At 39.6% G+C, this 72,089-nt stretch overlaps 2 pseudogenes; both read left to right on the top strand.

Moving 5' to 3' along the window:
• Positions 1-34,819: 34,819 nt before the first annotated feature.
• Positions 34,820-34,903, top strand: LOC116884138 (annotated as a pseudogene).
• A 17,380-nt stretch (positions 34,904-52,283) lies between these two features.
• On the top strand, positions 52,284-52,920 carry LOC116883261 (annotated as a pseudogene).
• Positions 52,921-72,089: the final 19,169 nt, after the last annotated feature.

Here is a 72,089-nt window from a genome sequence, read left to right as displayed (position 1 = left end):
AACTGATGAGAGTAATCACAGTAATGGTTTGTGAAGAGAAATGAAGCAGTGCTGGTTAAGATCAAGGTTTAGACCCCTCCGCGCATCCCCCATTTTTTGGGTCCACAACTCTGCCAGTATTCTTAGAGGCCTGCCTAAGCCAGGAACAACCAAGCAAGACCACTCTTTTCCAAAATCCCTGGCTATCAGGTCCTCCTGGGGGCAAGTTCAGCAGCTGTGGGATGCACCATGTCCCCTGCACTCCATTTTCTGGCCCACAATTCTGCCTGCATTACGAGGCATGCCAACACCAGGGACAACCAGATGACTAGGGGGCAGCATAAGAACACAGACAACAAGAGCCAAGACAACGTGGCACCACCAGAGCCCAGCTATACTACTACAGCAAGCCCTGCATTGTCAAACACAGCGGAAGCACACGAAAACGACCGATTTCTTTCTCTTGTCTCACTTTCCTTGATCACATTGGCCCAGAGCTGTTTGCTTGAAACCTGAGGTTAATATTATAAAATGAAATATTTTTATTGTTTTCTCTGTCTACTTAAAGCTTCATTATCTCTTATGACCTAGAAACCCCACTTATTCCACGAGGTTCCCTGCCTTAGCTCCTTTCCTTCTTGTTATAAAATACTTGGCCAAAGCAACTTGAGGAAGGCAGGGTTTATTTATTTTGGCTTACAGTTTGATGGAGCAGTTCATCATTGTGGGGAAATCGTGACAGCAGGAAAAACTGGTTATGTTTTATGGACAGCAAGGAATCAGAACTACACGAAAGCCTGTGCTTAGCTTTCCTTCTTCCTTTAATTCAGTTCAGTACTGCAGCTCATAGAATAATAATACAGTGAACGTTGTGCCCTCCCTTTATTTCTGGAGCTGACATAAAATATCCTAACAGAACTTATGGAGGAAAGTGTTTATTTTAGCTAACAGTTATATACATTCCATCAATGTTGGGAGGTCACAGTGATAGGAGCTGGAAGCAGCTAGCTACATTGCATCCATAGTCACGAAATGGAGAAAACAAATCAGTTTGTGCATGCTACTTCACCTCTTTCTCTACTCTTATATGGTTCAGGGTCCACTGTCCAGGGAATGGTTTCATTCATAGTGGGCAGGCATCATAATTAACATAATTAAGACAATCACCACAGATGTATCACAGGCCAATCGAATCTAGACAATCTCCCATTTAGACTCCCTTCCCGATCATTTTAGATTGTCAAGTTGAGAATTAAAACACAGATTGGTCCTCCTAACTCTATTAACTTAATCTAGAAAGTCCCTCACAGGCATGGTTCTCCTCCAGAAGCATATCTCCACGGTGATTCTACATCTTGTCAATCAGACATTATTAACGATCTTTTTCTCTTCCCGGACCTGTGAAGGTGTCTCATTCTCTTTTGTACTTCTTAAACCAGTACCATCTACAGTACTGCTTCTGAGCCAGCTCTTTGCATTAGCACTAACCTTTTGTTATTGTATAGTCCTCACGGCATAATTTATATATTTTTATATTTCTACTATTATTCTTATAGTAGCGGGCACTAAGCAACTTAGTACTTCATGGGCAATATGCAGGATTTGTGCAGGTGAATAGAATTTATAATGCATATAGGTGGCCAAGGATGTGGTTTGCAGTGATATTTGAAAATATCACACCAAAAATAAAGAAGGGGGCGGTGAAGTGACAGGGTCCACATGGTGTGACAGCTTGAGTGAAGTGCAAAATTTTACTATATTCTAACTGTTTATGTCATCCCATTTACAGTTTAGTAAGTCATTTTGCTCTTTGAATCCCCAAAGATTTTCCTCTGATTTCAACCTTGTTTATAGAACTTTCAAATTCCTCTGAGAGGAAGTGTTGAACGACAATGGACACTCCTTTATAAAAAGCAAGTCAGAAACAAGTGACCAAATAACAACTTCTGTTGTGTTTTTGTTATGTTTTATTTCATTTTGTCTTTGAGACAGTCTTACCACATAGTGCAGGCTGGTCTTAGCTTCCCAAGTGCCGAGATTGCCGGTATCTGCCTCCGTGCCCAGCCTGAAACTATTCTTATAAAAAAACAAAAACAAAAACAAAAACGAGCTGCCACCTATTTAAAATCAAACATATGTTTTGACAGCTGTTAACTTGGATTCTGTGGAACCAATTTTTGAAGAACTAAATTAGCGTCTGAAAACCAAAATCCTTGTTTTAATTGGCCAAATTAATTTGAGGATTTCAGATGAATGACATAAGCAGTGGCTAGATCGAGAAGATTTATAGAAAAACATTAATAGAACTTATGCATAAGGTGAAAAAAGTAGACTTTGGTCTTGTCTCATTTTTTTTTTCTAAAAATTTTAAGTTGGGAAAGAGTTTTCCAACTAACCTCATTTGGGTTCTGGTGCAAAGGTTGCTTTAAACATCTGCTTTGTTTTTTTTTTTTTTTTTTTTTTTTTTTTTTTTGCTGAAATGATAGGACCCCCATTTTAATATGCCATCAAAGCAAGTTATTCTTCATTTCACCATAAGAAGGTCTATTGGATGAAATTTTGAAAGGAGTGAGGGAGTAATTTGTGAAAAGAGAAATCAGAAATATTTGTTCCTGTCATGCCAGTGCCACAGAAAACAGTGGGGGATATTGTCTTGCTATATGGCAGAACTGAGCCATGTAGGTCAGGGCAAGGAGTTAGAGCAGGAACCAAACAAACACAGATGATCATCGATGCAGAATAAGTGCTGATATTCAGCATACACCGTGGTGCAGTTGACAATCCATGTGTACCCAGTTAGGAAGCGTAGTGCCATATAAGTCTCATCTCTGCCTACATCAGATCTCCCTCCCTCCCTGCAACCAAGAGAGTGTCTCCAAAATACCTGCACTGGCTAAACTTCGTTTTATTCAAAAATGACTGGAATGGGTTGGATGACAGACACCAAAGATATCAAGTTCTGATCTCATGGATTTGGAGCGAGTTCTTTGCAGATGTGACCACGGGACATTGTGAGAATGTGTGTGTGTGCATGTACACATGGGTGTGCAGGGTGCACACCCCTATGATGCATGTGGAGGTGAGGGGAGGAAGCTGGTTGTCCTATCATTCTCTCCCTATTCCCTTGAGACAGGGTCTCACCCCCCCCAGGTCTGTTTCAGATGTGCACACAGACATGCCCAGCTTTTTACATGGGTGCTGAGACCCAAACTCAAATCCTCATGCTTGTGTAGCCAATGCCCCTACCCACTGAACCATCTTCTCAGTTCCTAATTAAGGGTTTTGACAGGAGGAGGTTTCTTTGGTTTAGCCAGACTAATCTTAATTACTATCACAAGTGTTCAGAGACAGAGGAGGAAGAATCAATGTGACCATAGAGGCTAAGACCGGGCGATACAACCACAAGTCACAGAAGCAGCAAGAGGTAGGGCACCAAGTCTCTCTGGAGCCTCGCAGGAAGTGCGGTCTTGCTGACATCTTGGTTTTGGCATTTTGGCCTGCAGAAATGTGAGAACACCACTTTCTGTTGTTTTAAATCACTGAGTAGTGATCATTTCTTATAGCAGCAGAGACCAAAGGCACCTGTGAGTGAGGCATGGAAAGGTTTAAGTTGAAAATGCATACAGTTCCCTTTCTTGTCACAATGACTGAATACATGTCAGGAAGCAACTTACAGGGGGGTAAGAGGATATGGTCCATGATGGCAGAGAAGTCATGACTACTTATTTCCATAGCCAATAAACATAGAATAGATAGGAAGTAGGGCTCGTGGGGCTACAAAACCTCAAGGCTCCTTCCCAGTGACTCCTACAACCTTCCAAAATACATCAGCCATCAGCTCAGGACCAAATAATTCTTCAAGCTATGAAAGCAAAAGGACTAGCGGTGCTGACCCTAGTCCAGAGGGTAAGAATCTAAGCAGGAGTGAACTGAAGGTGGCATCCCCAGTGAAGGAAGCGATGCTATTTACGCAGGGACGCCAGAAAACCCAGCCAAGACCAACACACCTCCATTCTCCATTGGCCTCTGACATCTTATTATTACCTTTGCAAAGTCAGTTCTGCAGTCTTCTCCCTTCTCTCTCCCCCTCTTTCCCCTTTCCCTTCCCTCCCTCCTCCCTCTCTTTTCTCTTTCCCTCATTCCCTCCCTGTCCCCCTTTGTGTATGTGTTCAATGCCTGTGCCTGTGTAGGAAGCCCAGGTCAATATCATATGGAATGTCTTCCTCCATTACCCTTCGCTTTGTTGTTTGAGACAGGATGATCACTGATTGGCTGGATCAGAAGCTTCAAGGATCTTCTTGTCTCTGCCTCCTCAGCGCTGGGGTTTGACTTTTATAATCCAGAACTCCTGTCTAGGAAATGGTACCACCCACAGTGCACAGGTCTTCCCACTAATCAGGACAATCCCTCACAAATGTGTTCACAACCAGGCTAATCTAGACAATCCCTCATTTAGACTCCTTTCCCAGGTGATTTTAGATTCTGCCAAGTTGACGATGAAAACACACACACACACACGCACGCACGCGCGCACGCGCGCACGCACGCACGCGCGCTCAAATGAACAAACAAATACATAATACTTTTATTATTCTTAGCCTTGGTCTACTATCACAGTCTGGTGGGTAAGATTATTTATTAGAATGATACGGCCTTGAAGCTAAACCCAAAGATATTTTGCACAGTTCTACGATTTCCTTAGAGGAATGCATCATTAATGTTCTGAATACAATGTGTGTGTGTGTATGTGTGTGGGAGCACTTGCCTGCCTCTGTGTGTGTGAGTGTATGTGTGTGGGGCTTTGCAAGTGTTTGGTTATTTAGAATGTAATTAGCTTTTGAACTTACGAAAATGGCAATGGCTGTACAAATGGCTGTAAAAGGTGGCTCCAGTACCCTTTGCAAAATTCTAACAGTGATGAAAATACTGTTTTCATAGATTTAACAAGAATCTATTGCTAATGAATTGTCTAAAGTGGGAATATGCATCTTTTAAAATATACATTTGCAAAGACTTTCTGTGGTATAATTTAGGAATACCGATGAAGCATTTAACAACAAGTCTGAGGGTGGAAAGATGGTTCAGCTGAGAGTGTATACTGCTCGTGGAAGGCACCTGAGTTCAGTTTCACATCAGGCAGCTCACAGTCATCAGGCGCCAAAGGGTCTGACCCTGTTGCATGGAAAAAAAAAAAAAAAAAAAAAAAAAAAAAAAAAAAAGGCAATGCTATCATGCGCAAGGCACTGGCAGACAAGGCTGGCCCGTTCTCATTCTCAGCCTGGAGGACTCTCTGACTCAGAGCTCCGAAAGCGCTAATTTCTAAGTTAAAATCCTCCGGTAGAGGATCTGCCACCTGAACCTGGGGACCTCCAGTACCCACATTTTGCCTCCATCTCCCGTTCAAAAGGAAGCTCCTTTTCCTGCTTCCCCTCTTCCTCTCTCCAACCTGAAAGTCCTACGTCCTTCTCGACCAGTGATTGGTCCCTTGAAATCTTTATTCATTGTGGGGAGGGGTGTTCTGCATATGACCCCCTTCATCTGACCTCTGCAGTACTGCACTCGCATGCACAGATTTACACACATATACAGATTAAAAATAAAATATTAAAAAAATCAAATCCTATGCGAATTTTGAAAGACCAAACTTTTTTTAAAAAGAATTTCTCTAATAAAACAGATCTTACCTTCCTAGAACAAACAATATTTGCTTTGTTTATTTACTACCTTGATGAGGTATGAAGCCCCAACCAAGTTTTCCATAATATGAGTTTCGACAATATGAGGACACTTGTCTTTGACCAGGGGGTGGGGTTGGGAGCATAAATGCCTATCACATTTGCAGCAGTGTTTAAGGTTCACATGTTCTGTTCCGCCTTTGTTCTTTGATGAAGCGGATACAAACATTTACAGGGAGGTGGCTGGGATCTTTTGCTACCAGACTAGAATTTGCAACCTTGTAACTGGGATCTGATCTATAATTTTATTGTATATTGAAATTAAGTTTGTTTGCAGGACTGAAAATTTTGCTGCATTTAAAGAGCTGACGCATTTACAGGGCTGTCAGCACTAATTCATATTCTAATTAAAAACGATAAGAACATCAGCCCAGGTGTACAGACTTCGTAGTGCCAATCAAACCTCATCAGAAACTACTTGTCTTTCATGAGGAAAGGGCTCTTAATTTTTTTTCTCGGAGGGAGGATTTTTTTATTTGTGCTTTTCTTATTTTTTCATGTTGCTATATTTTCTATAAATGAAGGCCACAGAAGAAACATTAATAACAACTTGCAACTGATTATGTTTTTGTAAGTATATAAAACATTACATTTCAAAAGATTTTTGCTTGAGTCCCCAAAGCAACTTCTAAAACATTAATGAGCCTGTTCAGAATCAGGAAGGAGCTTTGTAATTGGGCTATTATCACTGTGGATTCTAGAAGAGTTCTGTCTTATTTCTCATGCTTAAAAATTATAATATTATTTTTAAAATTTAAATTAATAGCGTCAATTTATAAATACCCAAATTATAAAACCAAAATTGTATATATTAATGAGATACAATTTGATGTTTTAATGCATATATATATATGTATATATATATATATATATATATAGAGAGAGAGAGAGAGAGAGAGAGAGAGAGGTAAAGAGCATTGAACAATTGGGTTAAATATAATCTGTCCTTTATCTTATTTTTATTGTAATTTTACTTTTGACCTCCCCAAAGAATAAATTAAATTTTGTGCTTATTAAGCAGCCACAAGAAAGGACGAATGGTCACTTAATCAAAGATTCAACTGAGAAGACTTTTCTTCTAGGTTTAATAGTTTGAGGTAATCATTGGAACAGAAACATTAGCTTTTCTTTGTATTTGCTTAGTGAAATGTGGGACTTAAAAATTATATCTACGTACCACTTTAAAATAGGTTCTTAGGACTTGTCAAAGTATAAAAAATAAGTACCAGTGGAGTGCTCAGCCACAAATGAGACAACTGTATTTCTCTTCCCCCATGGATCAAAGTGGAGAGAGGGGCAGAAAGATTATGAGTCAGAGGTTGGGGAGGACCTGAGTGAAAGCAGGGACTACACAGGACCGTTGGACTGATGAACTCATGACAATTGTGGTTGCCTGCACAAAACCTGCAACATTCCAGAATGGGCAGGTTCTTAGTAAGGAAAGCTAATTGTAGAGTTTCCTAATGAGCAATCCCTTTGTGGTCTCAGCACCCATGTGACTGTGATGAACCTGGAGTCTTAATAAGAAGATTTGTTTCAACATAAGCTCTTAAAAATCTTTTATATTGAAACTGATTTGTTTTTCCCATAGGGAGGAGCATGAAGATAGGTAAGGAGAAACCTGGGTGGGTAATCCTTACATGGCACGAATGAAGGTCAATTCTAAAAACCCCTTGCTAGTTTTTAAAACCACGCACGTGTCATATATTTATAATCAGTGAAGGCAGAGACACGTGGATCCTCGGGGCTCACTATCTAGTGAACCTCACCTACTTATTGAATTCTAGGCCACTGAAAGACTAACTTAAAAGGCATATGGATGGTTCTTGAGGTAATACTCAGGGTTGTCCTCTAGCCTCTGTAAATGCACACACACATACACACACACACACACACACACACACACACACACACACACACACACACACACACACCAAAAAGTGCATGCCAGGATCTCAAGGATAAATTTTATTAATTATTTAAATTGACAATATCATTTGAGATTTTATTTTCAAAACAAAATCACTAGCCAGTTGATTCAGGGTACATTACAGGTCGTTATAACACCAGATTAATTTGTCATTGAGACAGGTCAGTAGTTTTGTGTTACTACTATGACTTACTGTAGTAAAGCTGATTGTGACATCAAAATGTCAGATTTTTTTTTCACTTTGATTGCCACATATTTAATACCTCTCTGGTCTGTAGTTGCCGTCATCTCTCTAGCCTTTCAGATATGGCCAAGTCAGTTAAACACCTGACATGTTTTCCAGCCTTCATATGTTAAAATAATTTTCTTGATAGAAAATAAAGATATAAGACTTACCAAATCAACATGACATTTAGCTAGCAAAAGCCTAAAATTTCATGAGTCAATTAGTTGCTTTTAAAGACATATATAGTAAATATTAGATATGTAAACACTTAAGAACATGTAAAGTTTGCTTTGGATTGCATATTTTTTATGTATGCATATGGTATATTTTGAACTGTTTTTTGTATGGCTTAGACCCTCTTACAGTAGTTTTTACCAGATTAAATTTGGTCATCTTATTTGGCCTGCCAGAATCAGCACACATCACTGAATACTCACACTCACTTAATGAAAGAGGTAAAATTATTTACTGGGGGGAAAAAACCCCACAAAATTCATGGAACTCAGTGGCCCAGGATTTCACACTGAGTCACTAAGCTGGGATGACTGGCTTGCTGGTTGTTGGGTTCTAAACTGAATGCTGTTTTTTGTGTAGTTACTCGAAACAACATCATTAGCATAAAACCTTTGCTCTCCATGCCTTTTCATTTTCTGATCGCCCTAAGAGGACATCCCATCCTATCCCCAGCTATAAACTTATTACACTTGGAATGGAAACAAAATCAGCAATTGTCTTCAGAATGCAGCCTCTGTGTTTTCCTTCTTATAATGTGTTAAGTAACAGGATTAAGTGGGCTGTGCTTTGGGGTCAAAGGAAACATTAATGGATTTGTTAAGAAATAGACAATAAAGAGTGATATCAACAAGGTGTTGAACTAGGAAGCCCAGGCTTCATTCTCTGACCAGAGAAACCAACTTAACAATAGTAAGCTTTTATGAGAATTTCAAAACCAAGAAGTCCCTGTACCCTAGGCAAACCTAGAACCATAAAAAGCCATGCCATTTCAATCATAATAGATTCTTCTTCAACCTGGCATAGAACAGAAAACCTGTGTGGAAAAACCTAACACACAGCTTTGATTCTAGGAGGGGAAGGGCAGAATGGATATCTTTTCATATTCTTTTTTCCAAGATACTAAAAGGACGATGTTTGCAGCATGACACATGAACACTGGATGACATCGTGCAGCAGGGAAGAAAACAGAGCTCAGTGCTTGATGTACCTCCAAAGGACCTCACAGACAGAAGCTGCACAGCTTCGAGTGACAGCCTGTGGGAGAAAAGTGGAACATGTAGCTGGCATTCTGCCTTTTAAAGGAGGTTGTCAAGGCATAGGCATCTGCCTGGCCTGTGTTGGAGCACTGATGGAACCAGCATACTTTGAGTTCCTTTAAAAGTTACAGGCAGACTGGGGATGGCTCAGTGGATAAAATACTTGCCCATAAGTGTGAACATTGGAGTTGGAGCAAGCATTGTAACCCACCTGTACTCTGTACTAAGGGGTAGGAGATGGGGAAATCCTCCTGGTAGGCTGGGTAGCTAGACTATCTGAACTGGAACTCCATGTTCAGTGAGAGAAGCTACCTCAATAAAGTGGAGAGTAATTTAGAAAGATATTCCATGACATTAACCTCTGGCACAATATGCACACATACACACTTTTGAACACACATATACATATATGTTACACACACATACAAAACATATATACCATTATGACTAAATCATCCACTTGTATGTGTGCACCCAAAATAGGATCTAGAAAGATATTTCCGTATTCATTTCACTGTAGTCTTACTCAAGGTATCCAAGAGGTGGAAACAACTTAAATGTCCATGGATGAATAGATGGATGGAGAGAAAATGTGGTATGTACATAGAATGCAATATTATTTAGTCTTTAAATGACATGAAATCATGTTCCATGCTATAATATGGCCAAACTCTGAAGACATTGTTAAGTGAATAAGCTCACCAAAAAGGCAATTATTACATAATTCCACCATAAGAGGGAACTGAGTCAAATGCTTAGAAAATCAGAATAAGATAAGGGAAATGGGATTTGTTCTTTCATAATTTCAGAGTTTCAGTTTTACAAGATTAAAATTTCTAGAGTAGTGTTTATTTTGATGTGTATCAACAGAAAATAATTCGGATGGTGCATTATATGTGTTTTATGATTAAAAAAGCCAAAGAGAGGAAACTGAAGAGATAGTTTAGTAGTTAAGATGGCTTGTTACTCTTCCAAAGGAACTGAAGTCTCCACCACATGTTGGGAACCAGGCTGATCCAAGGCTTTCCCCAGGGGCCCTGATATATGGAGAAGAAAAGTAGTTCTTTGTTAAAACCAAGAACATGATTGGCTAAGAGAGTAATGGCTTAAGGCCAGAACCTTGGGGGAACTGTGACTTTGGATCTTGGGAACTGAACTCTTCCTGTCTAAAGGGCTATGGTTAGCAGTCCCAAGGCTGCCATGTGCTTGGTCTTGAATATGCGTTTCCTTTGTGCAACATTGATTGATTAGCTTCATGCTGACTGTTCCCCATTGATAGCTTCTTCTTCTTCTTCCCCTTGTAAGTAGCACTCTTTGCACGATGTACTTTTAATAAACCTGCTTGGCACAAAACCTCTCGACTTCTCTCTCTCTCTCTCTCTCTCTCTCTCTCTCTCTCTCTCTCTCTCTCTCTCTCTCCCCCTCTCACACACACACACACAAGTGATAAATCTTAAAACAAAACCAGAAAGTTTCAGAATCATGTCTAAATAGGATGCTCTTTATCATGATATATACATACATATATATATATATATATACATACATACGTGTGTGTGTGTGTGTGTGTGTGTGTGTGTGTGTGTTTATTGGGTTCCATTCCTCCCTCATAGATGCAGAATGCCTAACTCTCATTACCTGCACATACAATCTTGTTTAAAAATAGAAACTGTAAGTTCAGCTAAGGTGAGGTCACTAGTGTGGATGTCATCAAACATGGCCAGGCTCCTATAAAGAGGATTCTTGGGTCCAGACATAGAAATATGTAGAGGGAAGACAGTCTAAACAGACAAAAAGGGGGCTGGAGAGATTTCTTAGCAGTTAAATGAGTATTTGCTGCTCTTGCAGAGGACTTGGGTTCAGTTCCCAGCACTCAAATCAGATGATGCACAACTGTCTCTGATTCTAGCCCTAGAGGTTCTTACATCTGAGCTCTGAGGGCACCTACACACACATAAATGAGAAATATGTACATAGACACAGAAATAGTGTTCTAGTGAGGATTACTATTGCTGTGATGAAACACAATGACCAAAGCAACTGGGGAAGGAAAGAGTTTATTTGGCTTATGTGTCTATATCACTGTTCATCATTAAAAGAAGTCAGACAGGAACTCAAGCAGGGCAGGAACCTATAGGCAGGAGCTGCTGCAGAGGCCATGGAGAGGTGCTGCTTATTGACTTGTTTCTGGTGGCTTGCTCAGCATGATTTCTTTTTTCTTTTCTCCTCCTCTTCTTTCCCCCTCCCCCCTCCCCTTTCCCCTCCCCTTTCCCCTCCTCTTCCCCTTCCCCTTCCTCTTTTCCCTCCCCTTTCCCCTTCCTCCTCTTCCTCTTCCTCTTCTTCTTCCTCCTCCTCCTCTTCTTCCCCCCTCTTCCCTTCTTCTTCTGGGGGCCAGTTTGGAAACAGGGTTTCTTTGTGTATCCCTGGCTGTCCTGGAACTAGCTCTGTAGACCAGACTAGCCTCTAACTCACAGAGATCCACCTGATTCTGCCTCTTGAGTGCTGTGATTAAGGACCACCAGACCAGGGGTGGTGCCAGCCATAATGGGCTGGGCCTTTCCCAATCAGTCACTAATTAAGAAAATGCCCCATGGGCCTGCCTGCAGTGTAAACTTCTGGAGACATTTTTTTTTTAAATAAGGTTTCCTCCTCTCAAATAACTGTAGTCTGTGTCAAGGTGACATAAAACTACCCAGCACAAATAGCTTAAAAGAGAGAAAGAAATAAGAAGAATCAACTATATACTCAGGAATGCTCAGGCTACCAGAAGCTAGGAAGGGACATAGAATGAACTCTTGCCTGAATTGTCAAAAGGAAACTACTCTGCTAAATACTACGATTTGGAACTTCTGACCTCTGGAATTGTGGGATCATTAAGGTACTATGGGATGAGGTTATTCGATGTTAATAAATTATATATTCTTCCTCAACACCCAAGTCTATAACTGTATAAGTACAAATATTCCACAAAGAACATTTTAAGTGAGGATTAAATAGTTACACAGCCTCTTTAATTTTCTTATAATCTCCCCAAATTATAATATTTTAATCTCATGAATTAAATCTAATGACTTTTCAAATACTATTTGATGATGTGTTGTCATTTGTAGGAAAATGGATATAGTCAGAGATAATCATATTAATTGAATGAAGCCAATTTTGTAAAGACACATATCATATATTTTCTCTTATTTGTGGTTCTTAAATTTTATATAGTTACATAAAGCCATGCATGCATATATAAAATGAAAGAAAAATTGTCACAGGGGGCAAACGGGACAAACACGGGGAAGGAAGGTGTGCTAGTTTGAAAAAAAAAATGACTCTTGAAGGCACATATATTTGAACACTTAGTCACCAGGGAATGGCACTATTTGAAAAGATTAGAAGAATTAAGAGGTTTGGCCTTATTGGAGGAAGTGTGTCACTCAGTGTGGGCTTGATGTGGAGGGCTTTGGAGGCTGCTTGGCAAGAATTTGACATTGGCCCAGGACAAGGGAGTAGGCTTCAGGCAGGAATCTGATAATGGGGCAGGACAGGGAAGTGAGCTCAGGTAGGAATCTGATTTGGGGCTAGAACAAAGAAGTAGGCATCAGGCAAGAATGACTTTGGGTGAGAATAGGGAAGTAGGCTCAGATATCTTTGTCTGATCTAAGCCCTTAGAAACAGTGATCACCGGACTTTAGTTATTGCCTTGCTTGTCCCTTGACTATTTGTGTTATTGTCTTGCTTGTTCCTTAACTTAGAATTGACCTTATTACTTGAATTTAATTAAAATGGTATAAAAGCAGACAAAAAAAAAAAAAGTAAACCCTTCTCAGCCTTAGAACTGGCTGGGGTCAGGCTACAATGTTGTCTAATTGTCTTTTTCTTTTCAATCCTTCCTCCTTCCCTGGAGAACCTGTTGAGTGACTGAGCTGACTTGGTCATTTTGAGGTTTCAAAAGCCCATGCTAAGCCCAGAGTCTCTCTCAGCTACTGCTCCAGTGTTTGCTTTCATGCTACCATGCTTCCTGCCATGATGATAATAGACTAAACCTTTGAAACTCTAAATTAAATGCTTTCTCTTATAATATACTTTGGTCGTGATGACTCTTCCCAGCAATAGAATAGTGACTAACACAAAAGAGGTCTGGGGGTCATGCTGGGTACATAAATTACAAGCTAAACACTGTTATCATGTTGAGGAAGGGTTCAAAGGCATCACAGAAAACTTGTGTGATGATGGACATACTGCTCTTCTTGGTGAGAATTTAATTTTGCCAAATTCTATGAATTATCTCCTAATGAATGCAATTAGAAAGTAATTTTTTCAGTGACTGTACTTGGGAAAACTGTGGTGTACAAACTCCCTTTTTTTTTCTCTCTGGGTTCCACATTGTTATCAAAGATCCTTTACAGAGAGAGAAAGAGCCCCCTGAAAAGGAGATACTACCACAGGGGGGCCTTTGGTCATAATGGAAACACTCACTTGGTGATTCATAACCTTCATTATATCATACAACTGCATTGCAATTAAAATTTTAAATGCAATTCTCCCTACTATCAATGGTAACTTAGACAACACAGCCATGGTTTGACAGAGTCATTAGTCTGTCTTCTTTCTTAGAAACATGGGAGCTAAAACCTGTTATTACTGTCATTCTGTCTGTCTGTCTCACCACAGCAGACTTATGTGCCAGTCTAATCATGTTCTCACCAAGAACATCTTGTCAGCTCCCCCACTTCAGCCTGATCAGGTTCCTACTGAGCGAACTGTGTCATCTCCCCCACCTTGGTGACAAGAGCATCCTATCAAGAAGGGGGCTCTTACTAAAGCCTTTTGTGTGCTGGAGGCAGGTACATCTGGATTGTGTATCTCACTGGGGGGCTCACAGGCTATTTTACAGGATTCTATTTTATTAATTCCTCAAGAATTTTAGGATATAAACTCGAGAAAGCAGGTATGTTCTCTCATGAGAGCGTTAAGAAAAAACAGAAAAGACCCAATTTCTTTGTGGAGAGAAAGAAAAAAAAAAACCTTCAGAACTCATCAAAATGCATGCATATTCAGACCTCTAAGGTGCTCTCTGAAATGCTATCAAGACTATTATTGAATTTGCTTTAAGCAAAGCATTGAAAATAGAAAAAAAAAAGAGTGTGATGTTTTTCTACTGGGAGATAAAGATGCATTCAAAGAAGAAACCATATTATTAGATTATATCCTTAATGAGGAAATAAAAAAGCCTGTACCTAGCTGGTGGCTAAACAAATAAGGATTAAGAGAGCAGTAATCTGCCTAGAAATTTGGAGATAAATGCTTAGATATTTGGAGAATTAGGATGTTACAATGAGGCAAAGGGCTGCCAAAAAATTCTTTGGCAATCCCCTCTGGCGTAAGGAATAAATGTTTCTTGGAGCTGTGTTAAGTTTGATATGAGGCACATATGTGCATGGGAGTACGCGTGTACACAGACAGACAGACACACATGCACACACACGGGGAGGGAGAGAGAGAGAGAGAGAGAGAGAGAGAGAGAGAGAGAGAGAGAGAGAGAGAGAGAGAGAAGAGAGCGATTTGTGGGTCATACATGAAACCTGAGTGGGAAGATCCCGGTTCCAGTTGGTTCTCACATACCAATGAGATTCACCACCTCGGTCACCAAAACCTTTACTGTTTGACCCCAGGCTGTCCTTATAATTCATGATAGTCCTGCCTGGTTTTCCTCAACTTTGGTGAACTTCACAATAATATAAAACTTACACATTGCAGAGACCTACCCCCGCCTCCAGAGAGTCTAACTCAGACTTCTGGGGTAAGGCTATGGAATGAAGGTTTTGATTTAGTTAGTGGCTTTACAGTTAATTTTCTTCACTTAGGGCTTGAGGTTTTGTTGATGCCTAGCAACCAGTGGTGTGAACTCTGCCCCTCTGGCCTTGTTCTTTCTTCCCTCCATGGTCCTGAACCCAGTACAGAGCTGCTCTGACTATTCCTTCTCTTCTAAAATGGACAAAAATTGACCTTCACTGGCTACCATATAAAGGAGATGGCATGTGGAAAACTACTCTTGTTAAACACAGATGCTTTTGTATTTTACAATATTCATGTCACAGAGTCTTCCCTGGTTCATCAGTATTCAAAACAGGACACCATGGCTACATCCAGAGAGTCTATTATGCTCCAGAGAGTCCTGAGGTGTAAAGCTGTGGAATGAGGGCTTTGATTTAAATAAATAGTGGATAGATATGTAGTTAGATCTCTTGTACACAGGGCTTGAGAGTCATCCTGCCTGCTGTCACATGCCATTCTTTTGTTCATGGCATTATAGGTTATATGTGCTGTTGCTGCCACATATCTCACTGGCTAAGAGCAATGGCTGCAAGTTTCACCTTCCCTAGATTTTCTTGGGACTTTCTGATTTTTAGGCCAGGCATATGTGAAAAGACCCCAGATTTTGCCTGCAGCAGACCAACCTTAAGATTATAGCAGTAAAAACCAATACAGACTGTATCCTCAGAGATTTCAGATTATGCCTATAAGACATAGCTTGTCTTTTTTTTCTTTTACTTTATGTCATATCTCCTTCTTCACTGACTGTCCTGTGGACTCCCTGTACCAAGAATAATAAAATTATACGGGGTGGTCCACGCTGGTTATCAGAACACTTGGAAGGTGCTCCAGAGGTAGGGAGATCAGGAACTCAAGACCAACTTTGTCTCTATATTGACCGACTTTGAGACCAGCGTGGGCCTCATAAAACCAAAGGAATAATTAAAAAATATGTGACATACTCACAAACATCAAATTTCTTTCTTTCTTTTTTTTTTCTTTTTGGATTGAGTCATAACTCATACAAGAGTAGACACAATATTTTAAAAAGTTATTACAAACTAATAGGACAGAAAAAAAACTGTGATAAAAGAACTAAATTTTAAAGTAGTAGAAAAATAACAAGCAAGAGGTAAACAGAAATCAAGATAGTAAATTAAAAACCAGTATTTTCAGCAGCTTCATTATGTTAAGACCTAATTCCACCAAAGAAAAAGCAGAGAGCATACAATTGGATGAAAAGGTGTAGGCATAATGTTTTTGTGCACTGTGTAAAGGTTATCTTTGTGTTATTCAAATGCTGATGTCTCTGACCTCACATCTTGTTTTAATCTGGACATGGCATTGTAATGCTTCTAGAATACTTGTTTCTAGAGTATTCTGACTCAAGTTGTGTAACCGATTCTTACCATTTATTCTTTGCCTTGTCAATAAATGTTGATCATCCAAAGGCTGGGCTGAAGAGAAAATAGAGCAGAGGAGAGAGAGGGAGGCTGTGTGGGTATTGGGGACTAGCAAAGGTAAAGGAATACAGCTGCCATATTAATTTATGCTATCATTTATCTTAAAATAATTAATTTTACGGAAAGGCAAGAATCAAATAAAATTTCTTTAACAAATCCATCTTAAAACAAAGACATGTAGCTAAAAACCCCAAAGTATAAAATAATAACAAAACTTTAAAGATACTCCTTAGAGAAGCAAGCAGGAAAGCTGAGAGTCAGAGCTCAGCTGGAAGCCCTCTCTCATCCCCACCAACCTCCTGGGTCCCAGGGAATAACCAGAAAGGACATTCTCACAATTTCTCATATGCCAAACCTAAGAGCACCGAAGCTGCAGAAACCAAGGCTCCCACTCTCTGTTCTTCCCTCACGTCATCAAGAGGAACCTGCTTCAGCCAGAAGGATCCGAGAACTTCACCTTTTCACTTGGCACAGCTGTGCCAGCAACCCACTCCACAATTCTGTGCTGCTCCCAATCTTGCTTAGAGAAGCTTTTCTCTGCAGTGGGTAGCACTGAATGCAGAACCTCAAAACCGTTCAAATTGCTGACAATGAGTGACTGTAAGTGCTCATTCCTAAATGGGACATCGGTATCCACTCCCTAGGCCCAAGAACCATCATGGAGGAGAGGATTGAAAGAATGTGAGAGCCGGAGGAGGGGGAGAAGTGCCATAAAATGTGGTCTTGTAGACATGGCAGGGCTAATAGTACTCATGAACTCTTAATCTCTGAGATTACCTGCATGTAATCTGCCCAAGATCAAGTCAGTCAGAATTCTAGCATGGATGGGAGAGGGGCTTGCAAGTCCTAACTAATTTATGTGTCTATTGTCATCACGAATTGGATACAGCAGCTCACTAAAAAACCACAAGATGATATAAAAATGGCAGGGGGATGTGGTAGGGAGGACTTAGAGAGAGTTAGAGACACTAAGGCAGTGGTGGACATGATCAAGATACATTGCATGCATGTATAAAATTCTTAAAGAACAAAAAAGAATTAAAAAGGTACACTGTACTACTATCGGATTTTTAAAAATGTGCTCTTGGATTTAGTTTGCAAGTATTTTATTGAGTATTTTTACATCTATGTTCATGGGGAAAATTAATCTGTAACCTTTGTTAAATTTTGTGAGGTTTGGATATCAGGTGACTGTGGCCTCATATAATAAAAAAAAAGTTCCTTCTGTTTCTATTTTGTGAAATAATTCAAGGTGTATTGGCATTAGCTCTTCTTTGAAAGTCTGGTAGAATTCTGTACTAAATATGTCTGGCTCTGGTCTTTTCTTGGGGGGAGTTGGGAGACTTAATAACGGCTTCTATTTTCTTAGGGTTCGTAGGTCTATTTAAATTGTTTATCTGATCGTGATTTAATTTCAGTAAGTGGTATCTACCAAGAAAATTATCCATTCCTTTGAGATTTTGTAGAGAAGAGAATCTTGTCTATATGAATGTGGCACCTGTCAATAATAAATCTGATGGCCTATGGATTAGGCAGGAAATAGTAGGTGGAACATGTTGGAGGCAGAAAGGATTCTGGGACAGTGCCAGGTATAGGAGATTCACCTGGGAAGATTGATGAGACAAACAAGGTACTTGAGCACAAGTAACCAGCCACGTGGCAGAATGTAGATTAGAATAAGTGGGTTACGTTGAAGGAATCAGAGAAAGAACTGGAAGAGCTTGAAGGAGCTCGAGACCCCATATGTACAGCAATGCCAACCAAACAGAGCTTCCAGGGACTAAGCCACTACCCAAAGACTATACATGGACTGACCCTGGACTCTGACCTCATAGGTAGCAATGAATATCCTAGTAAGAGCACCAGTGGAAGGGGAAGCCCTGGGTCCTGCTAAGACTGAACCCCCAGTGAACTAGACTGTTGGGGAGAGGGAGCAAGGGGAGGGTTGGGAGGGAACACCCATAAGGAAGGGGGGGGGAGGGGGATGTTTGCCCGGAAACCGGGAAAGGGAATAACACTGAAATGTATATAAGAAATACTCAAGTTAATAATAATAAAAAAATATAAAAAAAATAGCCAGAAATTTGAAACAATGGTGATGTCACTCAATAGAAGAATGGATAAAGAAAATGTGGGCCATTTACACAGTTGTTTAAAAATGGCATTGTGAAATCTGCAGGGAAGTGAAAAAAAAAAAGAATAAGTGGGTTATTTTAAGTAATGGTCTAGTCAGAGAAGAGCCTAGCTATATGGCCAAGGTCTTTGTAAATATATTTTGATTCTGAGTCTCATTTCTGGGAGCATGGGGCTGGGAGGAAGAACGACCAAACTTTTACAAGATTTTCCAATTTTGTGGAGTACAGGTTTTCAAAGTATGACCTAATAATTCTTTGAATTTTCTTGGTGTCTGTTATATCCCCATTTTTGACTCTGATTTTGTTAATTTGGTTATTCTCTCTCTGTCTTTTAGTTTGGATGAGGTTTGTCTATCTTACCGATTTTCTCAAACAACTCTTTGTTTCATTGAATCTTTGTATTGTTCTTATTCTCTTATTTATTGATTTCAGCTCTGAGTTTGATTTTATATTTTTGTCATCCACTTCTCTTGGGTACTTGTATCTTTTTTGCTAGAGCTTTAGGAGTGCTGTATGTAGGTACTTAATGCTATGAACTTTCTTCTTAGCACTGTTTTCATTGTGTCCCATAAGTTTTGGTATACTGTGTATTAATTTTCATTGAATTCTAGAAAGTCTTTAATTTTTACTTTTCTTCTGCCTTGACCCATCAGTTATTCAGGAGAGAATTGTTTCTGTTCCCATGAGTTTGAAGGTTGTTTTGTTGATGAAATACATGCATTAATCCATGGTGTCTGATAAGATGCAGGGGGTTACTTCAATTTTCTTGTATTTGTTGAAAAATATTTTGATTTAATCACTTGGGTCAAAAAGACCTCCATACTTTCTTATTTAAAACAGCAAATGTGAGCTGAAGCGCTCAGAAGTTTTCAGATTAGGTGACCTAGTTCTGGGTTTTAAACATACTTTAGGTAATACAAGTTTAATAGATAAAAATATCATAGGTTTAAAATAGAAAAGTAGTGGTTTTCCATTCTGCATTATGTTTTAAGGTTTATGTCTTCAGTTACTTAAAGCCTTTGAAGTGGTTTTCTTAGGTAAAGAACATTTGGCTAATGCATCTTTAATGGGTATTAGCTTCATGAGTGTTTTTTAACAGTTGGAATTATTTATCAAAATATGAATGTTCTCTTGCTCATTTTGTGATTCACAGGAGTGAAGACTGTAACAGATTTTTGACAGGGTGAAAATGTAGACAAATCAGGCAGAAATGGATGGTGGTGTGTCAAGGCAAGTTTGCAGTCAGTATTCAGCCACCTTTGCTGTGATCGTGGAAACTCTGCTACAGGGACTGTTTAGGTAAGAACATAGCAGAAAACCACCATTCAGGAGTCTAAGGCAGAAGAATCATGAATTTGAGACTTTCTTGGGTTACATAGCAAGACACTGCATCAAAAAAGAAAGAAGAGGAAAAGGAAAGACCCTCTTCCAAGCAAAACAAAACAAAACGAAAACAAGCAAAGCAAAAACCTGAGATGTATCTCAGTGGTAGAGCATTTATTTACCTAGCCTAGCATGCACAAGGATTTAGGCTTCAATTCCCCTTGACTCCCAGAGAAAACCAAAATAGAACAGAACAAATAAATAAAAACTGTAGAATTGTCACTACTTCAGAATTAAGGACACAGGCAACACAGGAGGCACTGAGAGCCTGAGGGAGGAGGAAGAATGGTCAGGTTTGCTTCTAAACCAAGCAATTCTGTCTTGTTGACACTCAATGCTTTTGGGGTACAGGGAGGAAGAGTAGACAAGGAAATCTGGGTCGTGTCACTTCTTGCATTGTAGGCAAAAACATACTGAGCAGAAGGGGGATAAATTCTCATTTTCAAAACTAAACCCAAGTAAAAATCACTAAGGGGCAGAGATAATGGCGAAATGGCTACAAAGCCTGTATGAAGTCTTTGTGTTGGAACCAACCTTTTCCAGTTAGCTGAGCTGTCTTGGTCCAAAAGTGATAATCATATATTTTTTGCTTTTTTACATTAACATTTGTTTTTATGAATGTCATTTCTTTTCCAGAGTAAGGGGAGATCTGCCTTTATTGCTGGCGTGACATTCACAGCCAGCTATTTTAGTATATTCTTATATATTTCAATTCGGAGACTGCTTTGGAGGCTTTTCAGCGAGGAAAATTCATCCAGTCTTGAGAGCTTCTTCAAAGTCACACTGGAGATAATTTTTTTTATAGCGTCATCAGTCTTTTGCAGCATTGCTTCAGCTTGTGCCCTAACATCTGAGATAAAGCCAGACCTTAGTAGTGTTTGGTTGTTTTCACTCTGTATTTTCTTGTTGCTGTGACAAAATCTGACAGGAAGCAACTAAAGAAAGAGACTTATTCTGGCTTATGATTTAAGAAGGTATATAGTCCAGCGTGGCAGGCAAGGTGTGGTAGCAGGAACAGGAGGAAATCAGAAAGCAGACCACAGATAAATGGGGCCAAGCTGTAAAGTCTCAAGCCATGCCCCAGTTGACCCACTTTGTCTAGCAAAGCTTCATTTCCTGAAGGTTCCATGAACTGGAAAAATTGTAGAAATTGCCAGCTGGGGCATCGGAGGGGAGAGGGGACAGATGTTCCAATGCACAAGCCCATAGGGACATTTTACATTCAAACTACAACATTGTCTATACCCTGTGGAATTATTTGCTATTGTTTTTATATTTTAACTAAAAACCAAAGAAAAATCCAACAACCATCAGCTTTGAATATTTGCTACTTTAATGGGAAATAATTTATTGCCTAAGTCAAAAAGATTCCTATCAGCAGAAACAGGAGACGTCTGTCACTGCCTTTCAACTTCCTGTGGTCCTATGTAGGTTGCCTGTGAGTGAGTGTCTTTGTGTGTCAGTTCCCCACTTTCTGGGAATGGCAACAGATGAAGAGTTCCTGTCCATAATTCCTTCAGAGTTTTCTATAGAGTTGCCCAACTTCTGTAGTGCCGTTTACTTCTAAGTACTGTCAAGTAAAGATAGAACGTGATTGATAAATGAATCTTGGGGTGTCTTTGACAGTGAAGTCTTTCTTGGGAGCAAAGGGTCTCAGAAACTCTCCATTTACCAAAACAGCCCCGAGCCAGTCACTTTCTGGCCCTTATCTCTTAGTTCACAGAATGAAGCACCTATTTTTAATCTTCTGGAAAAATACTTCACCAACTTAGTGTTGACCTTAAAACTAGGGCTATTTTCTGGTTAGGAAGGGTCAAGAGGCCAGCATGGATGTTGTGGATGGCACACATAGAAGGTATTGGTGTCAAGTTTGGAAATAGGCAGCTAGTTACATTAGGGCACGGTGGCTTTCTTACAATTTGGCTTTTTGTATTATTTTTTTCCATCTAAGGATGATTGCCTTTCAAACTCCCAGGGTCACAAATAGATCTCTCTGAAAGCAGCTGGCTTCACCTCATCTGAGAAAAGTAACCTGTGAGCGTGCTGCCTGGTTCTTTAGAAGATTTACGAGGGGCTTAGAACAGTATATTGTGGGCAGAAACTGTCTTATAAAGATGGTTTTGGAAAATAAACTATAATTGTTATGCCTTGGCTCTTGGCCAGAGAAATGGAATCTAAGTCTGATTGACAGCACAGGCTAACTTTCTGTTCCTAAACAGTCAGTGTTTCTGCTGTTTTCTTATTTTTTTGCTTGAATGAAAAACTGAGAAGGACAAATAGGATTATAACCTGGATAGAAACTCGTGTCCCGAAGATCGGAGATGACAAAGCCACAAGGCATTAATGAAACCAAGAACTCATTGGCGTGTCCCATTAAGTGATTCTCTGTACTGCAGACTCACTGTTGTCTCACGAGCCCCTTTTGAGGCTGACTTCACAGATGTGGGGCTCTTTGGGAGACCTCAAAGTTAAATAGCAGAAGAATTCCAGGGGAGTTAATTCCATCCAGTGTCCCAATACAGGAACTAGAAAGTTTTCAGAGTCCACAGAGTCATGAATAATATCTCCATATGCCCATATGAAGTGTAAAAGTAACTGTGCATTACAGACAAATATTCAATTTCCTGATTGTCCTCTGCTCATGGAACCTCTAAGTTCAGCCAGTCACACAGCCTCCCAGTCTGGATTCCTATAGCTGGGTAACTAAAATCTGAAAGCCTCACTTTTAAAGAGAACAGGTGAAACCTTTACTTCATTCCGCACAGCCTGCAATACAGACCTAGGAACATGGAAGTTATATAGATGCTAGGAGTACATTAGAGGAGCAGAAGGCAGAAGGAACCTGGGTCCCTATTGTTGTGGTTTCCCTGTCAGCTCTGCATCCCTTAACTTTCTCAGCTACCTGGTAGAGAAAATAATTTATATTTTACTTAAGCTATGTTTTTTTTTTAAATAACAGCTGAGCCTGTGTTGAGTAACATAGAGAATATCATCAATTATTTTATAAAAGGAGAAACTGAGGGCTGGAGAGATGGCTCAGCCGTTAAAGGCTAGGCTCACAACCAAAAGGAGAAACTGAGGTAAGATTTTATTCAAGATGAACAGTTATCTTTTGTATTGCTGCGTATGCCTGCAATCCTAACACTGGAGAGGTGGATGCGGGAGGATCGGGAATACAAGACTAGTCTGAATTGCATAGTGAGTTTGAGGGCAGCCTGGGCTACATGAGCCCACAGAACTAACAAGGCCCTTCAATGGTATGCTTGGAGATCTGAGAATGGAGGCTTCATGCAGACACTTTAGTAGAAGGGTGAACAGTGAGTGTGAGGAGCGTTGTGGGGAGTCAAAGGCAGAAGACGCGCTGAGACTTCTGGGTTCTAACTCATGCTGCCTGTCACGACAGTGCTGAATAAAATACACTCAGCGATTTCACTGGAGACATTAGAGATCGAATCTCAGGACTTAGTGAATGGATTACTGGGATTCATGCTGCCATATGAAGAGGATAAGACCTGTAGGCCTACTGTAGCTTGCCTGGCAAAGCGATAGAAGCAGCTGGAAGGGCAGGGGAGAAGCCATTCCTGCTCTGGCAAGCACGTCTGCTATTGAACAAGGGAAAGGACTTGGAATTGTTCACCAGTATTGCGATGTACAACGCTGCTTAGCTTATTCTGAGTACACGAGGACTCTAAATGGGACTTGAAATTATCCCATGTTCTGAAGCAGAGACAAACTCCCTTGAAGTCTTAGTGCCAAACACTGTTTTGGGTGGCGCTGTATCCCAGGCATTTGCGGGTGTGTTGGGAAGGCTTCCCTAGTAAAGAATCTGTGTGTATGAAGCATCTGAGGAGCAATGTACACTGTGAGACAGCAGCCACACAGACCTCCAGAGCCTGCTGTGAGGACAAGTATGGTAACATTAGGACTAGAACCCACCAGAAGCTCTTCTGTTTCCTTCTCTTAAATTGACGTGCCATCGGCAGATGCGCCTTATCCATGGGCTTGTCTGGGGATTTCCCAAAGAGATAAGGGACCCTGAAATGCGTCAGGTGGAAACCCTCCAGAGGAGGCTGGCAGGGAGAGAATTATCTAAGACATTCTGAGTGCTTCCCACACAAGACCTTTCACATCTGTCTTACCAGCCTTTTCAGGTAGGGAAGCCGAGACTCAGGGCTGAGAGGCAGTGGCTTTGGGGCCACAGAGAGCACATTCATGTACATTTAAAAACATAATGTCACATTATAAAGAGCCAAAGGCAAAGTGAACGTCACTCATGTTCATTTATGGAAAGCTCACATTTAATATTGAAATTCTAGAGAAAAAAATGTGACTTAAAGTGCTAATCCATCTGCCAAGATGAAAAGTCACATGAATTACTACCTTCTGCTCCAGATTATTCTGTAAATTCATGTAATTTTATTTTTAGTATGAAGGTATTTCATATGTCATTATGTAAAAATAGTGAAAAAAGTTAAATTCTGTAATTCTTACCAAATTCTGGTTGTATCAATGCATTGTTAATAAACATTCTTGATTAATTAGGACAAATAATATTTTTCTTTTTAGGTTTTGATTAGCATATGAAGCGAAACTCGCGGAAATAGGCCAAAACTGATTCTCTGATTCCAGGCCATTGATTTTATATCTCTTATGTACATTTTGATTTGTAATTATCTAAAAATAATCAGTTTTTTCCTTGTTTTCCTATTTTATAGGAATTACTTTAAGGGAAGGCTTGGGAATAGTGCATGTTTTTTTCTTCAGTCTGGTAATTTCTCAATATATACATCCTATCACACTTTCTAACCTTTATTTTGTGAATTTTATTTTATGGTATGTGTATGCCATAGTGTATACAAGGAGGTCAGAGGGCCAGCTCATTCTTGCCTTCCACCTTGTTTGAGAAAGGGTCTCATCTTGCTGTGTATGCCTGGCTGGTTGGTTCAGGAGCCTTTGGGGATTCTCCTGTTTCTACCTCCCACATCTACATAGAATCCCTGAGACTGCAGGTATATGCACTACCCTATCTAGGTTTCTGATCAGTTTTTAAAAGCATTTTAGACACTGCTGGGTTGATCCATATGACTAACAGACGGTTGGAAGAGATATTACAGTGAAACCCATCACCCTAAATTTGCCAAGTTCAAGCTGTCTGATTAATGAGGTATGACCCAGGTGTTTAAGTAAGGTTCTCATGGAATGATGTGTGACAGTTAGGATGCTAGAGCTGCTTCAAAAATATTTCTAAAGGAATATTGAGACTCCTGTTGTATTTTTTGACTTATGACTACCTCTTTGTTAACACAATTTTCTGACTCCTAAGGGCTGAGTTATGCCATGTTCTAAAATTCACACACACACACACACACACACACACACACACACACACACACATGCTATTCATTTAACAACAGGTTGGTGGGCCTACTGCCATTGTGGTGTTAGGTCTCCTTCCTTTCATGAAATCCAAGGGTATAACCCCTGGTTCTGGTGTGCTTGACATGTTCTTTCCCTTGGTCTTGCATACATGTGCTCAAGTGTTCCCAATCTACTTCAACAAGCTTATAGTTGGTAGCTTTTTATTTGTAAGAATAAGCTACTTATTAATCTGTCTCATGGTTGGTGTGGCACTAGACAGGTGATGGTATGGATGCACAATGAGAGGCAGAGTCATCCTGCCTTTGTGCTTACACTGACAGTGGGGTCAAACGCTGATCTGTAAAACATTCCCCTACTTAGGTCAAGGCACAGCCATGAACCTACTTTTCATGCAACTCAAAACCGGGCACAGACAAATTTCCATACAAATGTTCATCCTCTCAAAGCACAATTCTAGAAAAAAAGAGATTATTTTTTCAATTCTTATATTTTTACTGATTGTTATTTTCATTGATTTATTGATATTTTTAATGTTCATTTTTTCACTCTAAGACACAGAGCCAAGTTTTTCATGTCAGAGCAACACATACTTCCTTACAATGTTGTTTTTTTTTTCCTCATAGATTTAGAAATGTATGACTATTTCAAAAACCGTAACACCAGGATTCATCACTTACATTTTATTCCACATAGTCCTTATATAATAGTATGAATTATATAAAATTCCCAGAAAAAAAGCCACAGCCACAGTGTTGATTGACTAGAATGCCATGACTGTGGAGTTAGAATGTTTCAGACTCCGAGTCAATTACTTTGCTATCCTTAATAGCTACCTTTGTTTTAACATTTATTATGTTTATTTAGTATATATAGAAACAACAGAAGCCAGGGTGTATTATTGTGCTGTGAAAGTCAAAGGACAATTTGTGGGGTCCGTTCTCTCATTGTGTAGGCTCTGGGAATTGAACTCAGCTCGTCACAGGGTTACAATCACCCTTTTCCCAAGTGGAATATATTTTCAAAAGACCATGAGCTTGTACCAATTCAAAAGCTAAAAGGTCATCATGTAGCATCTGAGAGCTGCCCTAAAGATTTTTCCACTTACTGAAACACACTTACAAGATATATCCAGTAATGTGTTTGAAGAGCACCTGAACTTATGAATTTCTTTTGTTCTGTAACTATAAAAACTTTACGATAGGGGGAAAGGCAATTGAAACCCATGGCCACACAGACAGCCTTGTTTAAAATCAGTGGGTTTAAAAAAATAAAATAAGTGGGTCATAAAACAAACAAACAAACAAACAAACAGAACAAATTTAAGAGGGAGAAAGGAATGGTCGTTAGGGGTAGGAGAAAAATGGGAAAGGGTGAGGGGTGAGAGTACCCATAGTACAGTATTTTCATGTATGAAACTGTTAAAAACAAGTGTAGTGAAAACTATAATAAGAAACCCTTTACTAAACACTTTCTACATGCTATTTGGAGTAGTATGAATCCAAATTGCTGGCTATGCTAACTCATCTGGCTCAAGAGTGAACTGTCTTTTACTTTCTCTAAGATGAGAGATACATTTTGCTTTGCCAATAGTGTTTCTGTTTCTCATGAGTTTCAAAGACATTGAATAAACATATGCAAAGTTTTTGGGATAAAAGCTAGTACTTTTTTGTCTGGCTTTGTTGCAGACTTTCCATATATCTTAGGCTGTCTTTGAACCTGTCACCCTCGTACTTCAGGCTTCCCAGAGTTGGGATGACAGACACGCACCACTTGTTCTACGTTGCATGAAACAGTGGCTTTCAGGCTGTTCCTTGACCTGGGTGACTATTTTAGAACTTCATATCCCGAATCAATATTTGTTAACATACAAACCTGGAATAATGAGTCTCTTTGATCTCACCCTTCATTATTCAGGATACCCTAAAAACTAGGTTCCACAGGTCAGAGAAACTGCCATTCATCATTCCTTCTTCTTACCATCATTCCAGTTCTCAGGTGCAGTTCTGCTTGGGGTCATGTATGGTGTGATGGTTTGTACATGCTTAGTCCCGGGAGTGGCACTATTAGGAGGTGTGACCTTGTTGGAGTAGGTGTGGCCTTGTGGGTGTGGGCTTTAATGCCTGGGAGCTAGTATTCTGCTAGCAACCTTCAGATGAAGATGCAGAACTCTCAGCTCCTCCTGTACCATTCCTGCCTGGATGCTGCCATGTTCCCAAATTGATGATACTGGACCGAATCTCTGAACCTGTAAGCCAGCCACAATTAAATGTTTGTCCTTACAAGAGTTGCCTTGGTCATGGTGTCTGTTCACAGCAGGAAAACCTTAACTAAGACATATGGTAAGGGATATGGACTCATAGCTTCTTCAAATTCATTTCACTAGGTCCTAGGGACAAGGTGCTACTATAAGAGATGTGCATTGGATTTGCATAACAGACATGCAAAGAAGGTACACCTAGTATGTCTAATTCAAGATGGAGAAAGTAAACCTAGACAGATTCAATAACACTCCCAAATTCATTTGACAGAGCCAGGCTCTGTTATAGGCTGTGAGCTACAGGATCTGTGATGTCTATTGAGTTCAAGAAGTCCGTTTCCACAGAATGGAATGAGCTTTTAACCAGGAACCCATCATTAGACCTCTACTTTCTTTTCTCAGGCATCTGATACAGGGTCAGGTGATTTCTTTTTAAATTTTGTATGTGTGGTACATGCATGTATACACACACACATTTACATGTGAACGCCAGAGGTTGAAGTCAAGTGTGTTAGGTGTCCAGGTATTGTTTTCTGTCACTAATCACCTAATTAAAAATTCATTCATTCATTCATTCATTCATATGTATGTGCATGAGTTTGTGTAATATTTATGTGCAGATACCTATGGAGGCCAGCAGAGGGTATCAGCTCTTCTAGAACGCAGGTTGTAGGAGGTTGTGAGCCACTATATGGATTTTAGGAAGTGAACTAAAGTTCTCTGGAAGATCAGTAAGGGTTCTTAATTGACTGAAACATATCTCCAGCCTGATCTTAGGTCCTCATAGTTGCTCAGCAAGCACTTTACCCACTGACCTATCCATCCAGGATAGGGCATCAATTTACAGGGTAACTAACTCATGGGACTGAGGTTGAAAATGGTCTTTGTGTCACCACTGTTGGGAACAGTGGTCTCTACTTATGTCACTCTTCTGCCTGAACCAAGGGACCGACTAAATGAGATTTAGATTCCAACCTTCCTTCTCTGTGTCATTATTGCAAAGATCCTTCCTCTCATTTGTTCTATGAACACTGCTGTCCACACTTGGTCTATAGGATGTCAGGCAGTTGGCTTGGTGGCAAAAATGGCTGGATTACATAACATGCAGTTGCTAAAGAAATACTAGAGAGAAAATCGAATTAGAAAAATTGTTAGCAGAAAAAGAGAAATTCTCTAGAGTTGAAATGTTGACAAAAATTAGTATTTCCAAGAAAGTCATTCAACATTAGTATTAAATTATTGCAAATTGAAGTGATAATAATTAGATTTCATGCATTTCCTGTATGTTCACTGTTGAAACATCCACTGTGTAACTGATTTGGACGGGGAAATAAACATTCATAAAAAGTAAAATAAAAATTGTTTTTATTATAAAACAATTTGGCCATTGCTGTTTCAGATTCAGGCACTTTGTATAAACACTGACTGAGAAACTCCTGACAGATGCTTCCCAGAAGTGCTAGGAACAGAATTTCAATCCCCTAGAGAGTGTAGTGGCCCTCTTAGTGCGGCTATAATGGCCATCAGATAATGCAGAAAAATGTAGATAAGAACCAGGACGTCTTATTGACTGTTGTATCCTGTTTTCAATAAGAAAATGTCCCCATTTTGGCATGTGGGACTGGAGCTGATATGTGCCAACGATTGGCCCACACGGAGCCTGCAGAGTCTGAACTTCATGCCAGGTAGATGCTACAAATTCATCTCTGCACACTGGGAGGACCATATCTGCCTCCTCTTCAGTGCTCTTGGCTCCTGCTTTGTAATGACTTTTCCAAGTTCATGTGGCACCAGTGACTAATGAAGCCATCTTTTAGATTCTTTTAGAAAGAAGCAATGAAACACTAATCAGATCCCTGAACATTCAAAGATGCTTCAAAGACAACGTTTATCTGCAGACATGAATGTTCATGCTCAGTGGGTTTCCAGAGAGCCTCTGCTCTGGGTAGGGTCTTCCTTACCAGGTCTGATGCTACCTTAGTACAACTGATTCATTTCCAAAACATAGGAGTTATCTTAGAGACTCGAATGCTACATGTTAAGAACTTTGACTTTCTGACTTTAGAGTAAAAAGACAAGTGGGCAAGATCTTATTTGGAAAAGATCAAAACAAGCTTAACAGTGACTGCAGGTCCAAAATGGAGTCCATTATGATGAGCTATAGGGTCCTTTAAGGAATCACCTGACTCTAAAAATGAAACAAAATCAGATAGTTGCCTGACAGTCCCACACTGCCTCTGTGGAAGATGTCACCTTTCTAGGAGGTGATAGGTGCCTACCTGAGAGAATATCCCGGCTCTCTGGAGGGATTTTACCTTTAACTTTAGATCTTACATATCTCTATAGGGATTTTCTGGTACTAAGTAAAACAGAAGATCTATTTTCTTCTTGTTCTCATTTGCATCCTTGTATCTCTATCACTGGTAAGAATGAGGCAGGCTGGGGCCTGAGGTGGTTCATCAGGTAAAGATGCTGGCTTCAAAGCCTGATGATCAAAGTTCAAGCTATATAACCTGCATGAAGAGTGATACAAAAGCTCACATACTGTGTTGCTAACACCTCGAATTTTTTTGTAAAGCATTTACCACTGAACTTCTAATAACTTCCTCACACCTCTGGCCACCTCCTTCCTTAGGAACTTTCTCTTTCTCTCTCTCTCTCTCTCTCTCTCTCTCTCTCTCTCTCTCTCTTTCTCAACAAATTCTCTCTGATTCCAACACTATCTGTGTATCTGTTTTATTGTTCCAGGACACAAGAACCTAAGATCTTAGCAGGAGCCCTCTGGGCTTTGCTACATACTGATAAAAATGGGAACTTAGCTAACACACAGCAGTACAGAATCTCAATACAGCTCATTTACCTCTAGAGCCAGACTGTGTACTTGACTTTAAGACATTAATAATCTTCACACAAAAACTTTGCTCTCAATTTTCAACTCTCATTGTCTATCTCTGAGATCATTAATATAACTCATTTATGTACCACTCCTGTTGTGGTTTGAATGATAAAATGTCCCCCATAGGCTCATGTGTTATTTCTTCTTCAATTGGCGGTGCCATTTGTACCTGACTGGAAGAAGTCCATCACCAGTGCCAGGCTTTGAGAACTTATAGCCTTACACCATTGTCTGCTTACTATGTATGGATAAAATGTGATCAGTCATTTACTACTCCTGTTGCCTGCCACCATGGACTAAAAAGTAAACTCTTCTGTAATTTGCTTTGTTCCTTCCTTCCTTCCTTCCTTCCTTCCTTCCTTCCTTCCTTCCTTCCTTCCTTTCTTCCTTCCTTCTTTCCTTCCTTCCTTCCTTCTTTCCTTCCTTCCTTCCTTCCTTCATTCCTTTCTTCCTTCCTTCCTTCTAACCTTTCTCCCTCCCTCCTTTCTTCCTATTGAATTTATTATCTATCTATCTATCTATTTATCTATCTATCTATCTATCTATCTATCTGTATCTTCTATTTATTTATTTTACACATGAATGTTTTGACTCCATCTATGTATGTGCACCACACATGTGCCAAATGCTTTAGGAGGTTAAAAGAGGACATCAGATTCCCTGGAACTAGAATTATGGGTGGCTCTGGGCACTGTGTGAGTGTTAGGCACTAAACTAGTTTCTCCCCTAGAGCAGTAAGTGTTTTAACAACAGAACCATCTCTCTAGACTTACCTTTTATTTATTTTTAATGTTTAAAATTTTGAAACAACTATTTTAACATCTTAAAGGAACTTGTGTCAAGATAGTTTTGAAAGTATCAGGCTATTCCTGTACTGATGAATCACATGTAATCACAAGGAGGGAGGGTAATGTCACTGAGGCTTATTCCAGTGGCTTGTGGAATTCAAACTTTGCATACTAATTTACATTCAACTTAAAATTCTTGGATCTCAGTGGACAGCTGCATGAATAATTTTGTTCTCATAAAGATGCAAATGAGGGAGGGAAGAGAGAATAAAGCTATTTCAGAGGATATGTCAGGAGTGGACATGGTTTTCTCAGTTCTACATTTTACCATGTCCTTTAAAATTTGCCTCCTCTTGTTTTGAATTAGATATCTCCTGTCTTTCTTCACAAAATAGGGGGAATTAGATAATTATTAAAAATATAAGTACTTGGGAAACTAGAATTTTAATTGAAGATTATTTAGGGTGGTCTCATATAGCTTTTATTGTGTTTCTATGCATCGTCTGCATTGTAGGAGCATTTTAAGCATCGAACAAGATATAAATTTGTGTCATATGGTTTATTGTGTTTGTTAATTTTAACTGTTAACTTGTAGAAACCCATAATCACTTGGAAAGAATGTCTTCATGAAGAGATATCTAGATCAGTTTTGTTTGTGGGCATGTGTGTAGGAGATGGTCTTAGTTGATAGTGTCAGAAGACCCAGTCCACTGTGGGCAACACCATTCCCTAGGGAATGCTCAGAGTACAGTATAAGAGAGGAGAATGCTAGTTCACAGCAGGAAAACAAATAAGCAAATAGGCTTGCATGCCTTAATTTCTTACTGCCCTTGACTGTAGATGTGATATGTCTAGCTGCTTGAATTCCTGCCCAATTAATGCTTTCACAAAAATTTCCTTGGTCATGATGTCTCTTCACAGCAATAGAATAGTAATTAAGACACTTATTAAAACCAGGATTGAGGAGTATTGCTTCCCAGAAAAAAAGGGTTGATAAGATGACGTGAAGTCATACTGCACGACAAAGTGTTTTGGGTACTTATGGTCATAGAGATCAAATGTATATTTAAGAACAAGACAGTAGGAGATGAAAAAGGTTAAAGTACAATCATCAAGAAGTTTAATGCAGAGAAAGTTAATTTACAAATTTGCCACATGAAGCTCTCTGAACATTGTTTGTATAAGGTTTCTACTGTTTTGTCTCATTTGCTTTCATATGCACACACATGTGCACATATGTACATGCATGCACACATTAATAAACATCTAATTAGTTTTAATGTTCTATTTGTAAAAATATAGAGTATTTTATGTACATAGAGCTGTTGGAGGTCATATGAATATTTTTGTTGGAAAAATCATAGTCTTACGCATACAGATTCTATCATGAGGGGGTTGGAGAAATGGCTCAGAATTTAAGAACATTTGATTCTCTTCTAGAGGACCAGAGATCAGTTCCCAGCACCCAGTTCAGGTGACTTGAAACTACTTGCAACTCTAGCTGCAGGAATAAAAAAGGTAAATTCAGATAAGTCCATCTCCTTCTTCTCCCTCCTATTTCTCCCAATAGTTTCTCAGTATTCCTGGAGCTATGTCTTCAGAAAGCCTTCTTCTGTACTCTGTGGTCACCTGTGCACACACACACACACACACACACACACACACACACACACACACACACACACTAAATGAATCTTTTTTAAAAAAAGGACTCCACCATTAGATCTTGTGATGGAAGAAAGAAGAAAGAGTTGTTCTAGGTCTTTGATTTTTAAAAACTGTTTTTGTTGGAAACGTATTTCCCATACTCTCATTAATAAAGTAATTTAAGAAGAAACTAAAAAAAAAGTTGGAGGAAAATTTGAATTTTTTTTTTTTAAGAAAGGCAGGCCAGACAGGCTGTAAATCTAGGCAGCTGCCTAGAGGAGGGAGATGGATAAGAGGAAAAGAGGAAACCATACCATTTCAGTTGAGTCAGCATGGAGATCTGCTACACGGCAGAGAGGCAGACAGGTAGTGATGAAGAAGGACTTCATCAGAGAGTCAGGAAACCCCAAAGACCCGAGGAGGCATACTCAGTATCTGACTAGCATGCAGAAGAAAGAGATATACAAAAATGGAAAGTCAGACCTTTCTGAGTTAGGAAGGTGAGCAGACCTAACAGTACTTCATGGTGCTCGAGGGCAGAAATTTGGGGGATAGAAAAGTCCATCAAGTAAAAACTTATTCCTCCTAGAGATTTAGCATAGCTTAGGACATGCATGCCTTTGACCAGGTGAACAACATTAACTCCCAATTGGGGAGACGTTGGCATGTGGAGTCTATCTTTTTAGTAGCAGTAGTGGCTTTTATTCCAGTAGCTCTGTTTTCCAACAAGGGTACGTTCACTGCACCTGCCAACAGCTCTGCCAATAAATGAAGTGTCCTTATTTATATGTTGAAAGGGGCACACAATCTTAGAAGCAGTCATATTCATGGAGACTTGGACATCCTGCTTGCTAAGACAAGTCAGGAAAGATAGTATCGGGTAGTCAGAAACTCTGGGAAAAGCACAAGAATTTTTTTAATACCTAGTGTGGTTTTCTTTGAAAAACAAATGCTGAACTCTGACAGTGTATTAAAAATCAAGACTGAACATTATCTTTCTAGGTACATGCCATGCTGGGCACTTTCACATTGCCTCCAATTTTTAAGCACTTTAGAGCTTTTGAAATGAACCAGCAATTGTTGAGAGACTTCATTATTTTTAGTCTAGGATAATGAAATAATTCATTTTAACCCAGAAACAATTCTCTGTCTGACTGGGAAAACCACTAGCATTGAGAGGTGACTGAATTTCATGTCTGTGAATCCTGCTACACATAATAATCTTTTGATCAATCTGATTTCACCTTACAGAAGTGACACTGTGAGGGTGCCTCTTAGAGACAGGAGAAGTGAGCCAATAAGGGAAAATGGATTTATCTACAGTTTGGCCAAATCAGTTAGACTTCCTAGTGTCCTTTGCTTTTTCTGTGGCAGGGTTACAGTTTTATAGGAAAAGTAGAAGAAAAAAAAAAGCCAGGAGAAATGTGTGAGTTAATTTGTCAGAACTGTGTGAAATCTCTTCCTGGGAGACAAGGCTGAAGGGCTTCATGGGATTCCTGAGGAAATCTTAATTCTGTGGGGTTTACTGCTTCAGTAGTAGTCTGTAGCAAGGGTAGGGCACAGCATCTCCCTTTAGAAGTTCTTCTCTTTCATCATGGCAGATACAAGCCTAGACCCTGAATTATTCAGCATTTATACCCTCATAGTTTTGTATTAACACAAGTCTTAACAGAAAAATGTGATTCCCCCAGATAATATTGGCATAAAAATGAAATACAAAAAGTTTTGAGAGGAAAGACTTCTGAGGCTAGTGGGCTAGTGATAGGATGAATGACAAGAATGATCGAGCTTAGATTTTAAAAGTCAACTATTCTGTATTGAAGAAGTCTGTGCCCACTAATTATGTTGATCTGAAACCCTGTAACTGGCTTGTTGAAAGATAAATAAACAACAAAAAGCCTTAAAACTTCAAAATTCTGATGTGGGCTCAATGATGACTACAATCTGCGGGTGTTGTATGAGTCATGCATGGATGATGAGTACAAATTTTCGAGTCTGAGGTCCACATCATAGGAAAAAAAAAACTTCAAAATTTGTGAGTTCAAAACCAGACAGAGATTAGATGCTTTATTAGGTCCTCCATAACTCTATTATAGTTACGAATGCCCCAGTTTCTCAGAACATATAGTTAGAAGACATTCTAGTAGTTTAACAATTTAAAGTTAGTTTTGTTCATGCTGTAGGGCTATTTTTCAAAGAGAATTTAACAAGATCAAACCGCCCTCTCCTTCAAAGGGAAAGACTTAGGGCAAGCTATGGGCTGCCAAATGCTTGCATGGTTCTCATCACAATCCCAGTATATTCAGAAAATACCCTGGACTCATATAAAGGATTAAATGATGTTTTAGTCTGATCCCCAGAGATTAAAATTCATGTTAAGTATGGGTAGGCATTTCACTCTGACAAAGAGATACTTTCTAGGAGTTTCAGGTTTGCAACTGTTTCATCTCTCTTTGGAAAAATAAACTAGACAATCTACAAAAAATACAAATAACAGAGATTTCATATACTTTCAGTAGTCAATAAATTATAGCCTCCAGTATAATTTTGGCTTTATTTCTTAGATATTGTGAGGCACAAGAGAGTATTCCAAACCTGTAGTATAATACTGGAAGCGAATGAACACCTAACACCAAGTACTAATCCTTTTCCTATGTACAATGTACCACAAATTGACAACATGGTCCCTGTCCCAAGTGGATCAAGAATGTTTATTTTTAACAATTTCCCATTACACATTGTCTCTAGGGTTGAAGAGAGGTACTCACTTTCCCCTATTTTGTTACTGTATCACCATATTTATGCTTTTTTCATCCTGTAGCTTAATTTTAGTGAAGTCTTAAAATCCATTTTCATGGGGGTTGGGGATTTAGCTCAGTGGTAGAGCGCTTGCCTAGGAAGCGCAAGGCCCTGGGTTCGGTCCCCAGCTCCGAAAAAAAGAACCAAAAAAAAAAAAAATCCATTTTCATTGGCAGGGTTGATTCTATGCCAGAATAAATAAGACTGGTAAGAGATCTCAGAAAGTAAGAATTTTTACTACACAAGCACCAGGATCTAAATTGAAATCCTCAGTACGTACCTAGAAATCTATGTAAAGAGTCTATGTTGGTAGCAATTATACCTGTAATCACAAGCCATAGGGACGGAGATAGGAGGATCTCTATGTCTTTCTGGCCTCCAATTTAGCTCTTGGTTTAGTGAGACTCTATATAAAAAAAATAGGCAGAAAGTGATAGAACAGGACATCCAATGTCCTCTTCTGACTCTTCACACACTCACACACACACACACACACACACACACACACACACACACACACACACACACACACACACACACACACACACACGAGAGGCAGATGGGGTTCACTTCTCGCTTACCTCCATCTCCTGAGCTCCCTCATGATTTCTTTTCATTTGTTCTGAATTCTTCATTTCTGTACTCTCTTCATTCTCGCCTATGGGCATCATGGTCATTTCATCTTGTCTGTACTGCCAAGGACTATTGTGTAATTGTCCATTACAATTAAAAATAAATAAGGGCTCAAAAATGGTTCAGCAGATAAAGCTAGCAAGTTTACCAACCTGAGCTCAATCCCTGGAACCCACGTGGGAGAAGAGAACCAGTTTTAGTGATGTCCTTTGACATATGCATGATGATGTGTGACAGGCAGGCAGACAGACAAACACACACACACAAATGTTAAAACAATAAAACAGTAAGATACTATCCATTCTTCTAATTAAAGATATTTTTAAGTAATAGTAAAGTATTATCAGCAGTAGTATAAACATTTCTTTCTGGTTTATTCTACAGCATCTAGAAATTAGTTCAATGTGTTAAACATGGTTAACAACATCTGTTTTTGTTATGTCATATCTTGATATGACTTAATAAAATGTTTTTGGAACATGTTTAAATGTTCTAAGAACTTGACTTTTAAGAAAATTCTTTGAGGGCTCTGGGTGTAGCTCAGTTAATAGTGCACCTTGCTCAGCATGCTCAAAGCTCTGGGTTCAATCCCAAGCACCGTATAAACACAGGCATGGTGGTGTATACCTATAACCTCAATGTTCAGGGGGCAGAGACAGGAAGAGCAAGCAGGAAGATCAGAAATTCAAGCTCATCCTTGGATACACGGCTTCCTGTCTTAAAACAAAACCAAACGAAAAAATTCTTTGAGAAGTCCTTCCTTGTCATGGACTAAATAATTCTGCCATCACCATCCTGCCGTTAACGTGTTTTAAGAGCTTTCTTCCATGATCACACTATACTTGAGCTTCAGCTTGTCTTTTCATGTGTTTAAAAATGTAAACAGGACCAGGGACTATGTACATTGACTTCAGGTGTTTGGGGGAGGGGTGAATGAGGGGGTCTTGATTTGTTATTCTTCTCTCAGAATTTACTTGCTAGAATGGGTGTCAGAAGACCTGACCTCTGGCATCTGCTGTCACACATACACATCCAGGTGTCACACCTGGATGAGGATGGTTGCACCTTGGTCTCCATCTCTACAAAGTGATGCATCTGACAAATAACATATAAGCTTTCTTACAACTTTTTTCCCCTCCATCTTTATTAACTTGGGTGTTTCTTATTTACATTTCAATTGTTATTCCCTTTCCTGGTTTCCAGGCCCACATCCCCCAGCCCCTCCCCCTCCCCTTCTCTATGGGCTTCCCCTCCCCATCCTCCCCCCATTACCACCCTCCCCACAACAATCATGTTCACTGGGGGTTCAGTCTTAGCAGGACCAAGGGCTTCCCCTTCCACTGGTGCTCTTACTAGGCTATTCATTGCTACCTATGAGGTCGGAGTCCAGGGTCAGTCCATGTATAGTCTTTGGGTAGTGGCTTAGTTCCTGGAAGCTCTGGTTGCTTGGCATTGTTGTTCATATGGGGTCTCAAGCCCCTTCAAGCTCTTCCAGTCCTTTCTCTGATTCCTTCAACGGGGGTCCCGTTCTCAGTTCAGTGGTTTGCTGCTGGCATTCGCCTATGTATTTGCCATATTCTGGCTGTGTCTCCAGCCTAGGAATTGATTATAGTCCAACTCCAGAACTCTGTACATTTAATGGAGGGTCCTACTGAGGCAGTCCTCAAGGGAGAGCAAAGCAAATAATATGGAGTTGTTCAGAATATGGATGCTATAGATTGACCTGCTAAGTCATGACTGAAGTACTAGAGGCACATGCTTAGTGGGAGAAAATGCTCCAATTTTATCAAGCATGCTTTTAAAATCGAATTTTTAAAATGTTTTTCTATGCTAGTTTGGAGATAACATTAAAGAATAAAGCTGGGCTCTCAACAAAAGGGAATGGGCAAAAAATTAAATAACAAGAGGAAAACATCAAGAAGATGAAGCATAGCCAAGGTGGAAATGGTCAACCTTGTCAAAAACCCTGGGGCTTATGATGCTTTCATTAGTCCTCTGAAGCTAAGTCTCCGTCTGGCATAGACCATAATAAGATTCAAAGGAATAAAGGATGGTAAGAACATGAATGAGCACAATGCAAAACTCCTGAATAGAGATGAAGAGCATGAAGCTAAAAGGAGGAATCCTGACGACCACATTTAGGAGTCATTTGATAAACTTTTATAAACATATCTGACAACGTCTGAAAAAAACCGTTGTTAGAGAAAAGCAACAAGAAAGACAAACTAACAACAAACACAAGAAGTTCCAGGAGGAGTCACGGCATCAGAGTGTTGTTATTGTCAGGTGACAGAAACACAGGAAAACTGGACTTTAGTAATGTGTATCTTCAAACCCTTGATGTTTTAAAAACACAGGAGAATGTCAAAGTGGGATGAATCCAAAAGGGAAATTTCATGATGTTTTTGACTAGCAAGTTAGAAACATTGAGTGACAATCTCCGAGCTCTGGCCCTACCATCTCCTCTGAATACTGCCATAGATTGCAGCACACTGTTTTACCAACACAGAGCTGCCCCTTCCTGATTCACCCACATTTTTGTGTATGTGCAGGGGTACACCTCTGTGTGTGTGTGTATGCTGGGTCGAGCGTGTGTGCATCTGCATGTATGTGTGTATATACGCAGGCCAGAGGTTGGCATCAAATATTTCCCACAGTCTCTCTCTCTCTCCTCTCTCTCTCTCTCTGTCTCTGTCTCTCTCTCTCTCTCTCTCTCTCTCTCTGAGATCTCTCTCTCTTTCTTTGAGACGGGTTTCCCACTGAACCTAGAGCACACAGATTGCCTAGACTGTTGGGTCAGTAAGCTCCAGGTATCCTCCCATTTCTGTCTCTTTAGCAATGGAATTACAGATGTATACGTGCCAAGTCATGGGTGCTGGAGATCCAAACTCAGGTCCTCATGCTTGCACAGCAAGCACTTTATTGACTAAGTCTTCACTTTAACCCCATGACTTTTTATTTTCTACCTTAGATTTTTACCAGTGGCATCATTTGTATTATGTCTGGTTGGAAATGTAGAAGTGTCCTAGATACAGGGTAATATGGACAACATTTCAGTAAACAGTTTATTTGCACAACCACAAAAGTAAATAGTTTCTTAAATTTTGTGCTCCAGAAATCACTCTTGTCACTCCCATCTTGGCCTTGAGTTATTCTACTTTTACTTCAAAGTTTAATCTATCAAAGCTAGGGTTTGTCTAGCATTGGGCTCTCACTGCCTTGGTTGAGGAAACAAGAGTTCCTGAAAACGTTTATTGGGTTTTAATTACAGCAGAGAGGACCACATCATTCTTTGTTGGGCCTGCTGCAAGTGCTCACCTCTGCTAAACTTCCATATTGGATCTTTCGTAAGCACAGACTCAAAAGGGCCACTTCCTTGAGCTATATTTATCGACCCTATAAAGATTTCCTGGGGTTGGATACAAATCAAACATTAGTGGAGTGATTTTAATTGTCCTATAATAGCCAGGTTAAGCTGTGTCTCCCTATGAACACTTCCATTCATAGCAAGGAGAAGAGAAGAGTGACCAAGAGAGAGGCTCAGAGGAAAGCGTAAATCGTAGTGTGCTTTCTCCCTTCATACATGTTAGTGTCAGTGTCTCGTGCAAAGTTATCTGACAAGTTGCAAATCTTTTATCTCTAAGTCCTCAGTCTTTCCTTTTCCCAATATGAGACTCCTCAGGAAATTCTGATTTCCTGGGGTACATTGACCCAATAATCTTATTAGGTAAAGGGAGTGGCATATGTTTCTTTTTAGGGTATCTTTGTTTTAGGGTGTATGTGTGTTAGTAGTTGGAAAATTGAAAGACTTTCTCAAAGTTGCCTTAATCTGTTTTTTATTATTACAATAAAAATGTCTAAGACTGGGTAATTCTTAAGCAGCAGACTATTGGCTCATGGTTCTAGAGCTAGGAAATTGAAAACATGACATAGTAAGGGCCTCACATTGCTTTAGCTCACATCAGAAAGGCTATTTTAAGTGTTTCCCTTTCCCAAAATGTAATTGAAGTGCAAGAAATGGGGTCCACAGAGATTCTGCTGGTGTCCAGATGGGCACTGCTGCCTTTTCTTGTGATCAGCTCTATTATTGGAAATTAATTGATATTTACAGCTGTGCCAGGTTGCCAGCCAGCCCGCAAATAGCACTGAAGACTTAGTATTCACAAGACAGTTATACTTAAATGGGAATTTTATATTACTATTTTGATTCTACTCATATATCTTAACACTTAAGCTTTTAAAAAAATTACCTAAAGTATAAAATTTAGGCTGACCAGTTGTCTGAGTGGATAAAGGTACTTGCTACAAGGCTGATGGCTTTCACAAAGAAGGAGAGAACTGACTTCTGAAAGTTGTCCTCTGATTTCCATTTATGTGTTGTGATAGATACAGTGCACACACACACACACACACGCAAAATCAATAGTCAATGTAAATTTTAACATGTCATGTTACATTTGGGGAAGTGCTGACAGCTATATATTAAAATGAAAATTAAAAAGGAAATATTATTTTAAGCATCATTTTATTAGTTCGTGTACTTTGTGAGAGTAAAGAAAAGGTAAAACAGAACTTTTAGAAAGATTTTATTTATTTGTTTATCCTTTAAATTTTTATGTATTTGTTTCATGTGTATGAATATTTGCTGGCATGTATGTCTGTGCACCATATGCATAGGTCCCATGAAGGACAAAATGGCTGTCAGATGCCATGTGGGTACTAGGAACCAATTTTATGTCCTCCAGAAGAGGCAGACAGTGCTCTTAACTATTGAGCCATCTCTTTAGTCTCCTAAAGATTTATTTTTATTTTAAATTATATATATAATGTGTCTTTGCATATGTACACACGAATGATGGCATTGGATCCCCTAGAACTGGAGTTACTGACAATTATGAGCCATCTGACATGGGTAATTTGAGTCAATGGAAGAATAGCTATTGCCCTCAACTGCTGAGCTATCTGTCTAGCCCTCATAGTGTTTTCTGAGACAAGCTGGGACCCTAGGCTTGCTGACTAGGCTAGCACGGATGGCCAGCAAGCCATAGGCATCTGCCCATCTCTGCCTTCCCAGCTCTGGGACTATGGACATCTACTACCATACTTGGCTCTAGAAATGGACCTCAAGATCCTCATGCTGTGGGCCAAGCACTTGACTACTAAGTATGTCCTAGCCTTTTATTGATTATCTTAACATAGGTGCTTGTTTTTCTGTGATTGAAACCATTATTTTTCAGCCTGTTGACTCAGTTATCACCAGAGTTGTTAAAAGTGGTTTAGTTCTTCCCATGGATCAAATCCATTTTTAAAAGTTGGAAGTTCATAGTAGTTCTTTGTATTGTATTTGGTTTTATATTCTTAGCATAGAAGAGATACCTGCCAAATTTATAAAACATTCTCTGAGGATGTTTACAGAGGATGTTACTGAATAACTGAATGTTCTTTTCACTACACATATTTTTCTTTTAGTGTTAAATACTTCTTCTCCTTTGTAAGATTCTATTTATGTTTAATAAACAAAAAATGGTTTAAAAAGAAACTTTACCTTAAATTATGTATTACACTTACTTTTAGCCTCCCAAGGAAGATGACAGAGATTTCAAATATAGCTCAGGAATGATCGCTAGTTCATAGGATTAATCCTTTCTTCTCCCATAACTGCTTCTAACAAAAATATGTTATGTAGAAGAAATAATTTTAAATTTCATTCTACAGGTAAAAATTGTAAACTACAAAAGAGATACACTTAGGTGAGATTCTTAGATATTCCTTCTCAAGCTTGACTTCTGTGTATCTAGTGTGATTGCTAGGGCAAAGGTCATAGAACTGTCCAAGATGCTGTTCTTGAAGTGGACCAGCAGCATTTGCTACCCCTCAAGGTCGAGTATTAGCTGGTTTTTTGTTTCTCATCTCAGCTTACATTATTCTTAAAGATTCGACATTACAAGGTGCTTGTCTAAGATCTTCACTTTTTCAAGGAGAGCTTTTTAATGTGACTTGGATAATCAAAGCAGCTCTCTTCACAAACCTGGCCCAAATCTTCAATATTTTTTGTTATCAAACAATGGGATTGTGAACATAATTGTGTTGCTTTAGAAAGCATCTGCATAGATTCATGTTTTCATTTTCTTCGGTTTGACATTTCTCATTATTTTGAAATCAGGTCCCTTTTTCATAACCATGTAAGAAAATAACATAATCAGAACCTATCAAAATATAGCAAGACTCAGAGCTTAGTGACAGGCAAAGAATTTTTGTGAGAATTTTGGGATGATTGATTGTAAATGAATTATTTGTTCTAGCTAGCCTTTATAAAAGACACAAAAAAACCCTGGTATTTTGCTTACTAGCTGTAATCCTAGACTGGACAGGTTCTATGCTATTCTCATCTACATGCAAACAATATACCCCTTGTTACTAGCTGTTTGAGTCTTGTCCATGCTACTTCTGCTCCTGCTTCCTTCCTGTCCTCAGGGTCCACTTCTCCTCATCATGTGCTCATGATCTCTCTGTCTTCTCTTTCCTTATCCGCCTGGTCTTTCCCGAGACACTCACTCAATTCTCAAGTCCCACCTTCCTCTCTTTACTGCCCAATCACAGGCTCTAGCCTTTTATTAACCAATCAAGTTTATATTACTGAGCAAGGTTTATACAACAAAGTTTAGCACGCATAAGAATATACTTGTCTGCAACCAGATCTTGGGGTTCAGAATTTAGCATTTGTATACATACACCAGACCAACCCCTAACTATTGATCACAAGATGGATAAGAATGTTTCTAAAGACTCTACCTAAAGGAGAAGATAGATAAAACCATTGTAAAGGTAATGAGTCCAGGGACCAGAGAAGTAACAAAAAAGATGAAATTATATAGGGCAGAAGTCAATGCTAAATAAAAAGAAATCAAATTAAGGCCCTGATGCCTCCTCTAGGGAGACTTTGATGTCCGTTTGTCAAAAGTGAGACTTTCTGTTGTTAGCAGTTGAAAGTGTAGATCTCTTTTTTATTGGTGTCTAGGTTCACAGCTGTGGTTTGCCATGAAGGGATTTGGCTTTTACACCAAGTGGTTTCAACTGGTCTGACACACTTTCACGTTCCAGACAACAACTCAGCCATTGTTATTTTGTTATTTGCCAGAGGCCTTATTACTATAATGAGTACCTTAGAGACATTATCTAGAAAGAAAATTTTGGCTCACAGCCTCAGAGATTTTGGTTTATGATTAGCTGGCTCTGTTGCTTTAGAACTATAGGAAGGTAGACACATCTTGGTGAAAGAACATGGAGGCAGAAAATTTCTTACCTCTGGCAGCCAGGAAACAGAGATAAATCAGGAAGAAGAAAGGGCAAGATGTACTTTTTAAGTCACATACCCCATGAGATCCACTCCCACCACCTAGGCCCCAGTTCCAGAGTTCCACCACCTTATAATAGTCTACTTGAAAATTGAAACTGCTAGTGAATAAGACAATGAGTTAGTCAGCATCATGTTGATATGTCTCTGGATTACTGTCAGAGACATACTCAGAGGTGTGCTTTATTGGTATTTAGATGCTTCCAACCATTCAAGATAATCACCATAGTGGTTATGACACCCATGTGTCATGATTGTCTGCAGCAAAGTTAATAGTACATTGCTTAGTTAGATGGTCTCTGGGATTGGTGATTCTCTTGACTTTTCTTGGGGCAGATAAACAAACATTTGTCCACTCTAGTATAGTATTGATAACAGATCAAAGAAACAATCCCAGCCAATTCTACTTTAGTAAGCCAGTCACTTTACTGGAGTTACTTACAGGAGTGTGGATGACTCAAAGGTGGATGTACCACTGAAAAGCCCACCTCATCATGGTGATGACTCATGAAATCTGAATCCCTGGCATACTCTCTTTAAAACATGCAGACAACTTGTTTTCTGAGAGTCTCATCTCCACAGCAATTGTCACTGTTTGTATAACCTTAGGGGTGTGTGTGTGTGTATGTGTGTGTGTGTGTGTGTGTGTGTGTGTGTGTGTGATCTTGTAATCTTGTAAGTCTCAGGAACTTCCTGGTGCTTTTATTGTTTGCTTATTATAAAGTCTTAGTGAGTTTCCCTCCTTTCTTAGTGAAGGAATGTTTTCATTCCTAGGCAATAGGATATACAACATTGATAAAAGCAAGTACAGCTGGCCAGGTTTATTCACATATCCTCTCAATTTCTACCTATCAGGGAATTTCTTCAGGACCATAGTTTACCCAAAAAGTCAGGTGCCTCTGTGGGTTCCCAAATTTCTGGTGCCATATTTGGGTAACTGTGTTCTTGATGTACTATCTGGCAGGAATGAAGATACTCTAAGGAGACATTTTTGGTTCCCCCCACCCTTCCAGTTATCAGACTGTTAGGCAATGCACTTCAAGATTTCACACAGTGCTGCTGACAACTTGTCAGACCATCTTTTGAGAGAGACTAGAATGGAGGTAATGATGACTGGACAAGACTTTGACCAGTTTTGCTTAGTCATACCTCTTATACTTTATTTATAACTAAAGCTCATATTAGGCTCCCATATTAGGGACATGGTGGGAATCTTGGGTCCCATTTGTTCTTCTTGTAGAGATCACATTGAATGAATCTCCTTTTTTAAATTTTCATTATTAGTTTGTGTTTTTAGTTGGCTTATGGAGGGTAGGTGGCTGAGTCTAGTTTATCAGGGCTGCCATGCCTAGGCTCTGATGTCAACTCTGGTAGCATTGAGTCACATGCATTGGTCAACCTACACAATCCAAGATACATCTAATATCTGAGAACAACACAGTGCAGATAGTAAGTGTATGGTTTATGGGGGACATATTAGTAAATACTTAAAATTTGGCTCACTCACCTGGCATGTAAAATGACATTATAAATAGTATTGTTCTATGCTAAAAGATAATTAAATTTTTCTTTTAACACACTGTCTGGTCATGGTAAGTGCTTGCTATGAACCTTATGTTAGACATAACTGTGTGTGACACTGCATGTTAGTCATTGGCAAACTCACTCAAGCTTCTGTGCCAGACTTTGCGATCTGCTAAAAGGAAACTGGCATCATTATTGGCAAAGCGATTTGCCAGAAAGATTTTTTTTAAAGAACACAAATATCTCCATCCTTGAGAAAATTTATGTTTTTCATTTGAATATGAGGCAAATGTCTAAACAGTAGAAACGGTAATGTGGATGAAAGAATATACCTTGGATTTACAATGGGACAGACTTCATTGATTGTCTTCTTGGGAGTGAGGAACCCTTAATAGCTTTCCCCTTCATTTTCAAAAAATACAGTTTATAACTTTTTAAATGGCAAATGACTACTGCACAAAACCTCTCAAGATATCTTCCAGTGAATGTCACTCTGTGTGAAAGGAAAGCAGCAATTGTTTCTAGACAATTCTGGAAGGGAATGTGACAAGGAGAAGCCTGAGACTTCACATCCCAAATCCAGCATCAGTAAGAGCATTCACAGGTTATACATAAAGTTCCTTAAAGACACACTGTAGGGTTCTGGGAATAATTACTTAAAATACTGCTTAATGGAATCATGATGATGATGTCAGGGAACCAGATTAGACAGACAGGGCCTGGAGGCTACTGAGGATGGACCCTCCTCCCTTACAATCACCTTTGCTACCTCTTAATGCAAGAACTATCATATATGAGTCTTCTCTATAAAAATGCTACAAAACCCGTGCTTATGAAATGGGATTTAAATGCTTTATCTCCCCCATCTTGTAAGACATTTATGAAAATGTTTTAATTCTCTCCACCCAGTAAAACCTTTGTTTACACAAAGGCCTTCTGCTTTGTTCTAGGAATTTGATGGCCTGAAGCAGTGACCTCTTATCCTTTCCCCTTTATTTTCCATGTACCAGTTCTTGTCAGATTCACCAACTGAATAAGAGTGTGACATCTGACCCTAACTTACAGGGGAAAAGGCAAGTTCACCCCTGAGTTAGAATAAAAATCAAGTGTACTTCTGTCTCGTTGTGCTTTGGTCTTCTGAGCATAGCCTCTTGATCAAGAGCGAGGTCTGCCTTGTCCAGATACTTCAGTTGTAGCAGTGGTGTCTTTCTTTCCAACCCCCAATCTAACACTTAAGATTTAAGATACCATCTAAAAAAGTAGAAGTATCAGGGCTTAGATGAGGTTGGTCCACTAAGTGAGAGCTACTTTCTCTCAGTCAAAGGAACAGAATTCGAGTTCTTAATTTGAGAATCTGGCTTTGGGTGAGACGAGATATTCTAAGTCACCTGCAACATGACAAACTAATGTCTCACCTGTAGGAATTAATTCAACTGTACCTGTCAATCTCCTGGGCTGAGAGATTACATCCCAGGGAAGCTGATTCACTTGAAAAAATGATTAGCTCTTTAACGAGCTAACAGACAAGCCAGGAGCCCTTCCCTTGATGTAGTACCAGGCATATCTTTACTGCTTAGCCTTCCCCACCTTTTGGAGTTCTGACTAAAACATCTTCGCTTCTCTTTTACCCTCTTTATGTCTTTATGTATTTATTTATGTCTTTATGTCTTTTTAAAAAAGATTTATTTATTATGTGTTCAGAGTTCTGCCTGCTTGCATGCCTACAGGCCAGAAGAGGGTAACAGATCTCTTTACAGATGGTTGTGAGCTACCATATGGTTGCTGGGGCTTGAACTCAGGATCTCTGGAAGAGCAGCCAGTGTTCTTAACCTCTGTGTTTCTTTTTTTTTTTTTTTTCTTTTTTTCAGAGCTGGGGACCGAACCCAGGGCCTTGCGCTTGCTAGGCAAACGCTCTACCACTGAGCTAAATCCCCAACCCCTTGTTCTTAACCTCTGAACCATTTTTTCAGTCCTCTTTCTTTTTTTTCTTCCTTTCCTTTCCTTCCTCCCCCTCCCCTCTTTCCTGGCCCAAATCCTAAGCATGCTTTTTATGACACTCTGATCTTTCTAGTTTTATCTTTGACCTCAGCCCCCACGCAGCTGCTTGCTGACCTCCACTGCTTAACTCAAATAGCACAGCTGTTTCTCTTTCTATTCTTCATCTCCATCTTCCCAGCAGCTAACAAAATTTACATTTGGAGTGAGGTTTTTTTTTTCTCAAACTTTAATAAAATGACTACTGGGATTCCTTCTGAGTCCTTTTCAAAATTCTTTTATCAGCAAGACTAAGAACTCATTAGTGGGGACCTCAGGTTACACTGAGGACCACATTGTGTAGAGTCTTGGAGGCCACTGAATGAAAAAAATGATAATAAAAAGGAAGGACATGATGTTAAATCCACCGTTTGAGAATAAGACCGCTACTGCAATCTTAAGCCAAATTTGAAGCATACTTTAATTAATTTTTTTCCAGGAAGATGTGCTCTGGCCACGAATACTCCGGGTTCCCAGAAAATGGCCATTAGTCCTATTTTGCAGGAGTTAAAAAAGGTAAAACCCAAAGTTCACCACATTTCTCAATCAGGAGCAAGCATACATCCTGACATAGTTCCTGTCTGGGTTCCACCCACCTATATCCAATCAGGGGCAAGTATACATCCTGACATATTTCCTCCCCACATACTTCCTACATGTGATCAAGCACATCCAGTACAGATGGGTCAACCAAACAGGAACTTGTTCTCTACTGACTTACCTGCAAATAAGACTCTTATCCCATTTTTCCTGTTTTGTTCTCCAAATAACTTGCAAGGCATATTGTTCTTGTTCCTATTTTGATCTGACAATCACTGCTCTTAGGTATGATGGAGGAGAAGGTTTATTGTAGGTACAAGGGAGAAGAGAGACATCTGAGAAAGTCTAGAATGAACATGACCCTGAGTTGGCCATGTGAGAAGACTGTAAGGTAATGTTAGATGCTCATGACCATGAACCACAGGCAGCTAACTCTGGAATCTGCAACTGAAAAAGATTCCCCCAGGCTGTCCCTTGAATTGTACAAACTGCCTCTAACAAACAGGAAAACCTGATCCTAGTTGGAAAAGTGATACCCATTAGGAGATTCTCCAGATACACATATGAATACTAAGGAAAAAGATTGTGTCTAGGTGAATTACAGACATCACAGACGACTTCAGCAATAATGCATGTGGACAGCTTTTTATGTATATGATTATAGCAGGGATTGTGGATGCTGCAAATGCAATAAAAGGAACATAACTAGAAATCAGTTACTTACTCAGTCAAAAATATAGCCACTCCTGCAGGGGAATCCTCTCTTCTATTTTATAATTAAAGCCCTTGAATTCATAAATAATTCATGACACTCAGTTTTTCTCTTATGTACAGGGAGAAGAACCATAGAACCATAGAAAAGTTTAGAACCATAGAAAAGGTCTAAATTTTCATGACTTAACATCTGTGGATTGCATCAACAGGAAGCAGATATTAACTAAACAACACTGGTCTTTAATCAATTCCTCCCTAAGGTAGTATCTAAAAAAATCTCCTTTTCTCTAAAGTTTTGGCAGCTAGAAACTAAAAATTTATGTTTCTTATGTGAATATCCATATGTAGGAAATTTTAACTCATCAGAATGTTAACAACTTTCTCAAAACTATCTTTTAATGAGTCAAGTAACCTGAATGAAAATAACTGGGTGATTTGCAATCTAGTTATTTTTTTCTGTGAGTTACTTGAATGATGCAATAATTATATCATTAATACTGATAAAGAACCCTATCTGTGGGCCAGGACCAGGGTAGACAAATTTCTTTTTCACCTGGGGTGCAACTAGCAGAAGACTCAGAATAATGAAAAATAAAATGTCAGAGTTCTGTGAAAGCACTCAAATTAGTGCAAATATATGCATAAGAGACTATATCATTTTAAATGGAGCTGGGATCTGGAAGAACAAAGACTAAGGAAGACTAGTAGGTAAGTACCCAGGTACCCTGCTAAGTACTTCAACATAGGCTAGATTAAACCAGATGAAATTGATGTGGTCTCTAAACAAACTTATTTTATGTGTATGTGTGTATGCTTGCTTGTCTATGTACCATATGTATTCAGGTATCCGTGACAGACAGAAGACAGTATTAGATTCCTTGGGCTTGGAAAAAGAGTTGGTTCCAAGCCATTCAGTGTGGGTGCTGAGAACTGAGTCCTTTTCAAGAGCAGGAAGTACTCTTAACAAATGAGCCATCTCTCCAGTGCCCCCTTTAAAGATCTACCCATCTATCTATCTATCTATCTATCTATCTATCTATCTATCTATCTATCCATCCATCCATCCATCTATCATCTATCTATCTATCTATCTATCTATCTATCTATCTATCTATCTATCTATCTATCATCTATCTACCTATCATCTATCCACCATCATCTATCTATTATTTATCATTCTGTCTATCTATCTATCTACATCTATCATTTATCTAAGTCCATTATCTACTGTTTGTTGTGGTAAGTGTTAAAAAACACCTGAACCTTTCATCCCATGCTGGTGCTGGCACCCGTGGGGCTGCATGGCACTGTAGGCTATCTAGTACTCTCTCTAGTTCCAACACCTGTGGGCCCACATGACACTTGGTTCCCTTTTGACCTGCCCTACGGCTCGCACCTGTAGGGCCACATGGCACTGCGGGGTATCCTTATCTCAGTGGCTCTACACTGCCCCCGAGTACTCTCCAACCCAGGCGGTCCGAGGGCTGTTCTATCATGTCACCTTGCCATGATGCTTTCACTCACAGTTCCCTCGGTGGGTTGTTAGCACGGCAGGCATACACACCCCAATTCCGTGGTGGGTTTGGTACGTCCCGCCACTGCATTCCCTTGAACTCAATAATTAAGTTGCCACATGAAAGAACGCACCACACAATAACCTCTGATCCAATTGATAAGATATAATTTGTCCATTAGACAACACAAAATCCTGTACACATCCATCCATTAAAAATATTCATAACAACCTGTATCTATGTGGAGAGAAGAATCTTAACATCTGCCACCATGTTCTCCCAGCTCCTTCTCCTCTTTCTAAAACTTTGTTCCTGCCCATCCTTCCTTCTCGTCCAATGGCAGGCCTCATTCTATCCTGTACCAGCCTTCCTGCATAAAGACATCAATCTGCAAACACCTATCTGGGGTCAGAGGAAACATACTTGTGAAACTGAGGAGAGGTAAACAGCCATGAGGAAGACATAGTGTAGAATAAACAGGTTATATAAGTTAAGAGCTAGTCAGAGACCGTGCCAAAGCATATGGCCTAGGCGTTTATTTTTAAATAATTAACTCTCAGAGTTGTTACTCTGGGAACAAAGAGGCCAGGTAGAAAAGCTTGTGGCTCCCTCTCTCTCTTCCTCCCTCCCTCCTTCCGTTCCTTCCTCTCTCAGTCTCTCTCTCTCTCTCTCTCTCTCTCTCTCTCTCTCTCTCTCTCTCTCTCTGCAGAAGAGGGTAATATAGGCAGTTGTGAACTCCTCTTTGTGGGTGGTGGGAACCAATGCACGTCCTCTGTAAGAGCAGAAAGCATTCTCAACTTCTGAGTCATCCCTCTAGCCCTTAGACTTTATAATTAAAAATGGTCATATATCTGTCATTTTACACCACTCAAACTAAATCTGAAATGCTTCCCAACAGGTTAATGTTTTGAACACCGGTCCCGTAGCTGTCTGGAACCTTTAGGAGGTGAGGCTAACAAAAACAGGTCACTAGGTGCAAGCTTTTGAGGGTTATACCTGGTCCCTGCCCCAGTCTCTGCTTCCTTGGTTTATCTTGATGTGAGACGATTCCATCACACACTCACACTGCTACAAACTGCACTGTGCCTTCCTCACTATGAAGGGCTAACATTCTCCAAAACTATGAACTATAAGAAATTCTTCCTCACTTAAGTTGTTTCTGCCAGGCATTGTGGTCAACCCCCTGATGTGTATTTAATCTTTGTAAAGATATTCAACTTTAGGAGACATTTGATCATCAAAATCCCTTTGAAACTGACTCATACTAAAAATTGAATTAAAGTTTTTTATAAAGATCTAGGGGATCTATCAGCCTCTTAAGTGTTTGGAGCAGTAGATTTGGAGCATGGGAGTGGAGGGAATGTCAGTCAACCCAAACTTGCTCACTGAAAGAGTAAACAGGGCTTTATTTGGGATCCTGCAAGCTACAGCTCAGGAAATCAAGATTTACATAGTTCCTGAAGAAGATGGAATACGGGAATTTCTATTGAGCGAATAGTGTCCATTTCGTGTAAACGGTGGAAACTCTTTGGCCAGGAAACCAGTGTTGGAGGTAAGAATAATGGTTGCTGTGAGGCTAGAGCCATACAGCCAGAAAAGATAAAAGAAATCCATATGCTCGCCAAATGTCTAGAAAGCAGGAGTATGGTAAAATTTATCTCTAGTACGGACACGGTGTAGTCCTCTTTCTAGATACTGCCAACAGGTCAACAGGCAGAAGCTCACCTGGGGCTCAACTCTTGCTCTGCACCACTATTTCTTTTGACAGTGTTTTCATCATGCTTTCTCCTTTTATTTCACACTCTCTCAGTATCTCCTCAGTTTTCTGCATCCTTCTTTTAAGGGTCAGCAAGAGGGCTTTTCTTTTCTTTTTTAAAAATTTTTTATTAGATATATTTCTTTACTTACATTTCAAATGTCATTCCCCTTTCTGGTTTACTGTCCATAAGCCCCCATTCCCTCCCCTCCCCCTTCCCCTCCCCCATATGGGTATTCCCCTTATACATCCCCCTTATTGCCCCTCCCCCATATTCCCCTGCACTGGAGGTCCAACCTTGGCAGGACCAAGGGCTTCCTCTTCCACTGGTGCCCCAACAAGTCTATTCTCTGCTGCATATGCAGTTGGAGCCCTGGTTCAGTCCATGTATAGTCTTTCGGTAGTGGTTTAGTGAGGGCTTTTCTAATTACTAATTTGCATAGGCCCCAATCATAGTGGAGCCTAAAAAGTGCTTTAATCCTGGTATGCTCCTCAGGCACCTCGCAATCACTCCATCTATGGCTCAGTCAGGAACTGAGCCTTCAGTGTATCGGTTCTTCCTGGTCTGGGTTTCTTCAGTTCATTCTTCTCCGACTGGACGTCGGGACAGAGGTTTCATGTTAAAAAAGAGGAACTCGGCCACTCCTGTCCCAGCCAGCGTCAGCCTCAGTCACAGCCGGACCTCACTCCTCAACTTGACAAAAATGCCTACAGAGACGCATCTAGCAGAGATGCATCGAGTCCCTGATTGCTGTTTTCCAGAAGTACAGTGGGAAGGACGGAAATAGCTGTCAATTCTACAAAACTGAGTTCCTTTCCTTCATGAACATGGAGCTGGCCGCCTTCACGAAGAACCAACCAGAAGGACCCCGGTGTCCTTGACCGCATGATGAAGAAGCTGGACCTCAACAGCGATGGGCAGCTAGATTTCCAAGAGTTTGTCAACGTTATTGGCGGCTTAGCTATAGCATGCCATGAGTCCTTCCTCCGGACTTCCCAGAAGCGTATCTAACCCTCTCCATTCCCTTCCAGCCACCAAGTCATCACCTCCTCCACTCCTTCCCCATCCACACCTGCACTGAGCCCATCACACCTACCACACATGCAGCCCACGCCTGACAGGGAAAATAAAACAATGTCATTTTTTTTAAATGTAAAAAAAAAGAAAAGAAAAGAAAAAGAAAAAAGAGGAACTCAAAAATTGCTGACCGCATTTAGGGTAGGTCTTCCCAGTTCAAATGATCTGATCAAGACAATATCCCTTGTGTGCTCATCGTCTTATCTTCTAGTTGATTATAGATCCAGTCAAGTTGACAGCCAAGATTAACAATCACAGAACCCTCTGTGTTCATTAAATATGTAATACCCAGCAGAAGAAAATAGATGCCTCCTAGTGCAGGGGTATAGCCAACTTTTCCAGTGGGTTTGGGGGTGTATAGAGCTTTGTTGTTCCAACACTCATGCTTGATTTTCAATCTGCAATTTTATATACAATGTCTGACTATATTTCTCTTTTTATTAAAAAAAAACTTGATTTCACTTAAAAATAATTAAAACCTAGTGTCCTAAAACTTGCTTATTTCCTGAGCATTCCCACTGAGGACGATAATTGAAACTGTTTGTGCCTTGAGATAAGAACATCATTGTTTAGTGTCTGAAGTGGGGCTTTCTGGTTTCTTTGGAGACTCAGTTGTGTCATGTGATGTTTCTCTGAAACTGTCATATGAGAGGATGTTTTGCTGAGAACAGACACATGGTGTTTTTCTGGAAACTGCCTGGAAAACAGCGTGTGATATTTTGCTAGAGTGGACCCTTGAGAGAACATGTGATATTTGCAAAGGGTATAAATATAACCCAACAGACAGTGGATGATGCTGTGCTGTGTGGCATTGGTTTGCCTTGCTTTCTGCACTGATCATCCTTTGTCATGACTGTAGAGAGAAGCACACCAAGGAACTTCTGGTGGTGTTCCAGCAGCTTCTTACCACTTCTGAGGACTTGGGCTGATAAGCAGAACCTCATGGTTCTTCTGAATCAAGTTACTGCTGCTAATTTGTGTGATATTGATGCAATATCTGGCAATGCAGATTGGAATCTCCCCAAAGAACTATTTCTAAACATGTCCACATCTTCCTTTGCCCTATTAACCTTTCCTTTCCACTACCTCTGTAGGCGGCTGGCTGGAAGGGAGGTTAAAGTGTTTAAGAACCCTTATTAAAGTAGGTTCTGAAAAAATACAAGCCTGTAAGTGTTTGCTGCTCATTACTTATTCTTTACTTTTGCTCAGGTAAAGGCTTCCTGGGTAGAGTAGTTACAGGATTAATAAATGCCTCTTCTCCATCACCCAAAAGTAGTTCAGAAACTGAATTTCAAAGTTACTTTAAAAGTATTGAAGTATCTGCTTTCATCTCTGAATTTTAACACATCTGATGAAAAATTAAGAATGCACTTCACTCCTACCTTCTTGTTAAATATGATAAAAATAAACATACTGATATCTTTGAGATGATTTTGACTTATTTATAAATGATCCTAGGTTGTTATAATACTTCTCATTTTGGAAAAGCTTTAAAAGTCTTTCACATGATTTTTATTTACAAGAGAAACTTGCATGATGCATTGCGGTGTGCATTGCTGATAGTGGGATAAACCCCTGAAATTGTAAGAAAGGTCAAACTAAACGCTTTCCTTATTAAGAGTCACCATGGTCATGGTGTCTCTTCACAGCCGTAGAAAACTGTTTAAGGTGCCCATATATTATTTTGGATAACCCTACACACTATTCACTCAACATTCAATCCACTAAACTTTTGCACTGAATTAAGAAGCCCTTCTTAGGGGAGTTTTAAGTAAGTATGTCAGGATTAGATTTGCATTTTAAAATCTCACTGTCAAGAAAATGTTAGAGAGAAGCAAGAATAGAGGCAGGAAAAGCTTGGGATGATGATATGAATTCAAGACTTAAAGAGGTGCTGTGAAGTAATTCGAAGAACTTCTGAAGCAGGAGAAGATGGGCCTGTGGGTGGTGAGCAGAAAACTCAGGATGTTAGGAGGAAATCGAAGAGACAAAAGGCCAAAAATAAAAATAAAGTTCCTACACTTTGATAGGCAGTTCACATTTGGAGCCTGACTCCTAGTGAGTCAATGTTGTATATACATATCTGGAGTCTAACCCTTAATGACACACAGTGCCCTACATAAATGACCACTCTTAAGGAAAGCAGCTTATGTTGTAAGTTGCCGCTTACAAAAGGAAAACAAGAGATTTACTGGTTCTCTTGGGTTACACAGGAGTCCCATATGAAAAAGACCAAATATCATCATTTCAACTGCTATAAAAGATCTTCCACATCCTTTCTAGTTTCCTTCTGGGGACATGCCCACTATTCCATTGTCATGAATCTACATAAATACTCTTTCTTTCTTTCTTTCTTTCTTTCTTTCTTTCTTTCTTTCTTTCTTTCTTTCTTTCTTTCTTTCTTTCTTTCTTTCTTTCTCGGAGCTGGGGACTGAACCCAGGGCCATGCGCTTGCTAGGCAAGGGCTCTACCGCTGAGCTAAATCCCCAACCCCTTATTTTTAATTTTATAATTTTTCTTCTTTTTCTGCTTTTATGAGTGTGTGTGTGGTGTGCACATGTGTATATATGTTTGTATGTGTGTGTACACATACATGTAAGAAGCCCATGTGCATGTGCAAGCCATGATTGATGTTGGGAGTCATTCTCTTTTAGTCTTCCGTCTTATTCATTGAGGCAGGGTGTCTCAATCAAACCAAGAGCTCATTGTCTTGCTAGCCACGTTGCTCTGGGGATCACCGGTCTCAGCCTTCTGTGATTAGACTCACAGGTGGGCTTCCACACTCACCCAGCACTTACTTTTGTTCTGGGGACTCAAACTCTGGTCCTGAATGTTGGCCGCTGGGTAACTTGTTTAACTATGGGATGATTTACCAGCCCTGATTATTATTCTTTTCAATTAAAAATGATTTATTATTGTGGAGTGGTGGTGGTGGTGGTGGTGGTGGTGGTGGTGTGTGTGTGTGTGTGTGTGTGTGTGTGTGTATACATTGCTGTGACACACATGTTGAAGGCAGAGACCAAATCTATGGAGTCATTCTCTCTTTTTTTTTTTCCTTTGCCTGGATTCCAGGGACTAAACTCGGGGTTTCAGGCTTGTGTGGCAAGTACTTTTACTCACTGAATCATCTTCTTATACCCAGATATTTTCCATTTTTGTGTATTTGATTTTGAGTTTGGAAGAATATATTTTATTACCTTTTAATCTGAGTAATTTCATTCCTAGACCTGGTGACTAACTTACTATATTGTTTCCCTATGGGGTTCTCCCAACTTTATGGGATCTGATCCTTTTAATTAACACACCTACTCAACATCTTGGATCTCTGGAGATCAGTTTCTTCCCTTCCACACATACATGTGATTATGTGAAGACTTACTATGTGATGATCTTTTATACATATAACAGGCTTTACTGACAGTGTATCACAAATTCCATCTCAGTGGAGAACGCAGTTTCTAGACTCATCTGTCTTACTGCTTTTGGTAGGAGTTATATCTGGAAAGGTATAGAGGTTATCAGTTCTGTTTAGCTTAACAGAAGAGTACTTGTTTAATTTTGAAATAAGTACCTGTTAATGTCTAGACATTATTTACATTATAGTCTATAATTAAGCAAGTAAGCACTATTAAAAAGATCTTCCTCTTGCACTCTACTGATTGGACAGTCAATCAAGGGTATACAGAATTTTGGAGAGGGAAGAATACTTAGCATCATAGCACAGTTATAACAGCAGAAGGGCAACCTTTTCGGAGCCTGTTCTTCCTTTCTACCTTGTTTTGGAGGCAGATCTCTTTTGCTATTTCTGCCTCTATGCTGCCTCTCTGTGCAGGTATCTAGCTGATTCTCTTGTCTCAGTCTCCTATTTAGGGGTGCTGGAATTGCAGATGTGTACCATCACATTTGGGTTTCTTTTTATGTGGAATCCAGAGATTGAACTCTGGTCATCGTTTTTTGCCCAATAGATGTTTTTAGTTGAAGTACCATCTCCTTGATCCCCCAAATGTGCACCTTTGATTCCTGCCATCCTGGTATCGATTTAGCCTGGGAATCTGTGTTCTAGGAATGGTCTCCTGTGAGATCACAAGGAACACTGCTAGTAAAGAACAGCTACTTTCGGGGTTGGGGATTTAGCTCAGTGGAAGAGCGCTTGCCTAGGAAGCGCAAGGCCCTGGGTTCGGTCCCCAGCTCCGAAAAAAAAGAACCCCCCCCCCAAAAAAAAAAACAGCTACTTTCAAGGAATCTCAAGACTTTAATGATCAAAGCAGAGGATCTTTGGCATAAACTAAGCCAATTTACTTTTTTACTTTGCATTGTATTTTAGAGCTTTGACACTTTGCTGAATATTTCAGCACAATGGTCCACTAGGCGTAGAGAGAAAGGTGCACTTAAAGGTAGTAGGTGAATTCTGATGACACTGTTTGATTCCCGATTTTGAACATATTATGAATAAGCAATTTTGTCTTGGCTCCATGAGATAAACCAATCAAGTTTCTTTCACATTTCAGTTGGGTTTCTATCCCTACGAACAGAAAGTCATTGCTTTTGTGGGTTCCTAAAAGAATTTTTTTGTTTTTTTAGTTTTGTTTTTATTACCTTCAAAAATGGGTAACAAGGGATGGTGAGACGGCTCATCAGGTAAAGACACTTGCTATGAAGGCTGACAGCCTGAGTTTAGTCCCCTAGACTCACGTGGTGGAAAGAGAGAACTGATTCGTGCAAGTTGCCCTCTGTCCACACTTGCACCACAGTACATGTGCACACAAATCATGCATGTACACAAAAATGAAAAAATAATAAAAAAGTATAATATATAGGGGCTGGAGAGATGCTCAGCTGTTAAGGGTGCTTCCCGATTTTCTAGAGGACCACAGCTCAGTTCTCAGCACCCACATCGAGTAACTCACAGTCCTTTGTAACTCTAGATTCAGTGGATCCACCACTCTTTCGTGGCCTCCAAGGCCATGTGCACACCCTGGCACATGTACAGAGACAGACACAGTCAGATACAGACAGAGACACACATGCATGCACACCACACACATACACACACACACATATAAATAAAGATAAATTTTTAAAAACATTGTATAACATATAAATATGAAGGATGAATTTTAATAGTTGGGAAATGGTATAATAGGTTTCGGGCTGTTTGCTTACAGTCTGTTGGATGTGCTCTAAGTGACTTTATCTGAGATTTGCAGTCTGTTGGTAATGTTATTTCTGGATCATTTCTTCTTAAAATATTTCTTCTGCTCTCCACCTCATACAGAGTCCAATTACATAAACATCAGATTATTTGATAAAATGAAATAAATGTGCTATAGCTCTTGTGTGCTCTGTCTTATGTTTTTCATTAAAGAAATCTGTATTTACATTTAGGTAATTTCTATTGCTCTCTCCTTAGGCTATTATTTTTTCCCCATAGCTACATAAGGCCTTTTGACTAGCCTGTCAAAGACTTTCTTTGTCACAGTTACTGTGTATTTTATTTTATTTCTCACTTTTCTATTTTATTCATAGTATTGTTTCTAAATCCCTGGTGAAAGTACTCACCTGATTTTGTATTAGATTGTGTTAGATTTTCCATTAGGGTCTGAATCATATTAATTGTAGTTATATTTAATTCCCTTAGAAAAATTCTAAAGTATGTGTCAGAGATGAGCCTAGCTTTAAATTATTCACTTGGGAATGGAATGTATTATTTCTTGCATTTTTCTGAGGGTTACAATGTTTTAAAAAGTTAAACAACTTATATTGAGAAATAGAGTATGGGATAGTGTTTTTGGTATTTATATGTATATGACACATGTGTAGCATGTATACATGTATGTAGGACAATGTGTATAGGTAGGTGTAAACATGAACTTGGAAGTCAGAGGTTTGTATCTGCAGTCTTTCTTGATTTCTAAGTTATCTACTGAGACAAAGTCTGTCTTTTGAACCCAGAGTGGTGCAAATTTGTCTAGACTATTTAGCCTGTTTGTCCCAAAATCCCCTTTATTTGTCTCCCAAGCACTGGTATTATGGGTAGACTTCCAGGAACACCTGGCTTTTATGAGGGTGCTGGGGATCCAAACTCCAGTCCTCACACGTGTGTGGTTGAAAGCCCAATTCTTCTTTCCAACTCCTGTGGGTTGTTTTCATGCCTAAAATAGGCACATCTTTCTTCTGGACTTCTGGTGTGAGGTCTTACTAGTTTCTTGAAAAAATATGGTAATTATATTTAATTAACTTGTTTTGTGTAGCAGTTTCTTCTGAGTTGAAACATTACCTCCAGGTCTGGGAAAGCTCAGAAGTGAAATAAGCCTCCCATGTTTGGGAAAGCAGAAACTTGCAGGGTTCTCTAGCTTTATAGAAGCTGTAAACAACTGTGGAGTGGAGCTGAGCTATGAACTGCAGAGAAAGAAATTCTTACACCCATGGAGCTGCCTGCAAGCTGGGAGAGAAAACTCCCAGGTTATAGCTATCTGGAGTTATTACCTGAGCTGGGTGGGTAAATAGGGTATGTTCTCTGTCTCTATCTCTGTCTCTCTGTCTCTCTCTGTCTCTCATATCTTCCCAGTAAAATTATGCTACACAATAACTTGTATCTTTAAAAATGAAGTTGTCTGTTTTTTAATGGTTATGACTTAAAAACCCTAACCAAAAAAACCAACAATCTCTGTTCCATGGAAATACTTAATGAAACTGAATTGTGATCTTTACTCTTTTAGTGAAGCCACAAGTATTTATAATTCTCATTAAGTTTACACTGGCCATAAAGGTTCCTTTACTTAACAAACAAACAAACAAGATGTGAGGTAATTAATTGCAAAATATACTGCCTGCCACTGACAGGCATTATCTTTCTCCATCACTGACTTTTAATTTTTCTCAACATAAATAAAGTCCAGGAGGGAACTATTAGAAATACTCTTCTCTCCAAGTCTCAATGTTAAGTTTGATTCGCTTTATGTCTCTCTTCATGAAGATTTATAACAGGGACCTTTAATGCTTCATGGGAAAAGAGACAATTTCTTTTTCAGTTGTACAGTCATCGGTAAGCTACCCTTTGCCATGTAAACAAACCCTTATTCAAACTAGTATGAGTAATCCTGATTAACTAAGCATGTTGTGTGAAAACAAGATATGAAAGTAGAGGAGAGACTATGTGGGAAGAGGAAGGGAATCAGCCAGAGTAGGAGGGCATGGTGATCATATTTGTCAACTTGAGGACATCTGGAATCACCTGGGAAATGAGCTGCTGGGCATTTTTGTGGGGAATTATCTCCATTAGGTAAACTGGGATGGAAAGATTTGCCCGTTGTGGGTGACTCCATTCCTTGGGCTGGGATTCTGGATTGTATAAAAAAAGGAAGCTGAACTGAGCATGAGGTCTATAGCATTGAACCACTGGCTCTTTCTCAAGGTCTAGGGAGGTGCCAAACCGAGCCAAATAACCTCTGACACTTTCCTTCCGTGGCTCTGTGGGGAGAATGCCTCTATCTCCATCTGCCTCCTCTGCTCTACATCATAGCTAACAGAAACACTCTCTGATCTCAGTCATCTTGACATGGATGTCAGGATGAAAAGACAACACCAGGAATTTAGTCCTCCCTTCTTAGTGAACATCCTCCTTCCAGTCCATTATCTTGCCAAGAGTTCAGGAAAGTTATTTATGGAAGTCAAAATCTGCACAGTAATTTCCACTTTTCCTTTTTCTATTTTATCATTAAGAAGTATTGGGTAAAAGAGGAGTTTACAGAAAAACAAAGAGCGAAGCATATTGTTTTAATTCCATATTCAATCCTCCTTACGTAAGCAATTCTCATGAGCTGGGTTGGAGCCCCGGAATGTGCTACTTAAAAACTGTCTCTTTCTCTTGAGTTAGACATTGTATCTCTTCAAGCCTTGCTAGAAGACTCCATCATTCAGGTGGAGACTTAGTTGCTATTCTATAGTAAAGGGAACAGCCTGGGACTGTGAAACTGCAAAATTGACTATTCTATCTGCCTTATTCCTTCATTATTTATGTTGAAAACAAAATTCTGACACTGATGGATTAGACAAGCTTTTAAAGTGGGTGCATGTGTGTGAGCTATGTATGTGTTGATGTGTAGACTTTGTGTGTGCGTATGTGAGAGAGTCCAAAGATTGGTATTGTCTTCTATTGCTCTCCTCCTTCCTTTCCTTTCCTTTCCTTTCCTTTCCTTTCCTTTCCTTTCCTTTCCTTTCCTTTTCTTTCCTTTCCTTTCCTTCCCTTCCCTTCCCTTCCCTTCCCTTCCCTTCCCTTCCCTTCCTTCCCCTCCCCTCCCTCCCTTTTTCCCCCTCCCTCCCCCCTCTCTCCTTCTCTCTCCCTCTTTCCTTCTCTTTCTTTCTTGAGTCAGGAACACATCAATTGGCTCTCTCTCTCTCTCTCTCTCTCTCTCTCTCTCTCTCTCTCTCTCTCTCTCTGTATCACTGGGCCTGGCTTTATGTGAATACTGGGGCACTTTACTGACTGAGCCACCTCCTTACTTCTGTGAAAATACAATGTCTTACCTTTCAAATAGCAGGTCACCGCCTTCCTTGACTGGGGTAATGTGGATAGTAAGGATCATTTTAGCTTAAGCTAGATTTAAGGCTCTACAGCAAGTAATGCACACCTAACCCTCCGATGAGGTTTTTCAGTGTTATATTTAGTTACATAACTACCTGTGGAGACAATATTCACCATCTGGCATTGTTTTCTGTCATTATAATAAAAAGAAATGTTTAAAACAAGAATTTTAGGACCCATGAAATACTGTCCACCAGTAACCATGAGTAACAGAATTAATCTATTTTAGAAATTAACCATATTGGTTCATTATAAAAACACTGGTTCTTTAATCTCTTATAAATTTTTATAAATTACTGACAAGGGTTTAGTAAGAATAGCAGATTTTAACCATATTACTAAACATTAATTTTGACATTTTATATAACTTTATATTTCAATATAATATCTCATTATAAAAATCTAATGTCAAAAAATAATAATGTCAAAATAGAGGTTTTACCTGTTTTTCTGTGTTAAAATGCTTTAGATTGGTTTGGGCAATTGCATAAACATTTTCAAGGTGTTTTACTACCCCTTAATGGGTATTTCTTGTATTTCATTGAGTTTCCTAAGTGAATGTGGATTCTTTTAGCCAAAGTCCATCCCTCCCTTGCAACTATCCTGAGGACACACTTTAGTGGAATATCTTGTATTTAGTGTTTGCTGTTCTGATTTGTTTATGATACAGAGTCTTACTGCAAAGCTCAGGAGGCCTCAAGTTTCTAGTCTCAGCACCCCATCATGTTCTGGGATTCCATCATGCTCCAACTGCTGCTTTTCATGCCTAATTTTACAATAGTTTTATCTTGTGGGGGAAAGGCTATCTCATTTCTATACAGCTCGTATAAATCTACATTTGTAGCTCAATGTAATCTCTCTTGAGATATTTAAAGAATTGTTATCATCTCTATTACCCTCAATGGTAAGAAGGGACAATAGCAAACAGCTTTTGCATATTAACCTGGTGACAGACACTAAAAAGAATATTTAATCTTCACAGAAAACCTTCAAAGTTATGCCACAAAGAAGTTAGAACAGAATGTATTATTTTTAATTTATTTATTTTTATGTGCAAGAATGTTTTCCTGTGTGTATATCTTGTGTTGCCCAGGGTGTCCAGAAAAGGGGCTTAGGCTCCCTGGATTGAGTTTCAGACAACTGTAAGCCACCATGTGCATGCTGGGAAACAAATCTGGGCTGCAAGAGCAGCCAATGTCTTAATCACTGAGCTATCTCCATCTGAGATGTAGTAAATTCTAGGCTAGAATTTAAAAGTATTATTTTTATTGGATATTTTTATTTATACTTCAAATGCTATTCCTTTTCCCAGATTCCCGTCCATAAACCCCCTATCCCATTCCCCAACCCCCTTCTTCAAAGAGGGTGTTTCCATCCCCAAACACCCACCCCTTCCCGCCTCCCCACCATCACATTCCCCTACACTAGGGGTTCCAGCCTTGGCAGGACCAAGGACTTCTCTTCCCATTAGTGCCCAACAAGGCCATTCTCTACTACATATGCAGGTGGAGCCATGGGTCTGTCCATGTGTACTCTTTGAATGGTGGTTTAGTCCCTGGAAGCTCTGGTTGGTTGGTATTGTTGTTCTTATGGGGGTTGCAAACCCTTCAGCTCCTTCAATCCTTTTTCTAATTCCTCCAATGTGGACCCTGTACTCAGTTCAATGGTTTGCTGTTAGCATTTGCCTCTGTATTTGTCATGCTCTGGCTGAGCCTCTCAGGAGACAGCTATATCAGGCTCCTGTGTCAGCATGCACTTCTTGGCATCAGCATTATTGTATGGGTTTGGTGGCTGTATGTATATGGGCTAGATCCCCCAAAAGTATTATTTTTTAAAACTCTTCTTTTCTCTTTACCATGTTAAATCTTTAAGATAAATACTAATTTAGTGTTTTGCCTTGACATTAAAATTATTATTATTATTATTAAACTCTGTGATTCATCAGTTTGGAATGCTCACAATAGGAACTCCATAGAGACAGGTAGTATATTTTGGCTGTATAGGGTTGGAGACAATGCGAGAAAATGGAAGGTGATAGTTATGATATTATGGAGGAATAAAGAGATATCCTACAGTTGACTGGGCCTATTGTTGCACAACTTTATGAATATACTAAGAATCATTCAAGTTAATTAAAAAGATATCTATAATATGTAATTTTTCAGGATTCATCTCTTTTATAATATGTTGGAAAGTATAATTTCATAAATAACATTTTAGTTAAAGTGAAATTTTTCCAATAGATAATTGAAACTCACGTAAAATAGCAGCCATCTAGTGTTAATCAATGCAAAATTAACCATCACAGACCTGCGCTAGAAAGAAAATACCAGACTGAACCTTTTGATTTTAGTCGATGAACAGCTAAACATTTATTTTGAATTTAAAATTTAAAACTTATATGACAATGACCTAAATGTCCTGAAATGTCATCAAGTATGTTTGTGGGTTCTTTTTCCTTTTATCCTAATGGTTTCAATAATATATCATCAGCCACAAAAGAACATTTCAATTTTTCCTTTAAGGAAGTGAAATGCCTTGAAAGTACTTACTGAGATTCTGTTTAACGGTGTATTCAGGATCCTCTCTAATGTACAGGGCGATGACTGTTTTTTTATTTATTTTAATTAATTTTGTATTTTTCATTTGTTTTACACACACACACACACACACACACACACACACACACACTCACACTCCTAAATATCCAACCTGTTCAGTGTATTTAATGTTACTTGTATACATATATTTTCAGGGCTGACTGCTTGGTATTGGATAGCCATTCAGAGGGCTCTTGCCTGAGGAAGACCGTTTCTGCTTTGTGAGCCTTCCCTTTCCATGTTGGTATATCTATTGACGCCATTCTGTTCAGGTTGTGCTCAGACAGCCATGCTGTTGAGACTTCCTGGATGCAGTTTCCCTGATGACTATAAGAGATACAATCTTATGTTAGACTTCTTGTTCTTCTGACTTTTACAACTTTTTACCTGGTCTTCTTGAAGCCTTAGGTACAGGGGTTGTGTTATAGGGCTATCAGTTGGGGTGGGCTATCACAGAATCACTTGTTCTCTGCACTTTGATTGATTGTGGCTTTCTGCAGTAGTATCTTATCTGTCACAAAAAAAGCTTCCTTGTGGAGGACTGAGTGGTACATTTATCCTGCTAGATGCTGGCATAAGATGTCTTGTCTATTTCCTATGGTGTGGTCTACATAAAGTTGAAAAGATGGGTTCTGGTCTTGGTGTCTCACAATGTGTTGTTGAGCTGGCAAAACTTCCTAAGACTCAGTTCTATGAACTTCCTGTTGGAGGTTACAATATAACCTTGTACAGAATTCAGTTATAGGAACCTGATGTGGAGGAGACATTTACAGCTCTTATTATCATTGTCGTTGTTGTTATATGTCTATTTAGATAACAGTCAAAGTGATTACGGGAGTCACACATATATGCACTTAGTGAGTGGTTGTTATGTCCCATGGGTGACATGTGTACACATCTGAAATCCACTTTATAGAGGAATTTATGGATTTGCTGGACTCATGCTGGTTCCTCATTAGGAACTAGATGGTCTGACCTAAAGTTATACTCTACATATTCTAATTATTCTGATATAGCCTTAAGTGATGGCACTTAGACAATGATCTCAGCTCAACAACTTTTTCTTTACCATATGACACAATACTAATATACGTTTGCTGGCCCACAGAAACACAGATTCTTTTGGGTTTTTAGTAACTGGACGTGTAAAAACTAAATTTATGGAATTAAAGTAGAACTATTTCTTAATACTCTCAGAGTGCAGATTACATGTCTTGCTGTGAGAAAAGTAGAATGTAAAATACTTGCAAAAGGGTCTGAGGAAGTGGTTCAGACTACATACCTTTCTTCCAGAGGACGTAAACGTGGTTCCCTGCTTCCATATGGGGAAGCTCATAACTATCTAGCTCCAGCTTTCTACGGCTTTTGTGGGCATCTGCACTCACATGGATATGACCCCACAGAGATAATTAAAAATAAATATGTCTTTTTTTTAAAGAAATCTTTTTTAAAACATTTTATTTATTTATTTATTTATTTATTTATTTATTTATTTAATATATAGGATGAGTACACTGTAGCTGTCTTCAGACACATCAGAAGAGGGCACCAGGCCCCATTACAGATGGTTGTGAGCCCCCATGTGGTTGCTGGGAATTGAACTCAGGACCTCTGGAAGATAAGAGCAGTCAGTGCTCTTAACCACTGAGACATCTCTCCAGCCCAAATATGTCTTTAAGAAAATAAAAGATTTGCAAAATCCAGCATCCTCCTGAAAGCTGTCATCATAGACATGCAGTAGCTTTTCAGACTTTATATTCATATATTAACCCTTTTTTCCTGTACCTCTATCAGGTGGGTAGTTTATGCTGTGTAGCAATTTTCTCAAAATTGAAATGTTCCCTCTTAGAGACAAGTTTGTTAAGACTCGGGAACTTCTAAAGGGAGGTTCATTAAGACTCAAAAAACAAACAATTCAAAAGTCTCAGGAAGTCCTGGAAACTCGCCAGGTTCATAAGATCCCACCCTCCCCAAGGTTTTATCAGCAGTAAGGAGAGCTGAGAAGAGGCTCTCCAGGTTTACCAAGGTACCTGGAAGTCATGAAAAGAGCTCTAGGTTTCCAGCTTTCCTGAGCTGTCACTCATGAAGGGGTGAGCTTTGGTCATGCAGCTGCCTTTGAGTGATTCTTGCTACTGTAAGTTGCTCCTCATCTATACTCTTGTAAGTAACCCCAATAAACTCACTGATTCACTAAATTAGATTTTATGATATCATAATATTGTAGACATTTGTGCACGTCTATCCAACTCAGGAGCAGTGCCACACAACATACGCCATTTAAATAACTATTTTCAGGAATAATGTTTTCAGAAGTGTTTATTTCATGATGAACTCTTTCTAGTAGCAATGAAGGGTCTAATGTTCTATGTAATGTATACGCTGACAAGTGGGCATGCCATAGTTGCATGTTAATATTTTAAATTTTAGTGGGAAGAACCAAAGACTCTTGGCACAATGTGCTTAGGTATGACTGGTGATATTGATTTTTAAGCCCTGTCCAAATTCCCAGAAAATGATCAGAAATGTCCCCCAGCATGATCGTATGTGGTTTGCCTCCTCCATAGGAATTTCTAATTTATGTTATGGTTCCCATCATCCTAGACTCTTCACAAAGGAATTACAAAAGCAAGGCTATCGAATAAATTTAATGCCTTATGTCTTCAATTATAGGAACAGTTCTGTGGTCTGGTAGAGAACAGTCCAGAAAATAGTCATATCTTCTGTGAACATCACCAGAGGCAGGCACTGCTTTGTGCCTGACTACTTCACAAAAGAAACAATTTTTACAAATCCATAGCCCCACACAATGGAAAATGCTCTTTCCATTTTGATATTGAATCTGTAACTGGAGCAGCAGTGGTAGAGGGGAAAGCTTGGAACAGATCGACTCATCTCCTACTGTTAATAAAATTACAACGAGAATTCAAATTCTCCTTAGGCCAGGCAAAGCAAACAAAGAAATCCTTAGAATTTCTTCCCTCTGTGGGGCTCAGACAACGGGCTGATTTTACCACCTAAATGATAGTGGTGGGACTTGAGCTGTGGATGGACTCACTAATAGTAACAAAACAAAGTTAGAAATTTGACTTTTGGAGAGGAAAAAAATGATGCTTTAAATACCCTCTAATGATATATCTACCCTTTGGGAGTTTGAGGGAGAAAAGAGATGTTTTTAGAAAATTATAACAATAAATACCCTCTCTGAAGCTTGCTTAGTTTTGTAACTGTTGTCTTATCTTGTAAAGGAAAAGATAAAAGCCGTTTATCTGGCTAGGGGTGAGCCCTGTGGTTTGGCTATTGATGAGTATGCATGAGATCCTGGGTTCATCTGCAGCATTGCAAAATGGAACAAAAAAGTAACACCCCTGTGGGTGGCTGATACAACTTCTTCTTTAGTTCCATCATGCTCTGAACTCCCACGATGATTATTATACTGTGAAATTTAATCACAGACTTCTTTTCTATCACAGAAAGAAAATTCTAGAGCTTGAAATAATTCCGCTCATCATGAAATCAAGACCTTCATTTAACAAAAAGAGCCCAAGAAATATTAGAGATTAGTGCTGTTTGGTAAAGCTTAGCAGAAAGCCAGACCCAGGATCTTATCCAAGCTGGGGACAAATCTTTGAAAGTAGGGGGAGGGGTGTCATGTCTTCTTTGAAGGGTGTGAGGTCCCTTAGTAAAAGAGCTAGCTAGACCTTAGGCCAAGACCTCCAGCATCCTCTCCGGAAGCTAGAGCAGAAGCTGGGCTCAAGGCAACTTCCAGTGAGTACAGCTGATTCACACATGCTGTCCCGGAAGCCATATTCCATGAGACTAGAACTCATAGAATCTTGACATGTCCAAAATTTCTCGAAAGATCCCACAATCAAATTAACTAATGCAAACTAAAACTCAGAAAGGGTAGAGAAACCAGGAGGACTTCAGTAAAATTTGTGCCTTAATTTGTGTAAACCATCAAAGAAGAACAGTAAAATGTTTTCATTCTCAGAGGGTATGATACTTAAACTTGATCGTCATTTTAATAGGATATGATGCCAATTAAAAGACACACCTTTGGTCTAGTCTGTAAGAGTATTTCCTGGAAAGTGCTATTCCCAAGTAGACAGAACCTTCTAGTCGTGTCACAGATACTAAGAGGTCTGAGAGAAGAGCAGATCTGCTTTTGCCTGCTTTGTTTCGTTCTTCATTTCTGAGTGCACTTACTCTGCTGCTGCCTCACGGATGCTGTTCTTCACTAATATCACAAACCAGCTTCAGCGCTGAATGTATACTGAAACTCCATGCCTTTCCTGAAATCCTCCAGGCCTTCAGCATCGGACTGGGACTGCTGAAGCATCCAACCAACAGATCAGTAACTACCCGGTTCCCAGCCTCTGTAGCATTCATAGCGATTTCTGGGCTATACGGTCTGTGATGGTTAGTATCGTCAACTCTACGGAATGTAGAACCACCTGGGAGATGGCACTCTGGGCATGCTTGTGGGGTATCGTCTTGAGTGCGTTAACTGAGTTGGGAAGACCCTTCCATTGTTGACAGTACCCCTTTATGGCTGCAAACCTTGACTGAATAAAATGAAGAAAGTTAGACGAATGCATACATCCGTGGATTTCTTCTTCTCACTTTTTCTTCAAGCTCCTGTTGCTTTGCCTTTTCTGGCCTGCTGGACTGTACCTTGAGCTGTGAACCAAGTAAGCTGTTTCTCCTTTAAGTTGCTTTCGTGAACTATTTTATCTTAGCAACGGGATAAGGACCTACGACACAGCCCATAAGCAACTCAATATGTAATATGTTTTTATAATGTTGGTTCTGCTCCTGTGGATAACACAGAGGAAAAGGAGATTAAAACTAAGCACAGACTGTGATTTCAAGTCTCCATGATAAAGAAGCAGTGGCAACGAGGATGAAGACCCTTGTTCCATCCCTTTGTGTCTGTGTAAAATCTGGACCACCTGGGGCATCCGCACTGGAGGTTCTCTAAATAAGAAACCCTCGGTGACAAGACTCGTCTGCCTGGCTGCTCACTAGCCCAACATCTCCGTCAGGCCTGCTTCCTAGACTGTGATCTGGAAGTAGCTTTACATCTCTGTAACACCTGCATTTCTCAGAATCTTTACAACGTGGGATTGATATTCAGCATTTCTTGATGCACGAGAACAGTTAAAATTGAGACTCAGACAAACTGCCTGTTGAACTCAACATTGTCAATGTGGATTAATACTGCTGGTGTTATTCCCATTTCAGGGGCATTTCAGGAGCCTTGCAAATGTGTGTTTTCCTGGAAAAAAAAAAAAGACATTGTTTTCTGCTACTTACAGTTGATGTCCCTGGCACTTACCTGTCCATTCACACCACCTACCACCTCCAGAGAAAATGCCCATCTAGAGCAGTGGTTCTAAACCTTGCTAATTGCAACCCCTTAATTATGGTTACTAATGTTGTGGTGACCCTCACCACAAAATTATTTTCACTGCTGCTTTATAACTGTAACTTTTGCTACTGTTATGAATCATAGTGTAAACATCTGTTATGTAGGGTATTTGATATTTGACCCCTGTGGAAGGGTCATTTGATTTTTATTTAATTTAATTAATTAATTAATTAATTAATTAATTTATTTTTTTGAGCTGAGGACCAAACCCAGGGCCTTGTGCTTGCTAGGCAAGCATTCTACCGCTGAGCTAAATCCCCAACCCCGTCATTCGATTTTTTTTTTTTTAAGATTTATTCATTTATTATATATAAGTACACTGTAGCTGTCTTCAGACACACCAGAAGAGGGCATTGGATCTCTTTACAGATGGTTGTGAGCCACCATGTGGTTGCTGGAAATTGAACTCAGGACCTCGGGAAGAGTAGTCGGGTGCTCTTAACCACTGAGCCATCTCTCCAGCCCCGTCATTCGATTTTTAAATCGGGTTTCCAAACATTTTCTCTCTTTAAAATTTTGTTGTTTTAATTTTTTGTGAGGCTTTGCAATTCCTATAAATCCATTTTCCGTGGCTCTAACAAAGCATCTGAGGACGGCTGGTTGGTAAAGAAGGGAGGTCCGTTTAGCACAGAGTTTGCTCTGATGAAAGAGTAGATGGAGTCAGCTGTGCTGAAGGATCTGCTGGCTTCCTTAGATGTGGTGATAATGTTAGCTCCTTCCTTCAACCTTGGAGTCACAGTCTCTCTTACTTCTGCTGTTGCACAGTGTACTCCAGAGTAGCTAAGTCATAGGATTTTAGCCTATCTCTGCCTCCCATCTCACTGTGCATGTGCCAGGATTATGGATGTGTACCACTGTCTCTAACTCTTCACGTGGGTCCAGGGAGCAGACCCAAGTCACTTGGCTTGTGTCATCTCCTTGGCTAAAGTTTAGAGCAATTTTGTTACAAAATTAAAATATCGAACATTCATTTCTCTAGGTTCCAGATATGTTTGGGAGCGTGAAGAAATGTGAAGATGTGAAGAAATACTTATGTTTTAAGAGGTATTGTGTATGTATAGATTATTGTTAACTTATATTCTTAACTCCCGAGTGAAATACAACTTGAGATACGAAGTTTAAAAAACCAAATTTTTTTTTTATCTTTATTAACTTGAGTATTTCTTATTTACATTTCGATTATTATTCCCCTTCCGGGTTTCCTGGCCAACATCCCCTAACCCTCCCCCTCCCCCTTCCACAGTATGGGGTGTCCCTCCCCACCCCCCCCCATTGCCGCCCTCCCCCAACAGTCTAGTTCACTGGGGGTTCAGTCTGGCAGGACCAAGGGCTTCCCTTCCACTGGTGCTCTTACTAGGATATTCATTGCTACCTATGAGGTCAGAGTCCAGGGTCAGTCCATGTATAGTCTTTGGGTAGTGGCTTAGTCCCTGGGAGCTCTGGTTGATTGGCGTTGTTGTTTATATGGGGTCTCGAGCCCCTTCAAGCTCTTCCAGTCCTTTCTCTGATTCCTTCAACAGGGGTCCCGTTCTCAGTTCAGTGGTTTGCTGCTGGCATTCGCCTCTGTATTTGTTGTTTTCTGGCTGTGTCTCTCAGGAGAGAGCTACATCCGGTTCCTGTCGGCCTGCACTTCTTTGCTTCATCCATCTTGTCTAATTGGGTGGCTGTATATGTATGGGCCACATGTGGGGCAGGCTCTGAATGGGTGTTCCTTCTGCCTCTAAAATTACTCAAACATGGTCCACTAAAACGGAGTAATGGGCCACACAAGATAGCTTAGCAGGTATGATGGGCTGCCTTGGCAAGCCTGACAACTTGAGTTCAATCTGTGGAGGCCATATGAAGGTCAGAGGAGTGAACTCACTCCAGAGGTGTCCTCTGACCTTTACACACACATCAGAGCATATGTGGTGTTCCCAATAATGATGATTAATTAATAAAAAATTTTTAAATTGGAAATATTTAATGATAATTCATTGGAAATAATTTTCATACAAAAAAGTGACTATTATACAGATCCCTTTTGAGGTCTTTTTAGGGTTCTTTATGGACTTAAGGTTTACATACAGTGTGGATACCATGTGTTAATTTGTACAGACTCTGATTAAGTAGCCATGTTCTGTGATAGTTCCTTAGAGATGCTGGCTCCAGTTCCCACTGCTCCACACATCTCAGACACGGAGCATCATCACCGTGGAGACACCAAATGATTGATCTGCAAGAAGCACATTTTCCACATCTGCCTTCCAAGGAGTTTTTTGGGTATTTGTTTCTTGTTTTTGGTTTGGTTTAGTTTGGTTTGGTTTGGTTCTACTGTCTGAATGGGTGAGGGGTACTTAATAATAGCTTATGTTTTTGCTAATTGGAAATTAAAAGGTTTTATATTCTTTTAAGAAATAATTCATATTTAGACACATCCTTTTGGAATGAACCTTTTTCCCCCTCATATGACCCAAAAGGCAAACAGTGTATCATTTGATTTAGAATAGGGACATCAGATAGCTGTGATTTTCCTAGCACAAAAAACATCTATATAAAAGATGGAAATGTTTGCTATTCAGTTCTTTTGTTTATCATTAAGTTAAAATTCTCAGTATTCGATTTAGCTGTTTAAAAAATAAATGTTTAACT

Source organism: Rattus rattus, chromosome 14, assembly GCF_011064425.1.
Source record: "Rattus rattus isolate New Zealand chromosome 14, Rrattus_CSIRO_v1, whole genome shotgun sequence".
Classification (NCBI taxonomy): domain Eukaryota; kingdom Metazoa; phylum Chordata; class Mammalia; order Rodentia; family Muridae; genus Rattus; species Rattus rattus.
Note: the sequence above shows the minus strand (reverse complement) of the source record. Positions and strands in the feature narration are given on the sequence as shown.